The following is a 63,513-nucleotide window of genomic DNA, read 5'->3' as shown; positions in this document are numbered from 1 at the left end:
TAAACCTCAGGAATTCATATAAAGATGGCAGTCACAGCCGTTCGTGCATGTCATCCTCGTATTGGAGAGGCAGAGACAGGAGGGCTCTGGGGCTCAGTGGCCAGCCCATGTAGAGGAACTGGTGGACTCCATCTCTGTAGGAGACTTTTTCCTCAAAGGAGATGGACAACATTACTGCAGATAACACCCCAAGGTTGTTCTCTTGCCTCTGGGTGCACCCCTACACCAGCGTGAACACATAGGCTCACACGTGTGTATTCCACACACATTTTTAACACTAGGTAGGGAATCTCCCAACACACAAGCCCAAGCAAGGTCTGTTCTTTCAATGGAGAGGAGACGTGCTGGAATCAGACATGAGAACTGATCCAGTTCCTCTCCTTGCCTGTCTGTGACGGCTTCTCACACACACCACCAGCCGACTCTCTCACAGGCTATACTGGGACAGAGGACGCTTGTTACCAAGCAGTTCCTTTGGGGTTGAAATTCCACTTCAGGTCTCGGCACCTACAGCCATTTTTCTTCCTTGTTTATGTTTCCTGTGGAAAGTCTGAAGAAAAAAAATCCATGGAGCATCTTTCAAGGTTGCATTTGGAAGGGAGAAAATAGGCCCCTTCTCTGCTGGACAAACATCCCAGACATTGGTTCTTTCAGAGCTCAAACACAAGCTGGTTTTCAAAGCCTCCGGCTTGGCCTCCCAGGCTCCACAGCGCTGGTGAAGGGGACAAGCGAGACACAGCCACCTGGGCTGGGGAGTTTGCTTTGGGATCAGGACTTGGAATTTGTGAATTTTCTACTTCAAGCACATCCAGACATGTGGCCCTCACTCTCTCCTGTGCAAGCTCACCCAGCCAGTGTGGCTTCTTTTTCCTGGGATGGAGGGGAAAGAGAGCCCTGGGCCTCAGGTGACCCCTTCCCTGCCCCCACATAGCTCCTGATGGGAGATTTGGTAGAAAGGTTGTCGTCAGACAAAGATGGCCTCCAGGACTCTTGTTCCTCTCTCTGATTTGTTCCTATGCAGAGGATAGAGGGTGGGTGGGGTCAGAGTGGAAGAAAGAACACATGTCTGTACTTGTAAGTTTTCTGGCTTTAGAATGGTACAGAGGAACAGCTAGGCTTCCATCTTAGGAAGCTAGCTTGCTCACTGTGGGCTGGCTAGGCCTTTCAACACAATCTAGCATGTTCCTCCATCGTGGCCACCCCTCCCCTCCCTCTCCCACTCCCCCATCCCTCCATCTTTCATGAGAGAATAATATAATACATTCCCAAGCACCCATCACTCACTAGCTTTAACTCATAGCCAGAGCTATTTAATCTACAGCCAAACTCTGCATCCCATCTTTGCCTTCCCCTCCCTCAGATATTTTGGACCAAATCTTAGGGTCACCATCATTCTCTCACAGAGGCTCAGTTTTCATGTTGGCACTGGATTCAGGAACATCAAGGAATCTCTGGTCCCACGTTTTTGTTTTTGTTTTTGTAAAAAAAAAAAAAAAAAAACAAAAACCAGAAAACCTGTCTCTGTTAGAGGCCTGCCTGTAAGTTGTCAGTCACAGCCAGGCACAGACTCCTGACACTCGGTTTCATATGCACACTAGAGGATCTCCAGCTGTACCCCGTGCTGGTGCATTGTTCCTTGCAAGGAGATGCATCTTTGGATGTTGTTTTACTGGCAATCACTGGTTCCTGATTGCCACCCTGGGTCCAAGGAGAAGGAGCCAAGGCCCGTGGGAGATCCCAGGGACTCACAAGGGATGAGGTGCAGGGAGAGCAGAGAAAGCCTGGTGACAGTTATGAGATTTCTTTAAGGTGCTTGTAACGTCTTTAAGATCAATCTACATGGACCTTGAGTCCTGGCTGGGAGCTAGAGCAAGAAGCTTCCAGCCTTCCTGACAATAGAAAATGTGTCTGTCCCTTTTTCTTTTGGGGCTGGGGTTGGGGGTGGGGAGGAGGAGTATATTTTGCTTTGTTTGGATTAATTTGGTTTTTCTTTTCTTTCTTTTTTTTAAAGATTTATTTTGTTTATATGAGTACACTGTAGCTGTCTTCAGACACACCAGAAGAGGGCATTGGATTCTATTACAGATGGTTGTGAACCCATCATGTGGTTGCTGGGAATTGAACTCAGAACCTCTGGAAGAGCAGTCAGTGCTCTTAACCACTGAGCCATCTCTCCAGCCCTAATTTGGTTTTTCAAGACAGGGTTTCTCTGTGTAGCCCTGGCTGTTTTGGAACTCACTATGTAGACCAGGCTGGCTTCAGACTCAGAGATTGCCACATTCTTTGCCAAAAACATCACAAGAAGGGTCTTTAGGCTACACACTAATATTCTCTTCTGAAACCTTTTGAACCAGGACACCCCACAGTTCAAACCACCTTCCATCAGCAGGCAGCAGGAAGAGACACTGGGCCAGGCCTGAGCAGCTGACACTTCAAAGTCGGCCCCATTGACACACTTCCTCTTAACAAGACCACGCCCACTAACCACAGACTGTGGGTCTGTGGGGGCCATTTTGATTCAAACCACCACAAAAAGCTATGTTTTCTGTTTCTGCTTTTGTTTTTTTCTATTTATTTTTGAGGCTGGGTCTCACTATGTATCCCTGGCTGTCCTAGAACTCACCTGCCTCTGCCTGGAATTACTACCTGGCTCAATTTTTCTTTTCGTCCTCAGAGTTACCAGAGGATGACTTTTTAGGTGTGTGAGAGGGGCTCTTTGAAGACAAGGAGCAGCAATGAGACCTGAGAACTCAACAGCTGTCCTCTCCCACTGCCCCAGACTGCAGGATGTTCAAAGAGAAAGAGTTAGGACTTCTGTGCCCGGATGCAGTGGGGAGAGGCAGGGCTGATACGCTCCAACACAGCTGCGGTGACCACAGAGCTGAGGTCTTTCAAGGCAGGAACAGGGGGCATTCCTGTAATGTAATATACATTACTGACTGTAATATAATATAAATGTCCTACAACTAGTTAAAAGAGGAAAGCAACTTCTCAAGCAATAAAATACCATCAACTGTGTGCAGGTCAAAAGCTGAAATTTTAGCCAGAAGTGGTTGCACATACCATTAGTCCCAGCCCTCAGGAGGCAGAGGCAGGCAGATCTCTAGTCAGAAGCAAGGCTGGTCTACAGAGTGAGTTCCATAACAGCCCGGGCTACACAGAGAAACCTTATCATAAAACTAATGCAAAGTGTTAAACAAATAAATATTGAAATGTAAATACAAAACCTTAAAAATAACCCAAAATTAATAAACAAGCAAATATTGAAATGTAAATACAAAACCAGAAAGAAATCCAAAGGCAAGAAAGAAAACCTTGAAAATATGCAGAAGAAGCCATATGCCACAAAACAAAAATATGATAAATTTGAACATTGACAGTAAGAGGCATTTTAGTGTACTCTGTGTGTGGAAACTTTGTAGATGCTGCATCGTCCTGCCATACAACCCTAGAGATGCGGGGAGGGGGTGGCAAAAAGGGAGAAGAAACAGCCAGAAGTCAGCCACTGGGCCACTGGCTGAAAAAGCAGGATGTGGTCATGCACAGGACCACCAGGCACTGCAGTTATTGCAAAAGAAGAGGTGACCCTCACATCTAGCAGCTGGGTTTTTGTTACCCTGTGTCTTAAGGCTGTGCTGTGCCCCACAAGTTGCCGGTGGGGAAGAAAGCTGTGGAGAAGACACAGTGTTGTGAAGCAAGGTTTGGAAAGGCGTTGGCTGGGTTAGCAAGGAGTGGAGGCTCCAGCGCTTCAAAGGCAATGCAGGTCAGCGGCCCAGCTAGGCAGCCGGTCTGCATCTTGGCTTCTGTCCCTGGATCTCAGCTCCCTGCTGCACCGCTGTCTCCATCTTGTCAGTGGCAGCCACACTGTATTTAGAAGATTCACACTGTATTTAGTGTGAAGTTTATCCAACTTCCAGATGCCTTTGCTTCTTTGACCACACAATGGCGTGCAAATAACCCCTGAATGCGCTGTACCCGAGTTAGAACTTGAGGCTGACAGACGAGAAGGAGGTGGACAAGTTACTCATGTTCTCCTTCTACTTCAGACATCACCCTGGCAAGTCTCCAGTCTCCCTGACAGGACCTGGTTGAAAATACAAATTCATTTCCCTCCCTCCCTCCCTCCCTCCTGTCTCCCTCCCTCCTCTTTCCTTCCCTTCCTCCCTTCCTCTGTCCCTCGCTTCCATTCTGACAGAGTCTCATTCTCCCAGTTGACTTGAACTCCTGATCCTCCTGTTTCAGCCTCATGGGCGCTGGCTTTACAGCCATGTCCTCCTACTGTACTTGGTGCACAGATTCAGTGTTGTGTTGTGGCTTTGCATTTATTTATTTACTTACTTACTTATTTTTGGTTTTCTGAGACAGGGTTTCTCTGTATAGCCCTGGCTATCCTGGAATTCACTCTGTAGACCAGGCTGGCCTCAAACTCAGAAATCCGCCTGTCTCTGCCTTCCAAGTGCTGGAATTAAAGGCATGCACCACCACTGCCCAGCTTGCATTTATTTATTTATTGGTTTATTTGTTTGTTTGTTTACACAGGGGGTCTTAGGGTTTTACTGCTGTGAAAAGACACCATGACCAAGACAACTCTTATAAAGGACAACATTTAATTGGGGCTGGCTTACAGGTTCAGAGGTTCAGTCCATTATCTAGGCTGCAGGCAGGGTCTACAGGTTTGTTTACACAGGGTCTTACAGTATATTATTGATGGCTGTTCAGGCACTCACTATTTAGACCAAGCTGGCCTTAAACTCACAAAGATCTACCTGCCTCTGACTCCTGAGTGTTAGGATTAAAGGCATGTGCCAGCACACTTGGCTTCTACTTAATTCTGCAGTGCTGGGAATTGAACCCAGAGCCTCACACATGCCCGTCAAGAATCCCTTGACTGAACTACATCCTACGAACAAATTACTGTTAATCTGTTAGCATCAAACAGCTTAGTAAATAAGATGAACGATATTATATTTCAAATATATAAGTTAGTGTAAGAAATCCATGGTGAAACGTCACATTTTTAATGGGTCATTATTAATGAGTTTTTCTTTGGTTTAGTATTGACCCAGGACAACCTCTACCCCCAACCCAGCCTCTAAGTCAAGAGGGTTAGGGCAATTTACTATCAAGGAGCCTGCTGGGCCCTGATGTTTTATGGCTTTGAAATGAAGTGCCATTAAAAATGGAGGAACATTTAACAAAGCACTGATTGTGGAGCCAGACAGCAATGGGACCTGGGGGCGGAGCACCACTTCATGGAAAGAAAGAAAAGCAATTGAGTTAAAGCCACTGGAGGAGATAAAGACATTGACCAGCTTTCTCTTGCTGTTTCCACTCGGGATAGGTTGCCATCAGCATGGGAAGGAGACCATGCTCCCTGCCTTCCTTGACTCTTCTTGGGAACTGGGCTCAGACCCAGTCAGAGCACGGAGAGGCTTCCCTCAGGTGTGGCTTGTGGTCCAGGATACTGGCAACCTGCCTGTGGAGAGCAGGGCAGTGGAGGCATCATCTTGCTCTGGTGTCTTAGGACACAACCAGCGATGGCATGCTCTTCTCCCTTACCCCAAGACTGGCAAAGCACAATGGCTTGCCCTCTTGTAACCTTCCCGAGGGCACATTTGTCTTGACTAAGCTCTCGAAGGCATGTATGAAACAAATTCACAAGAAGAGCTATGACCACAAAGCTCAAGAAACCCCACAGGCGCAGTGAGACGCTAAGCTACGGCCGGAGCAGTTGGGGAATCCCATTTCCAGAGTGAAGCACTTGTGCATCTCCATCATCCGTGTCAAAGATGCTCTTCCTCCGTGAACCTGTCAGCCGATGCTCCAGCCCTTGGGACAGCCTCACTGCTCATGGGACTCAGTTTCCTCAAACCTTGTTTCAGACACAAATTTCTCAAGTCCTCACCAACTCAGAGATGAACAATGATCCTGGCAAATATAATTCATCACTAGAAAGCACGCATGTGGCCTCCAAGGCCCGGTTCTGATCAACACCATGGGAGAACCCAGCTCTTCAGGAAAACTCAGCTCTTCTTTCTGGCCCCTTGGATACTTGCTGAGGTGCAGGAGAAGAGCAGGCAGGCTCCCAGCCTTGGAAACAGCAGCAGCCTCCCTCCACCCTGCAGGGGAAGAATGGCTCTCTTCATGGGGACTGACTGCTTGGGGATGCCAGGGTTCTGCAGGCCCCAGAGGGAGGAAGTGAATCAGCCTTCAGTCACCCCAGCTTGTTCAGTACCCTTTCCTGGTGTGGTATTTGGACATGTTTTGTCAAAAACTAATGAACATCTCGCTTAGATACTGGAAACAAACACAGGCCCCAGCCAGTTTTTACACTTGTAGAGGGATGAATAAGCCCTGTTGGCTTCCCAACTGGCTGGAGCCAGCAAGTGAATTCAGAGGCAAGGGGGGAAGTCGCTGGTTCTCACACGGACTCAAGAGTAACCCCCAATTGGCTGCAGGGCCCAAGGGCAGCCGTTCTCAGCCTTGGACGTGTGTTGTGATCACCTGGGGCCCTTCAAAAATGCTTATGCCTTGGAGGACCCATCTGAGAAATTCTGGTTGAGTGAATCTGGGGTTCAGTTACAGTATAATGATTTTTAAAATCTCTTCCAAGTGGTTCTAGCATGCAATCAACCACCCTAGATCATAATTAAGTCTTAATGTGCAAACAAATGACCCTAGGGCCTTGTTAAATGTAAATTCTGATTCAGTCCAAAGTAGTACCAAGAATCTTCAGGTAAGGTTATAATCTTTTCTGTAAACCATACTGAGTAGTAGAACATCTTACACAGCTCAGGATGGTAGAGGTCAGAAGACAGCGCTCAGGAATCAGTTCACTTTTTCTACCAGGTGACTTCCCCCCAGGAATCCAACTCGTCCTCAGACTTGGTGGCACAAGCTTTTACCCACTGAGATCTTAGCAACCCCGCACCTTGTCTCCAACAAACTTGTCTCTTGGACTATGGGTAGAAGAACTCTTGGTGCAGGGACTCTGAAACCGAATCTTTTGCACTATTCCAAAGTGGCTAGACCTGTAGTAGGTGCTTAGTTACTGCTAACTCCTGTTAGGGTGTTTGCAAGAGTACTGTTGGGTAAACACTAGCTAATTAGCTACTGTTTGCTTGGACACTAATTAGCATGCTAATGGAGTTGTACAGAGGACGCAGCTCAGTGGCGTTCTCAGCTTTGCAACGCAGATGCCTGTCTTATCCTGGCAGGTCTGTGGCTCCCGCTACAACAATCAGGGTTGTAAGCGGTCTTGTCTGCTAAAGCATCTGCCGGCTGTTAGTCACTAAAGGCCCAGGAGGTGGGCCGAGATGACAGGTGTAGCTAGTTGGATCGTTCTGTGTACCTTGAGACATTTCTCTTGGACCATGGAAGGAAGGAGAGATGGCTGGCTTTGGCTCCTGGCTCACTGCTCACTCCCCTGAGACCATTGCCACATACAGATGCAAGTAAATCTGTGTAAGAGAGTGAGTCCTCAATGCAAGGAGTTGCCTGTCATAGCCACACTATGTACGAGTCACAGCTTTGGCCAAGCAATGACCTGTTTTAGCTCTTAGCGTCTCGGCGGTTCATTTTAGTGTTTAATCAAGGGATTACTGAGAGCACAAGATCCCATTAGGGTTGTAGAGGTGAAGGAACAGAAGAACCCGTTCCTGGTGCCTCTCATCACAGATCCCCTCAGCAACCCCATTTCATCCATGGAGAATCTGAGCCACAGAAGAAAGCAAGTTGACCAAGATTGCAGGGGGTGGGGGGTTTAGAGCAGAAAGGAAAATAGAGCGTCCTCTCTGTCCTGTGAATCGGGTCCTCTAGAGTTTCTTATAAAACCAAAGCCTTGCAAGTAGGTCTTCCCCACTGTGGATCTTCCCAGTTCTCTCAGCCTATCTTGTTTTAAACTGGCAGGCACCTCCGGGCGGTGGTGGCGCACGCTTTTAATCCCAGCACTTGGGAGGCAGAGGCAGGCGGATTTCCGAGTTCGAGGCCATCCTGGTCTACAGAGTGAGTTCCAGGACAGCCAGGACTACACAGAGAAACCCTGTCTCGAAAACAAAACAAAACAAAAAAAGCTGGCAGGCACCAACTGCTATCTTGGCCTTGCTAGGCCGCAGGACAACCTTGAAGGTTGTCAACCCTCCTGGAGGAAAGTCATGTTGGAGTACTGACTAAAGAAATGGGCGTTAATGCCTGGAAGCCTTCCCATGAGCCTCCCGGGTACAGCACCGTGTGGACACATCGCGCTTGTTGCTTCTATACTGATCCCGCAACGCAGTGTCAGGGGAGGAAGGCAGATACTGAGCACTGCCCTCAGCCTCATTAGAATGCAGTCCGGATACAACCGGATGAGGATTACAGGGTAAGGTCTGGTCCCCCTAGAGATGAGGGCTTGTTGGTAGCCCACTGTTGCACACAGAGCAGCATGCAGAGAAAGCAAGGTCTCCGATGATCTTAACTCAAAGTTATCCCAGGGGACAAATGCAAACAGCTGCTTTCACTGCCCAACCTGTGTCAAGAAGAGATCTTTCAGCTCAGAGGCCACACATTCGTTGTCTGTGGATGGCGCTGAAGGCACTCTGCAGCAGAGCAAACTATGCCACCTCACAGTAAGGTATGTCACAACCTCCAAACTAGACTCTGCAACCACGTCCCCTCCCTGAGAGGGCTAACGGGCTTGAGGGAGAGAGAGACTTCTGATAGTTCACTGTTGTGTCCCCACACCTCCAGGTAAGTACATAGCGAGTACTCTTGCTCAGTGAAGCCGTGTGCGGGAGGGAGCTGACAGGAAAGAAGACAGCACAGAAGGAACAGTCCGGGAGGGAGTTAGGGTACTGGGGGATTGTGAGCACAGTCCTGAGGGCTGGAGTCTGGCTGAGGGTGCAGAGAACACTGTAACATGGGCTGCCCACACAGGTGCCTGGGGTAAAAACAGGCAAGGCATCCTCCTGAGTTTGGGACCCTGTGTCCTGTTCCCTCTCTGTGTTGTCTTTGACCATGGAATCCACTAGAAACTTAAATGTTTTCTCCAGCTTTTTAGGGACTTCCTGGAAGGCCCACCCCACCCTGGATAAATATGATTTCTGCAGAGCTGGCCACAGTGGGAAGGAGGCTACTTCAACAGAATCTTCTCTCCTCTTCCTCCTCCCCTGATACTCTGAAGAATATACAAGCCAAGGTCTCACCTTGTGTCAGTCTCTCTCCCAGCACTGAGCCACCCTTACCTACTGAAGAACTGGGAACACAGGCATGACCTCTCACCTACTTGTAAAGGACGGAATATTGTGAGAGATGTCACAGCGGCGCTGCCCCTGAAACAGGCCCCCTTTGAACACCCGTCTCTGTTCATTTTCTGTTGCTATAACAAAATTCCTGAGATGTTATTAAAAGAAAAAAAAAACACACTGTTTTGGCTCACAGCTCTGGAGCCTTGGAAGTCCTAGTGTCAGATACCAACGGGGGCTGCTTGTTGCTGCCGATCTTAGCAGACAGGGCAGGGCAAGCAGGCAGTGTGAGACAGAACAGAGGCTCCCTCTCTTTCTCTTGAAAGGACAAACTCATCGTCTCCTAAGGGCTAACCCCGTTTCCACACACTGCCACAAGGACAAGCCACATGACTTTCAGATGAACAAGTCACGTGCAAATCACAGGGCTCTCTCTCTCCTAACTCCTTTCTTCTCTCCCACTGGTAGCTCAGCTCCTGCCCTCGCTCTCTGACCTGCCTGCATCCAGAGTCCCAGCATTTGTAACTGCCGCCCATGCAAACCATACTTTCTCTCTTATCAGGGCTCCACGTGTGTGTGTGTGTGTGTGTGTGTGTGTGTGTGTGTGCATATAATATGTGTAAGCATGCATGTGGAGGCCAGAGGTTAAAGGTCAAGTGCTTTCCTCATTTACGAATCTCTCTCCATCTTATTGTTTGAGATAGGGTTGCACACTGAACCTGAATCTCATCAGGTTCAGTGGCGGAGCCTCAGGAGCCTCCCCAGTGATGAAATCACAGACACCAGACACTGTTGCCATCCCACCCAGGTTCTACACGGGTGCCGGGGATTGAACTCAGGTCCTCCTACTGTGGGACAAACGTTTTACTAACCAAGCTGAGGGAGACAGGGGATGGCTAAGCCACAGCTCCACGGTACCTGCCATGCTCTAGTGCAGGCCGAGTTCAAGGGAGCCAGGGAGATAGCAAGTAGAAACCTATTTGGTCCTGCCTCATGAGTTACTGACCTTTTGAAGGTGTCTCCTGGAGCCACCATGCTGTCTGGCTCTAGGAAACTGCTGTGTTTGATGCAGAACCAGTTTCTTCATCTGCAGCTCCTGCTGGGAGCTTACAAAATTCTCTTTGAGGCTTCACAATTTTTTTCCTTTTGCCCCTAGAACCCTCAAGAGCCATCAAGAGACACACATTTCTAAAGCCAGAAAGCTATTCTACTTCAAGAAAGTGCAAGGTTTGGTATGAAAGGGTTTTGTTTAAAACACATACATACGTATATACATGCATACATACACGGGAAAATCTTTATGAATAAAAATACAGCGCTTTTTTTTTCCCAAAATGGAAGGCTAAAACTCCAGACACCTTTATCTCCCCATTTTATTTCCCAACCCCACCCAAAGGTCTGGCTTGCAAACCATAAGTAGAAGGGGCTGAAATAGAAGTAACGTCAGCCTGAGAAAGACTCGGGCAACCAGGACCTTTCAAGGGGTTCTCCACATCTATTTGTAATTTCCTCTCTTATCCCCACCTCCCCTGTCCCTGTAGTTTACACCATCCTGCACCCCTGCCATGTCTTCTGGCTTGCTCCATTCTTCTGTGCTCTCACACAGGGCTTGACTGTATTCTCATCAGACGGACGGACACATGAATTTCCAAACCCCCGGGCATCCTCAAACTCAGCTTCTTCAAGAAGCCCACGTCTGCTTATCTTGCCCGACCCCTTCCCTCCCTTCTGCCCTGTTCCTTCTCTGCCCCTCCCCCTACCCTCGGAACAGAGCTTATTTCTGACATTTCCACCACCCTGTTTCCCCTGCATCCCTTTAGATTCAGCGGTAACATCTAAATTCGTTCCATGCCTCTGTTTTGTGGAGAAGTTGATGCTCTAGCATAAGAGCTAAACTGAGTCTGCGCGGCACCGGGACAGGCCCGAGTCTGGGTGGGATTCATAATGCTGTTTGCGTTTGAGGAGCCATAGTAGCACAGTTATGCACTTATGGAACGGAGCGCACACCATAAATCCGAAAAAACCCTGTCCTGGACAGTCCTGATCCTGTTACCCTCGCCCAGAAATGCCAAAAGAAAACACAAACACGCCTTGAAAGGCCGTCTGAAATGAGCCGGACCAACAGAGGCCGAGTGTCCTGTCGGGGGAGCCAGGCCTACCCCTCCTCCCAGCCTGTGTGAAGCGTGTCATTCACCACCTGCCATATTTGGGGTGGGCTTAGCTCTGCAGAATGTGGGGCCTTCCTTACTTTATCACTGATTCTAAGTGGATTTAGGTAGAGAAAAAGAAAGAGATCTTTTCTTCACAGTATACCTATTAATATCTTTCCCAATAAGGTTGTGTCTATATAAATCTAAATTTGGATTGAGGATATAGCTCGGCGGCCCAGCGCTTGTAAATTAATATCTTCGTAAAAGAGAGAAAAAAGAGTGGACTGCTTATTTTTGTCTATACAAAATCACTGACTTAACTGATCTATTTTGCCGAGTAGTCTGGTTTTTGTCTGGTTTTGGGTAGATATAGACTGTTGTCTGTTTAATTCCTAACTTTTTTAACTCCTAACGTGAGCAAACAGTGATGCCGCAGGGACCTCATTCTCAGATAATCAGGTCTTTTCCCCTACCCATCGAGGGAGATAAAATTCTTTGTTCCTCTCATCTATCCGATGTTGGCATAAAAGCTTTTCACATGTCTTTAGTCCAAGCACTCAGGAGGCAGAGGCAGGCGGATCTCTGAGCTCAAGCCGAGCCTGGTCTACAGAGTGAGTTCTGAGATAGCCAAGGCTACACAGAGAAACCCAGTCTCAGAAAACCAAACAAATAAACAAACAAAAGTGTGTGTGTGTGTGTGTGTGTGTGTGTGTGTGTGTGTGTGTGTGTGTTAGGAATTTATATTCCTAAATACATAACTACAACCTGCTCAGGCTGTATAATGTTACTTGCATATATGTTTTCTGGGCTGAGCATTCCGTACTGGATAACCAACTGGCGTTCTCTTCCCTGGGGAAGACTGTTCCTCCTGTCCTTAGGATTCCTTAGTTTTCTATACTCCTTTGTAAGATGTCTGCTGTTGTCCTTGTTCAGACCTTGTTAGGCAGCCATGTTGGTGAGACTTCGTGAGTGTAACTTCTGACATTCCCAGGACACACAGTCACATGGCAAACTCTTCACTCCTATGGCCCTTATAATCTTTCTGCCCACTTCTGCAGTGATCCCTGAGCCTTAGGTGGGGGGGTTGTATTATAGATTTATCCATTGGGACTAGACTGCACAACTCTGCATTCTGATTGTTTGTGGTTTTCTGTAACGATCTCTGTCGCAAAGAGAGGTCTCCTTGGTGAGGGGTGAGGACCACACTTATCTGCGGGCGTAAGGACAAATATTTAGAATGTAATTAGAAATTATGATGGTTTACTGAAGTGGTGGTTGTAGGCTTTCCTCCAAGATCCATGATTCCATTAAGCCTATGCAGTTAGCCTATGTATATAGTACCAGGCTCTTGTTAAGAAGATTGAAATTCCACATAGAGAGCTTCTGGTCACTGGCAAGGTCCGTGGGTGATTGAGCCACGCTGGCCATCCTGTTCATCAGCATCATGGCTGCGTGTAGAACTCCTGGTTGGTGCCTCCTTTGGAAATTTGCATTGAGTCTTCTGTCACCATGAAGGCTAGCCCTCAGGAGTGAGGCTTCGAGTCCAACCTCACCACAGGGAACACAGGAGGCTATAAAGCAGATGTTCTCTGCAACCACTGCACACCAGAGCACCGCTGACCCTCTTCCTGTCCACCGAGGCATTGGTGCTTCTCTGTCTCCTCTCAGCCCTCAGCTGCTGTTTTATCAGCATGGTCCTTCCTGCCTCCCAGTGTTAGGGACAGAACCTCACGGTGCTATGCAAACTCCCTGCCACAGCCCAGCTCTCCTGCTGCACTCCTTGTGTTTTCTGGAAACAGCTGCTCTATTTTCGTGCATCAAGTTGGTAAGGTCAGGTGACACTACCTTTGTTAACCATGAGCTATGTTAGCCATGGATTGTCAGACACCTAGTAAGAAGGACGTATAAGTTCCAGCTACCTAGATGGTTCCTTTTCTGTTCTCTTCAGCTCCATCTCTGTGCTCTGCATGAACAGACTCTAGCAGTGGCCGTGGAATTTCAATAATTTCCACTTCTTGCGGCTTCATCCATTTCAACTCTAGATCGATTTTGCTTTAATTAATTCCTGTCTCTTGTAATTAATTTTGTTTTTAATTGCAGGAAATGGAGAGCTGAATCCAGAGTTCTTATATGCAGATGCTGCATACATATACGTGTGTGTGTGTGTTGTCAGGAGTACCCCCTTTTTGCTGCTCTCTGAGCCAGGTCATTGTCATACAGGTCTCCCTGTATTCATCCACTTAGTATCTCCCCCAGAACTTCTACTGTTACGTTTTTGTGATCACTTGCATTGAGCCCCATTGTTTGAATGACCAACTTTTTAAAAATTTATTATGTACATAGTATCTGCCTGCATATATGCCTGCACGCCAGAAGAGGACATTAGATCCCATTACAGACGGTTGTGAGCCACCATGTAGTTCTGGTAATGAACCCAGGACCTCTGGAAAAGCAGTCAATGTGGTGCTCTTAACCTCTGAGCCATCTCTCTCTCCAGCCCGACAAACCTTATACTTACCTATTGGTCACTTGTATCATAAACTAAGTTCTATTTTGCAGGGACCGGTGAGATTACTCAGGCAACAAGGTGCTTCCCGCCACCCCTCCTCAGAACCTGTGTGTTAGAAGGACAGAACAGAGCGCATGCATGAAAGCGTACATTTAAAAGTGTAAAATAAATCATATTTTAAATCCTAATAAGTTAACCCACTACAGCTCATCACATGTCCTCTTCTGGGCTGAAAGAGTGCTAGGTACAGCTTGCTGTGTCCTCACGACTTTCCGAACTACTTGATGAGGGAAATTCAGTGGATATAAGGGGGAAATTAAAAAATTATACAAAAAATGTAGATAGCTTGTGGCACAACTATAGGTTATGAATGCCTCAAAGGCAGAAGAACACCGCTCAGAGACCGATGGGATCCATAAAGATGTGTGAGAGTTACAGACTGTCTTCCAGGCCAAGACCCAACAGCCGTAGTCCAAAGAAGACTTGGGCAGGGTTTCTCTGTGTAGCCCTGGCTGTCTTGGAACTCACTCTGTAGACCAGGCTGGCCTCGAACTCAGAAATCCGCCTGCCTCTGTCTCCCAAGCGCTGGGATTAAAGGCGTGCGCCACCACTGCATGTACACTGGGCACTGCAGACTTAAAACCACCTTTCTAGCCGAGATTGAAGCAGAAGGATCTAGAGCTGAGTGCCAAGCCAGGAAGGTGTAAGAACAACTCAAGCAACCCCCACCCTAGACTGGTTGAAACTCAGTGGCATTTTATATAAAAATCCGTTCTCTCCTTCTCCAGCCAGCACATTTGCATAGAAATTATGGTTCTACACACTTGAAGTTCTTTGTTTCCATCCAAAGTCTGAGGTGGTGTGGTGTGGTGTAAGCCCCCCACCACCAACATTCCCTGGGAGTTCCAGTCAGGTTCATGGAAGTAACAGAGCAAGGACTTCCAGCTTCCTGGAGGAAGGCAACACAGAAATCCAACTTCGAGACAAAGGAGTTACTGCTTAAATCAGGCCCTAATTTTCAAGTTTCACTTTGCTTAAAGTTCACTGGAGGACCATCTCACTTCTGAAGAAAAGGTGTATTTGGGGACTCATTCTCATCCTTCTGTAATCAAAGGAGACTTTGGGGAACATAGCAAGGGCTAGGCTGAGCCTTGACAGTTTGGGCTAAGGTGGGGGGTGGAGAGCAAGGAAGGTAAGAGAGGCTGGAGGCCCAGGAGAAGACATGGAGAGTGGGGTTGGGGGGGGGGGGACAACTAGGAAACTCTGGCTCTTTCCCCGCCCCTCACAAAACTGAGTCCAGCTGGAGCTGCCTCCAGACTCTCTAGCCAGGGCCTCAGAGTAGCCAGCAGTCCCTGGCCAGTGTCGCTCTATCCAGGCTAAGGGCACCCACTCCCCTGGAGATTCCTGAACCTGGGCCAGGAAGAACCGAACTAGACAAGTGTCTCCAATCCGGCTGCGTGCACCATTTTGTCCCTCGGTTGTCTGCAGTTCCTTTAGTCCCTTCCCTGGCCTGCCCCGCCCCTTACACCTCCACACAGGTCTTCCTCTGTGTAGGAATACACCAGCCCCTGCCCTAGCCATCCACCCAGTCCCCCTTCTATCTAGGCCCTTTCATAGCTAGCTGGATGGGGGATGGGTTTAGGGAGGCTGTGGTTGCCAACCACCAGGTACAGGCAGGTACTCCGCAAAGGATCTGGAAGGCAGGTCTGGAAAACTGTCCCCCAGATTTAGGATTCTGGACAACTTCCATCGGCTCATACTTTGGTCCCCCGCGCACCTCCCGGCCTCCTAAACTCCCCATCTCCACCTTCCTTACTCTTTTCTGTTGCTTCGTCCTCCCTGCCTTGGGTCTAAAGCTCCAGGCTTATGCCTCTGCAAACAACTCCCTCCCTTCTAACCCCAGCAGAACTCCGAAGAAAGGGGCCCGAGGCCCCCCTTCCCGCCTGCGGTTAGAGGGGGCAGTGTGGCAGTCCCAAGTGGGGGCGACCCGAGGCCGTCTCAGGGCCCCGCCCGATCAGGCCACTGGGCACATCGGGGGGCGGGAAGCTGGGCTCAGGAAAGGGGCGACTGGCCTTGGCAGGTGTGGGCTCTGGTCTGGCCTGGGCGGGCTCCGGGGGCGGGGTCTCAGGTTACAGCCCCGCGGGGGGCTGGGGGCGGCCCGCGGTTTGGGCTGTTTTGCCAGCCTTTGGAGCGACCGGGAGCATATAACTGGAGCCTCTGCTGGGAGAAGACGCAGAGCGCCGCTGGGCTGCCGGGTCTCCTGCCTCTTCCTCCTACTCCTAGGGCCTCCTGCATGAGGGCGCGGTAGAGACCCGGACCCGCTCCGTGCTCTGCCGCCTCGCTGCGCTTCGCCCGGGCCAGGCTCTGCCAGGCCTCGCGGTGAGCCATGATCCGCCTCGGGGCTCCCCAGTCGCTGGTGCTGCTGACGCTGCTCATCGCCGCGGTCCTACGGTGTCAGGGCCAGGATGCCCGTAAGTCTCCCACCGCCCCTGCCTGCTTCCCTGACTTGCGACCCTTTTCTGCCTATACCCCCTCCCCCAAGTCCCGGTCCGGGTTAGGGCGCCAAGTCTCGATTCTAATTCCGCTAGTCAGGAGCTCTGTCGCAGCATCCTCAGTGAGAGTCACTCGTGGAGACATTCTTATGTCCGTGCGTTAAGCAAGGGATATGAACTTGCAAAGTGTCGGATGCAACAGGTTTGAACACAGATGTAATGCAACCCCTTCTACCAGCTTTGTCAGGAGGCTTCGAGGTCAGTGAAAGAAACCCCACACTTAAAAGTAGGAGAGAAATCGAGAGACGCCTACGGGTTGATTTATCAGCCTAGTCGAGGGGTTCGATGCTGCAGAGTTCAAAGGGGTGCTAGACAAAGAACTAACTCTGACACTGATGGGTTGAAATCTGAGGCCACAAAGAAAAAGCGGCTCTCTGCGATTTCAGCGGCGCTCTCCGGTCCCCTCCGCTCAGTCTGGCCCACAGTAAGGTGCAGCCGGCCAGCCCTTCTCTGAGACTCTCCCCTTGCCTCCTTTGGGTTGCAGGGACTTGACATCTGAAAAAAAACGTTGACACTCCAAGCAGACCTACTTTCCAAATGTATCCCCAAGAGCACCCCCCCCACACACACACACACAAACTGTCTACCCTACAATGAGTTACTCTACAGCGTGTGTAGCCGTGGATGGATATGGGGTCAGGCTAGTGAACTGCGTCTGGCTATCTGTTAGAGATGGCAGCAGTATAGCCTCTGTCCAAGGGCGGTTCCCGTACCTTTCCACCTCCTCCCTGGGTAAGATCCACCGCCTGGGATTATATTCAGGACAACCAAAGCCTGGAAAGTGTATTAGGTAGAGAATTTTCTTCCACGTGTTTGGGCACGTTTCCGACGACGGCTAGGATTCCAGCCCCGTCTTTCTTTGTATGTTACAGACTGTAAATCTGTAAACAGGTGAAACTGTTTGGACCGTAGGTGGGGAAATCAAAGACCCTCTGCCCGTGAGACTGTGCGCTTTCCCCTGCCACCAGGCTGTCTCCAGAGATGCTTTGGAAGGAGGCGGGCCCGGGCAGACTTTCTGCTCTTTAGCGTGGCGGACGCGGCGGGGGCAGGGCTAGAGCAGGGAGCGCTGCGGCGTGAAGCCCAAGATAGCACTTTCCGACCCCGCTGCGCAGGGTGGCAGGGTGGCAAGCTAAGCCAGAGTCATGCGTTCGAGCTCTGGCGGGGGTGGGGGTGGGGGACATCGAAGTGTTTGTATGTGGTCTGAGATCGGCCTGACTCTATTTTTTGTCCTAAATTTGCAAGCACACACCCACAAAGCTGCGCTCTTGACCGGTGTTCTTTATAGAGCGCAATGGAGTGAGCTGGGTGTCTAAACGATTTCCCTAATTCTTCCTCTGATAGCAGAGGCGCTCGCCTAAGTAGCGAAGAGCTCTCTCACTGCCGCTATTTTCTGGGCAGTGAATTCCACAGCTTTGTATATGTGTGTAGGTGTGTGGGGTGTCTAAAACTTTCGGTCTCCTACGAGTCTGCATCTTTCCGGTTGGTTTTACACCCCGGCTCGTCTCATCAATGCAAACACCCCCACATTCCAGCCTTGGGTCCACAGGACCCAAAGACCTGACGTGGGGAAAGGCGTAGCCTGTGTGGACGTTAGGAATGTCAGAAACCTAGAGTCCACCACGCTCCTCCTCTCCATCTCTCCACGAGTTTGGGAAACTTCTTGGCCGCGAAGACTTTGACCCACATCTGCATTTTTCAGCCCTAGCTTCCAAAAGTGCTGCTGGTTCGGGAGGGGAGACCTCAGTCCTCCTTTGTGAGGCTTGTTTGCGTTGGGGGATTGGCAGCGATGGCTTCCAGATGGGCTGAAACCCTGCCCGTATTTATTTAAACTGGTTCCTCGTGGCGAGCTGTGAATCGGGCTCTGTATGCGCTCGAGAAAAGCCCCATTCATGAGAGGCAAGGCCCAGTGGGTCCCCCCCACTCCCCGACCCCCCTCTCCCACAATCCACTCCCCCCCCCACCCCCCGTCCCCTCGTGCCCGCCTGCCGCCACCTCCCGGGCTCCTCCGGGGGCGCCGCCGCACAGCGGCGAGGAAGCAAAACAGTTCCCCGAAAGAGGTAGCTTTTTAATTGGCCGGCCACAAAGAATCACTTATGCCACACGGCGGTAAGGAGGGGAACCGGATCGGGCGGCCAGGATGCTATCTGTAGCCCCTTTCGTGCCACAATTAGGGTGGTGCTGGTTTCCTCCGACCGAACCTAGGCGATCTGGTTACAGTGTTGGCTCCTTTCTTGGGCAGTCATTTAATCCTACTTTTTACTCTACGGATGTCTGTCTGCTGGAGGGCCGTGTCCGGAGCCCCAGTCACAAAGAGTCAGCCAGCAGCTCTCACACCCGGCCGGACCCGCCCAGCCTTTGGCCCGCGCTGCCCAGGGCGCCCTTCCTGGGGAACCCGATCAGCTTTCACGATGCACCCTCCCCACGCTTTTCTCGGGTCCCCCTAGACAGTCTTGGGCGATAGAATGCCATTTCTTAGTCAGGAGAGGACGTCAGTGGCCTCTCACCTCCAGCTATTTTAGCGCCGCTGGGGGTGGGGTAGGTGGAGTTGGAGCTTGTGGTGGAGAAACAGGGAGTATCCCAGCAACTTCGATATTTTCCCCGGGATCCCCCTCACCTTCCCCTCGACTGCCTTATCTAAAGGCTAGATAGATGGGTTTCTTCCAGTGGAAAAGAAAAGGGAGACTTTGATCTTTGGATTCTCGCGTCCTTGAAGAGCAGAAGGCAGGCTCGTTTCTCCCCACGCCCACTGGGTTTGTGGCTCCCCCCTATTCACCCTCAGCCTTTGCCATTGCTATTGAGATTTTGATGAGAAAAACAGCGCGGGCGCTGCCTAGCACGTGGTGCGGGCTCTTCAGTCCCTGGCACTCTGAGAAGCTCTCTTGTCAGCACAGTTCTCTCATGTGCAGGGCGAATTCCAGACGGCAGGGCGCTGGTGGAGAGGGTCCAGCCCGAGCTACTTTGCATTCTTGGAGGACGCAGGTCTTAGCCTCCGCTAGGCGTTTTAGAGCCTTCTGTCACCCATATTATGGTTGTCATCTCCAGACAGAGGCAAGACTTCTGGCAGCAGTGTCCTGGCAGGAGGGCCCGGCTTGCCTTTTAGATTATTGTTTATGTATTGCTTATGTCTTCTAACGTTTGTAGATAGAATTCTCTGTGCTTTCTCTGAATCTTAGCTGTCGCTGTATTTAGAAAATCTCATTATTCCTAGAGGATGACAAAAAGAATGTCTTTGCTCTGCAGCTAGAGTGTCTCTCCATTTTTTCCCCCTTCTTCTTCTGTATTCTCCATCTTTACTACCTCAGGGTTCCTGCTCAGAGCGCCATCTCCCCTACCACCTAGTTTCACCTTCCAACTACCCTTCCCTATCTCCAGCACTCCTCCCCACATACTGGGAAGATAAAGAGACATTGGAGAGTAACAGCCCTACTTTATTGCTGGTTCGTGATTCTCACCCCACCCAGCATACCCATCTCTCACAGTGAAAGACATAATAGGTATTGTAGAATACACAGAAAGACAAAGTATGTTTTTCAAAACTAATTTGTAAGTCCAGTCTGTCTGATGTGGTCCTCCTCCTCCCACCCCCACCCCCAATATTCCAATATTCAGCATTTGAATTATGTCAAGTTTATTACAACCTCTTTCTCTTTCTCTCTGGCTCTTCTCCCCTCGCTGCTTTGGCACACCGCCACTCCCACGCCCCACTCGGTGGGTGCAGAGGAGGCTGGCAGCTGTCTGCAGAATGGGCAGAGGTATAGAGATAAGGATGTTTGGAAGCCCTCGTCCTGCCGCATCTGTGTGTGTGACACTGGGAATGTCCTCTGCGATGACATAATCTGTGAAGACCCAGACTGCCTCAACCCCGAGATTCCCTTCGGAGAGTGCTGTCCCATCTGCCCAGCTGACCTCGCCACTGCCAGTGGTCGTAATTTATTTATTTATTATTCAACATAAATAAATTACTTGCAGACACAGCAAATGCCTTTCCATGGATGCTGGCCTTCTCTTTGAAGCCGAGAAGCTGCTAATCCATTTGATCCCACCAGGAAGGGCAGAAAGGCAAGGCCACTTCTCAATTCCACCAGGTTGGAGCCTGGTGAGCCTAAATCACTAGAGAGACCCTTCCTCATCTCACACCTCAGAGTATGTTTACAGAAACACAGCTATGAGTCCACAAAAGTTTCCCCTCAGGAGTCAAGTGCGCTAATTACTAAAGCCATGGTGGAAATCGGGCTCTGTCTAGGTACAGCATGCGCTCAGTTTGTCCCATGTTACCTACACCTTGTCTTCTTTATGGAAAACCTTTGGGGACACGGTCATTAATGTGGAGAAATCTCTATCACTAAGGAGGAGGACAGAGTGGGTTCCCACTTTGGAGTAGTGTACAATGGTGTTATTTCCTTCTTGCACCGACCCCTGCTTGCTGTGGGCCACCATTTAAGAGGCAGAAAACCTACAAGGGGAAGCTGGGCTCTGGGAGTTCCTGATGTAGTTACCCACTCCCAGCTAGAACCAGTGCTAACAAAGAAGAGTACAGCTGACCCCTTCCCAGCACCCACACAAGTGTCCCATCTCCCTATGGGGAAAGTGGGGGACACATGCACAGGCTCTTGGATGGCTCATTGCTCCCCTCCTACTCATACGGAGAGGAGGGTTGAACAGGAATCGAGAAGTCGCCTTTCCTGCATGCTTTCCCCCCACACTGTTACCTTCTATGGTGCAGACTCTCAGATGGAGTCCAAGGGGCCCATAACGGTGCAGTGTGGTGGCCTAGAGGAGCTTGCTGCTATGGCGGGGGAGGGGCATACCGGTCTGGGATGGCCCTGGCTGCAATGCTCTTTGTAACATCTGTGTCCTGCTCTCTTTTGTGCTTACTTCAAGGAGACTCCACGCTAATGTAAGGCTTCCTTAGACTATTCTTTGGGAGGGGCGTGGGTTGGGAGGGACTGCCTGACCTCTGGGTCTTCTGTGCTTTGCCCCCTGGTTGCCTCTCTCCTGCTCAGCCCATTCCTGTACGCTGTGCATGCTTCTTGACTAATAAGGTTAGAGGCACCTCCATCCCTTATACGTCCCCAGTCACAAAAGGGTTCTGTGATCCTAATCCCGCCACAGAGGGATGCAGGGGACCCACAAGGGATCTGCCTCCCTCCTTGGTTGTGGTCCTTTCCTTTCTGATCCTCCAAAGAGAGTTTGAATGGACAAATTATTGTCTCCATCTCACCTTCTCCTCTGTTTTCCCTTGCAGGAAAATTAGGGCCAAAGGTAAGGTACCCTGTTTTTAATTTAATTTAATTTACATTCTCACTCACTGCCCCCACGTAATTGCATGTACGAGCGTGGACACACATATGCTATGGCACATGTGTGGTGGCCCGTGAATAATTTTGAGGAGTTGGTTCTCACTTCCCGCCATAGAGCATTAGGCTGGTTCTGTAACAGCTTTAGCCACCGGGCGGTTTCACTGGCCCATGTTTTGCTTTCACATGTCCTTCAGAGGCACTGAAATGCTAATCTGGTCTGTGCCTCTTCTTTAAACCTCAGAAGATGTCCGTCTGGGAGGCTAGGGTGGTGGGGTGGGGCTCTGTGATGGGGCTCAGCTTACCCCTGTCAATGTTTTGTGATGCAGGGACAGAAAGGAGAACCTGGAGACATCAAAGATGTAAGTACAAACTATCCCCACCATGACTCGTTCCCACCACCACTCACCTCTGCCACAGCCCGTGCACCTGCTGTCCTAAATGCACCCCTCTAACCAATGGGCCTGTGGCTCTCTCTCACACAGATCACAGGACCCAAAGGACCTCCTGGCCCTCAGGTAAGAAAGGGAGAGATCCCTTTCCCCAGTCTTCCCCGAATGCACCCGAGCCACCATGGCCTCTAGTTTCATGTCAACACACCTTATCCCTCACCTTCAGGGACCTCCAGGTGAACAAGGACCCAGAGGTGATCCTGGTGACAAGGGAGATAAGGTGAGTGGACAGCAATGAATACTGCCATCTGTGTTCCCTAGGTCCACTAAAGGCCTGGGTATCTCCTGAGTGCTACCTGAGGCAGATCGTTCCTAAGGAAGTGTTGCTTCATTGATACCTTTCTTTCTTCCTGTCAAGGGTGCACCTGGACCCCGTGGCAGAGACGGAGAGCCTGGTACCCCTGGAAATCCTGGACCCCCTGGCCCTCCAGGCCCCCCTGGTCCCCCTGGCCTTGGTGGAGGAGTAAGTGTCCCTAATTCTCCTTCCTCCAGGCTGGCCCTCCAGAGCTGTGGCTTCTAGATTGCTACTCACTCTCACCTGGCCAGCTCCCAGAGCCGCCAGCAGAGTGTACATAGCCTGTTTCATGGGTTTCACCTCAGGCCTGTAATTAAGGAGAATCACATATGAGGCTTGAGAACCTGGGGCTGAAGGCTGTTTGTTTTTTTTTTTTTTTTTTTTTTTTTTTTTTTCCACTCACTGGGTCTCTGTAAAGAAGGCCTTCAGCAATGGGGCTTCCTGGCACCCCATCTGTGGTTAATTCTTGGGGGTGGGTGTAGAGGTGGCTGCAAAGGATGACTGGGCACTTGTGTTTCTCTGGAAGAGCAGTGACCACTGTCCTTGGACGGCGTTTACCCATAGCCTTTGCCAAGTACATTCTAAGCATCCATTCATTCTCATGAAAGAGCCCCACTGAGTGAAGGTGTGCGGCTACTGTCGCGTTTGGAATCACACCAGTCAACACATTACATGACTGCCCACTTTGTAGGCGTGCCATTTGGAGGTCTACTAGGTTCTAAATTCTTCAATTTAAGCGGGCTCACAGACGCCTACTATAACCCTTCCCGAAATATTTCAAGACCAGATTTCAGCCCCTTGCCAGACAGCAACATCAGAGAGAACAAAGAATGCCTTCTGAAAGTGATGCTTTATTTGTGTAACGTTTCACAATATAAAAGTTTGTAAAGCAGAACATGAGGGACCGAGATCACCACAAATAACCCTTGACTTTCCAAGGAAATGATTCTGCCACTGTCGCAAGAATACACTCCCAAAGCTTTGTCGGGTCTCCTTGGCAATTCTGACCAACACTCAGCTAGTCTCTAATAGACAGAGCCTTGGTAGAACCCAGAGCAATCAGGAATGGCCCAGGGCCTCTCGGCCTCCTAACTTGATTGTGTTGCTTTCCAGAACTTTGCGGCCCAGATGGCAGGAGGATTTGACGAGAAGGCTGGTGGTGGCGCCCAGATGGGAGTCATGCAAGGCCCCATGGTAGGACTCCATTTCTGGGCTGCCCACACGGGAGGAGGGCACCTTTTCGAAAAGCCAACAACCTCTGCTTTGCAGAGCAAGGAGCATCTCATTTCCATCAGCTACTTGAAACCTCTCATTTAGCCCGAGGAGTTTGGTTTTTAATGGTGATGGCTGCCAGTCTAGATGATGCTCTAGAGTGGGTAGGAAGGATGAGGATGGAGTCACGCACAGAGCTGATGTATTAGAGGGCCTGTTGCCATTGCTCTTGGAAGGAGAACTGAAGAATGCAGACAGCAGCTACTGTTCTCCAGCATCTACCAGGCTTCCAGCAGGAAATCTCACCCTGCGGCGCTGGCTTGGCACATGCTAAATGAAATTCAGACTTTAGTAAACATGGCTGTCATCCAGGAGAGAACAAGGCCAGCGTCTCGGTCCAAATGGGGCCTATAAATAAAGATAGATGGTTGAGTGGGGAGCGGGAAAGAAGAGGAGCAGGCGCTGGAGGCCGCCCCCTCCTGCTCCCATGCTACCTTCTTGTCCCTCTTCTGACTGCTAGTTAGTAGAAGCTGGGACTCTAGAAGCCGATGATAAAGCAGGCCAGTAAGCATCTTGGTTTTTTCTGTTCCAATGCAGGGCCCCATGGGACCTCGTGGACCCCCAGGCCCTGCCGGTGCCCCCGTAAGTGTTCAGTCTTTTCCTCTTGGGGGCGTTGTAGTGGTTCATTATCTACATCATGGCTGCACAGTTCTGGGGTCAACATGCTGTTGTTATTTTCCCTTTTTTAGGGCCCTCAAGGATTTCAAGGCACTCCTGGTGAACCCGGCGAGCCTGGTGTCTCTGTGAGTACCATAGGCTACTCTCTCTCAGAAGATTCTAGGAACAGTCTTTTCTGACCCCAGCTACAGTCTGCCAATTCTTTCCCACAATGGGGATGCCGTAGGAAATTGAGATGTTACTCTCTACCCAGGGGGACACTCTTCCAAAGAACAAACATGGCAGGAGCTCCATGGTGACACTTCCCCTTAGGGGTCACCAGTGTGTGCAGTCCTCTCCTCCCACCCTGATCTACTGTACAATTTTGTTCCAACCTTTTTGTCTTTCTTCCTCGTAGGATAACTAGCTCCCAAAGTGACTGTCTCTCATTGTGTTTCCCTTCTGACCATGTCTTAAATTCTCTATTTTTAGGGTCCCATGGGTCCCCGTGGTCCTCCAGGCCCTGCTGGAAAACCTGGCGATGATGTGAGTACCCAAGAAGCCCCAGACCTTAGGGAGAGGATGTGCTGAGGCTTGGGGTAGAGAAACTTCCCGAGGAACCAGGCTGGCCACTCCTAAATTTCAGCTATCTACCACCCACATACCCATTTGCAACTCAGCCTGCCAGGTCCCTGGGGAATCCCTTTAGATCCCACTTGAGAAGGAAAGTAATTAAAACATCATTAGCTTCTGAGAAAAGGGAGGACTCAAAGCACTGGGATGTAGAGTAGAAAAACAGAGTCGGTCAACAAATACCCTAACATCATCTCAATTGTAAATGAGGTAGAAACCCTCAGCCTGAGCCAGGATGTCTACAGAGGATGAGGGAAAACAGTAGGGACAAGAGCTGGCTTTCTTGAGCTATTTTTATGACTGGCGTCATGCGGCAAAGCCTCTCGAGGTCAGGGCCTACAGGCTGATCCACAGAGCTCTGGAGAGGGGACCAGAAGCTTGCTGGGGACAGTCTAGTGAGGGCCGAGGAAGTTGCCAAGGAACAAACCACAAGAGGCATTCTGGGTCATGGGCATCTGCAGGAAGGAGGTGGGCAAGGTGGGCAGGCAGGCAGATGCCCATCTGGGGAGTGATTTGTTCTGGGGCCACTATTTATGCTCATGGGACTGCCAAGAAAAATGAGATACCTCTCCTGTTCAGGGTGAAGCTGGAAAGCCTGGAAAGTCTGGGGAAAGAGGCCTCCCTGGCCCTCAGGTAAAACCTCTTCTTATCTACTCTCACAGACTTTTCCAGTCTCCCTCCTGGGTCCATACATCTCATTCAGTTTGATTAGCTCAATGTAAAACTGGGTACTAATGGTACCTGCGTATGTAATGCCTTCACATTGGCTACCATGTTTGTATGAGCACAAGGTGATGGTCTGGGTTTAGCTGAAGGAGCTATGGACGCGCCTGGATGCCTGTTGCTTATTGGGGGACTGAGGGAGCTGGCTCTACTTTCCTCTGAGTATCTCCTCTTTGTATTGCAGGGTGCTCGTGGATTCCCGGGAACCCCGGGTCTTCCTGGTGTCAAGGGTCACAGAGTAAGTATCATGGGTTAGGATGTTGGAAAGCAGGGTCTACCTGGGGAGCGAACATTTTGGGATTACGCATACTACTTCCTGTGTGGGCTCCCAGATGTGTGACAGAATCCTCTTGTTTCCCAGGGTTACCCAGGCCTCGACGGTGCTAAGGGAGAAGCTGGCGCTCCAGGTGTGAAGGTAAAGAACCATAAAATACACAGGGGTTGGTCATGGGGACAAGAGGAGACATCCTGTCCAGTCAAGGCTGTGCTGATGGGGTTATGGAGTTAGAGAATGGTTGGGAACACCCAGTCTACATCTCGGTAGATGAGCAGACCTTAGAGCCTGGGGAAACTGTGTCTCCCAGAACTGAAACTCAGCCCTAATTGGGCCAGCCAGATCTTTCAATGACTTACCTAGGAGGTTTCTGGAAGCCAGGACTCCAAACATTGACCCTATATGTCTCTTTTTCCAGGGTGAGAGTGGTTCTCCTGGTGAGAATGGATCCCCAGGCCCAATGGTGAGTATGCAAGTCACCCATAGGAAAGTCACCCCACACTCTGAAGATGCCCCTAACACCTGCCCGACAGCTACCCTGCCATCAGCTGCATTTCCTTCAGGCACTCATACAAAGCAGATATCTGTTTGTGCAGATTTATCTGATTATAAGCTAACTCAACATACAGCACGCAGATCGGTCAGCATTTCACTCGCCCCTCCCTGGAACCGTTAGACAAACTTAAAGCATATTTCAGTCGCTTAAACAAAAACAAAAACAACATTTAAAAAAAAAAAAAAAAAAAAAAAAAAAACCTGTTTGTCTTCAGTGTTTTGGGGCACTGTCTGTTGCGAGCTGCGTTCTCCATAGGAAACGGCAGGAACACACATGGGTCTCCCTGAAGGAAACCCTGTGCCCTGGGAGCAGGACCTAGGGGCGAGTCGGGGCTTCCGTGGGTGGGAAGAACTCATCAGGCAGACAGACCACCATGATGCCAACTCACACTTAAACTGTGCTGGTGTGTGTTGCAGGGTCCCCGTGGCCTGCCTGGCGAGAGAGGACGGACTGGCCCCGCCGGTGCTGCTGTGAGTAACCCCCAAAGCCGGGTGTCACCATATGCTCAACACTTTCTCTTGACCCTCAAAACCACTAAGGGATAACTGGAGCCAGGAGGAACATACCTATCTAAGATCATAGTACCTGAGGGAATCCCAAGTTCAAGGCCAGCCTGGGCCATACATGAGACCTTTCTCAACACCCCACCCCACTCCCAACTCCTAAGAAACAACAAAACCCAACTTGGTGAGGACCAAGGAGCACCTTCATACCAGAACTTTCTATCCTGAGTTTTCCTACTCCCAATCTTCAGGTGGGGTTGGGCCTGCAGGGGGCGCACTACAGGAGAGTAGGCTGGTGAGAGCCCTCTTCTGCAGTCGGGATCCTTCAGGTCACCCCTCCGATAGCCTCTACTCTTTCCTGAGCCGTCCAAGTGAGTTCAGGAACAGGTTTAGATGGGGCCAGCTCTCTATGCTATGCACTCCGCCCTCTCTCGACTACAGTACTCTTGATGCGGCTCCGAGTAGTGTCGAGGTACGACACCAGCGGCATCCACCTCGTGACCCTTGGTTTAGGATCTGACATGCTTCGCCTTGTCTAATCTTCCCCCTCATTCTGTGACCTTGAATCTCCTCTTGTTTCCATTTTAGAGAAGAGGGAACTGAGTCCCAGGAAGAATAGCTTAAGACAGACTGTGAACTCAGGACTCAGCTAGAGAACTGGCAGGCAGTGGAGGGCATAGGTGCCAGAAAGAGGCGGCTAGCTTGGCTCCCCAAGCAATAGAGAGGCGTTGTAGGTGCTTGGTCAGGCGAGTGATGTGATGAAAGGTGTGTTTATGAAAGATTGCGACTTCCTATTGGTCTGCACCTCAGCCAACCAAGCTTTACGGCTTTCTATTGGCCTGCCAAGCTCAGAGGCCCCTCCTCCTAGGTCCTTGCAGGGCAACTGAGATCAGCTTCAGTGGTTCCCCTAGGAGCAGGTCTGTGAAACAAGCAGCCTGCACCCCGGACTGTCAACCAGAGCTAGCCAAAGGCCTCACCCCAGGGGCATTTTGTGTGAAGGGAAGGAAGTGCTGGGCCTGCTGCTTCTGCAAAGCCAGACTGGCTCACTACTTGTCTCTCCTCCCTCCCAGACACACCAGGCCCTAGTCCTTGTTTGTCCTTGGTGGTCTCCTCCACAAAGCAGGCATGCTGGCAGTCCTGTTAGGAGATTCGGCTTAGATTGTGTTAGGTCTTTGGAGAGCGGTGGTGGGTGGGCAAGACTCCTCACTCTGCCTTGCTGTCTGCTGTGAGATCTCCAAAAGGCCTTCAGAGCCTAGAAGGTGTCCATGTAGGCCTCAGACACAGGCAGCTCAGACTGGGTCTTCTCCCCCTGCCCTGCTCCAGTAATAACCTGGGGTGGACACTGTCCCCTCCCTCCTCTTGCCCTCTGCTGACTGACTCCTGGAGGGAAGGTACTGTATGGTTTCCCCAGTAAGAGTTTGTCAGGACTCCTGGGTCAGCTAGGAAGGGCCACAGGAGAGCAGGCTCCCTGTTCTCTCTGCCATTCCTTCCATTAAGTCTTGCTGTCTTGCTGCCCCCTCCCCTGGCCACCAGGCTAGAGGCTCTGTAAGGAGAGACGGCTCACACCAGGAAGAAGCATCCTTCCCTCATGCTTCTGAGAGACAGAGACTTGCAGAAAGGCTCCCCCATAGCCCTGCAGTTCTCAACCTGTGGGTCGTGACCCCTGTGGCAGACTGCTATCTCCAAAAATATTTATATTATGATTCATAACAGTAGCAAAATTACAGTTGTGAAGGGACAATGAAAATAATTTTATGGTCGTGGCTTGCCACAGCATGAAGAACGGTATTAGGCATAGTATTAGGAAGGTTGAGAACCACTGGCTTAGCCTTCTGGGTCTGGCAGGGGCCTGGTCCTAGACCTAGACCTGGCTGTGCCTAACATAGTGTCTCTTGGAGTTAAATTAGAAATTCTTAAGAGCACTGGAGAAAAACAAAAACAAAACAAACAAACAAAACCTTTGATGTTTTCACCCCAGACCAGTGGAACTCTCAGACAGAGTCCTGTAGAGAGGGGACAACCTCGATCACCCTGCAAAGCCAAGGCTGTCGGAGATAGGAGCTCAGGGGTAGTTGTGGACAGGGCCTATCTTCATCATGGATCAGGTTCCAGGTCAGCAGGAAACATCCTGGGGGTCCAGAGATTACATGGAGTTCACAGAGGAGAGAAGGCTTTGCTTCCCAGCAGAGGCAGGCTGCTTCTGGCTTCTGCCAGTTTCCTTTTGCCCAGTCCATGGGATTTTCGAGTGATCATTCAGCTTAAAGTCTGCAATACCAGGGACCTAACTGAAGCTTTAGAAGTGACAGGGCGGGCGACTGGGAAGTTGCCTGGGCTTCATTACCCACGAGAGCCATCCCCTGCGACCCTCCGTCTGTCTGTTCATACAGATATCCCATGAGGCTTTCCCTGCTGCAGACACCTTGTTCATGCTCAGCCTGGGACACCCAACACTGTGTTCCCACATTTTGCATGAAGGTAGACAGTCATGGGTATGGCTGAATCTGCGGGCCTGCTACACTGACTCCTTTTTTTGTTGTTCACAGGGTGCCCGGGGCAACGATGGCCAGCCAGGCCCTGCTGGACCTCCGGTAAGTTCCTCTCATTCTTAAACAGGTGACAGTAGCTATGCAGCCCTGAAGTCTGGGGGGTTGCCCCTGTACTTGGCATCAGGAAGAAGGTGACCCACCCCTTGAGTTGCTAACACTGTGGCCTGACTTCCCCAGCTGTCTAGCAGTCTCTTGTTTTAAGGAGAGAGGTCAAAGCCATGTGGCTTCTCATGACATGTAGACTCACAAACTCCACAAGAGGAGCAAGCTATCTCTCTGGAGGTCTCGGGGGACAGCAGCGGTGGCAGTTTCTTCTAACCACAGTGATGGCAGGAGTGGGAAGTGGAGTGTCTCTCTTTGAGGCCTGGACAGAGTTCACTGACTTCCAGTGCTCACCCCCTGCCCCCTTCTCTCTCTCCAGGGTCCTGTCGGTCCTGCAGGTGGTCCTGGCTTCCCCGGTGCTCCTGGTGCCAAGGTGAGTGATCTACTGGTCAAGTTGACAGTCTCAGAGGGTCAAGACACTCAGTCTTCCTGTGGTCCTTGCTAAAGGTTTCTTTGCCACACATCCCCTCCCTCTTTGGGTGTTTCCAGAGTATCTCCCTGACAGAGGGTAAGCTTTGCTAACAAAGGCTGCCTCCACCTCGTAGTCAAAGATGGGAAAACCTGAGGCCTGAGATAAGGGAGGGGGGAGGGGAGGAAGGAGAAAACAAGCCTGGGAGTGTGTGTGTGTGTGTGTGTGTGTGTGTGTGTGTGTGTGTGTGCAAAAGCTGACTTACCCAGAAGGAGCTTAAAGGGCTAGGAGGTGGGGGAGGGGAAGGACAGGGGCGAGGGAACATTTTCTGTGCATCCTCTCTGCCCCTTCTTATTTCTACTTCACTTGGGGTGCTGGGCTGTTGTTAACGTGGTCCTTCTAAGGATTAATAGAGGCCAGCAGGAGGCCAGCCAGTTTAGGGAAAAGCCCCTGTGGCCCAGGAGGGATTTCAGTGTGAAAGTCCCTGGGAGTGAATAAGGAGCCTCCCTGTGTCACTGGCATCAGGTTGCTTTTCCACTCCTGGGGGTTTCCATGGCAACCAGACAGTGTCTGAGGCCCCTGGGAGCCCGGTGAAGGAGACCCATTGTGAAGAGGGACAGCCGAAGGTGAGGGGGCCTGACCTTTAGAAAATAATAATTACCAAAGTGAAGTAAGAATGCTGTGTGAAGAAACCTGAGGAGGCTCTGACCTCTCTCCAGGTCAGCAGCCTTCCCCGGAGGCTCCAGTCCAGAGAGCCAGATCACAGAGCTGTGACTTTTAGGAAAAAGAAAAAAAGAGAGAGAGAGAGAAGAAAAATGGAATTTTTACATGGGGGATGAGGGGCTGCCAGTTAACTTAGAGAAAAATAGAGCCTGCCCCAGCTTGCTTTCGGCCCTGGCTTCCTGGCACTTCAGACAGGCTGAGGCTGGAGCCTGGAGCAGCTCTGATCACCCAGCAGCTGGAAACAAAGTGTCTGAGCTGAGACTCTGAGGAGACAGAGTCACCCTTCTGGCTTCTGTCCTCCATCAGAAAGAAAACAAAAAGAGGGGGCAGGAGAGGGGCGGCCCATCTGTCTGTCATCTCATGGCCCTAAGGTGGCATGTCTCCTAACCCAGGCTTTTCTGATGGGCTAAAGGACCAGCAAGCTGCTTGCTGTTGGAACCCAGTAGGCATCTGTGCAGTTGTGTGTGACATTGCAGGGCAGGGGTGAGATGTACAGTAGAAGAGGCAGGGGTGGGATATCATCTCTTCATGCTGCTTGGTCAGGTGGGAACAGAAACGACAGACTCCCATACACGCACGACTACTCACTCACAGGCGTGTGAGCACGTGCAGGAGTCAAGCACACTGGCCTTGAACTGCTGCCGCCCCTGCCCCCCACCTCAGCCTCCCACTCTCTTCCTAGGGTGAAGCCGGTCCCACGGGTGCTCGTGGTCCTGAAGGTGCTCAAGGTCCTCGTGGCGAGCCTGGCAATCCTGGGTCCCCTGGGCCCGCGGGTGCTTCTGTAAGTTCATTTCTTTGGCCTGCAAGGCATGACATCTGTGCCCTTGGCCCTCCTGAGTGCACACGCCACCTCAAGTCCCAGTCACTGGAATCACTAAATGTTCATGCTGGCCAAGCACCTCCCACTGACATCCACGACTGTCTCCCTTCACCCATAGTCCACCCCCATGAGACATGCAGGAGGAATGTCCCTGAAGCAGACAGCACTTGACCCTGACCCCTAGACTGGGGCCTGATGGACGGAATGGTTGGGTTGGTTCTTTGCTGTTTATTTTACCACGATATCATCTTCTTGTCAGGGTAACCCAGGGACTGACGGAATTCCTGGCGCCAAAGGATCTGCTGTAAGTACCGGCCCCGGGCTGCGTCCTTAGGATGGCTTAGTCCTTCCTCATCCTCTCTCCTCATGAGCCTCTCTTCTGCTCACGCTGGCAGGGCGCTCCTGGAATTGCTGGTGCTCCCGGCTTCCCTGGGCCCCGTGGCCCTCCTGGTCCTCAAGGTGCAACTGGTCCTCTAGGCCCCAAAGGTCAGATGGTAAGAGCCTGAGATGATTGACGTGGCCTACCTACCCGCCACTCTTTTCTGTGCCCTCCCACTCACTACTACTGGAGGGTTCCGGGTGGGGGGTGAGCAGACTCCCTCCCACTCACTGCAGGAGGCTGGTGGGGGGTGAGCAGACTCTTTGGAGAGAAGCCAGTGTGAGCAGGTTTCTTTCTCTCACGTAGGGTGAGCCTGGCATCGCTGGCTTCAAAGGCGAACAAGGCCCCAAGGGAGAGACTGTGAGTATCTGCCCTCAAGACTTTGTTTTCTTTGCTGTACCTCTGCCCCACAGACCACCCTTCTGCCCCACAGTGGCCCCTTCTTCAGTCATTTCCCATCCCAGGCCCTCTCCTGTTGCTCCTGGAGAAGGGAACAAAATAGGATTGAGGAGACCTGACACAGCCTCCTCTCCCGGTTTGAATAACTTGAGTGCCAAGCCGTCTCTTTCTCTTGACCTGTTTCTGCCTCTGACCCCTATGGCCAACCCTATGGCCTTCTTGCCCAAGCCCTGAAACATTCCTAAGGCCGCTTCCTTTGCACACCAGGCCAGTGCTTTCCCCAGGGCTAGGTGGAAACCTTATACCACTTCTCTTGTGCTTATCTTCAGGGACCTGCTGGGCCCCAGGGAGCCCCTGGCCCTGCTGGTGAAGAAGGCAAACGAGGTGCTCGGGGAGAGCCTGGTGGTGCTGGACCCATCGGACCCCCTGGAGAGAGAGTAAGTTGGCGGGGAGTCTCCTTTTCGGCCACATCTGATGACTTTTCTGGATAACATGGCTCTTCTCTTCCTCACCCAACACCATGCTGTCTGCACCCTCTGTCCCAAGGGTGGCATAAAACAGTAGCTTCTTCCCAGAAAGGTGGGAGCAGGTCCTAGACACTAGTCTCAGACTCTCGGGCGGTGTCTACTGCCCCACAGATACTGCGATGGGAGGTGAAGGGGACAGACCTTGGAGCCTGGTGGGACTCCTTCCAGGCATGCTGGTGAAAAGCCATCCTCACGCCCTGCCTCTTTTTCTCCCTAGGGTGCTCCTGGCAACCGTGGTTTCCCAGGTCAAGATGGTCTGGCAGGTCCCAAGGTGAGTGGAGGAAGAGGGGCTTGGTCCCTCCCCGTTTCTCTGGTAACAGAGTATTCCACTGACTTTCTGTCTCCTCTGGTGTAGGGTGCCCCTGGAGAGCGAGGGCCTAGTGGCCTGGCTGGTCCCAAGGGAGCCAATGGTGACCCTGGTCGTCCTGGAGAACCTGGTCTTCCTGGAGCCAGGGTAAGATGGATGCTACCCAGACCCCCACACCTTTCCCACCTGCATCCTTTAAGCTGTGCTGCCTGAACTGGGAGATTTGGTGCCTGCCCCTGAATGACCTCAGTCTCTTCTCTCTCCCTAACCAAGGGTCTTACTGGCCGCCCTGGTGATGCTGGTCCTCAAGGCAAAGTTGGTCCTTCTGTAAGTCTATTACCCTGAGTGAGGTTCCTGGGAGAACAAGGGGTTATCTTTCAGGAGATGGTGGGGACAGAAAAGGGAGTTTGGGTGAAGGCAGCCTAGGACTCTGAGAATGGCTAAGAGATATATGATAGGTTTTATGGCCAGATACAACACACACACACACACATACACACACACACACACACACACACACAGAGCATTTGGGCATCTTCTAGGAGGAGGAGTGATGACAAAGATTAGACTTCTGAGCCAGGAGCACCTGCCCGTAGATGGGTCTGTGTGTGGGGATGGTCAACCCTAGATGCGTGTATACGGCTGGTACTTTGTTCCGTGCCTGTCACATAGCACACACTTGGTAAATATTGTATATGGGGAGATACGACCAGAGGGACTGTCCTGAGGATGGCATCCTGTCTTTCAGGGAGCTCCTGGAGAAGACGGTCGCCCTGGACCTCCTGGTCCTCAGGGAGCTCGTGGGCAGCCTGGTGTCATGGGTTTCCCTGGCCCCAAAGGTGCCAACGTAAGTGACAGTTTGCTCTCTCATCTCCTTTGTCTTTTCCTATATCCTTCAGAGAAAGAGCTGGGTAACCCAGGGCAGGTGACCAGTGGCCCTCAATGTCATTAAGCTCTGTCCTCCATGTCCAGCAAGGAATGCAAGTGACCTGGGGGTAAACTTGGGTACCTAACTTAAAACCCTAAGACATCAGCACTGTGACATTACATCACTGAGCCTTGTGCCCTGGAGGCCTTTGGATATAAAAGAAGGGGCTGATGTCTGGTGATCCCTTCTCTTGTACACCACAATGGGGCTTCAGGCCCCGTAGCCTAGTCTGCTTCACACCATCCTAAACCATCCAACTCATGGTCTTCTCTTCCTTTTCTTCAGGGTGAGCCTGGCAAAGCTGGAGAGAAGGGACTGGCTGGTGCTCCCGGTCTGAGAGTAAGTGTCCCCCCCCCCCCCCATTGCCTATGGCCTGGTATTGGTGCAATCTCGGTGTTGGTGGAATTCCTAACAGAAGCAGGAGGGGACACCCTCTAGACATGCACTCTGAAGTCCTTGGTTATCAAGAGTTCATTCCTATGGCTGAGCACATGTTAGGTTGTGCCTGAATCTACCCAGAGAGTCTATGGCTGCTGGTGGGGTTCAGAGGCAAGGCTGAGGTACAGAGGGAGATGTCTGTGGAGAAAGGCTGAGGCAAACGGTGGCAGCAAGAAGGAGGTGCAGGGAAGGGGGAAGCGGAGGGCCATTGAAGACCTTCGTTGATCTGAAAACCCCTGACCGAAAACTACATCTGCTGGTCTCAGGTGACACCACAGATATAAGTCATTACAACTCTTCTTCTTCTGTCCTGTAGGGTCTTCCTGGCAAAGATGGTGAGACAGGAGCTGCAGGACCCCCCGGCCCCAGTGTAAGTATCCACCCAGCCCCTCCATATAGTCTTGTGGGAGCTAAAACAAGGAACCTTGGATCCATTGAGTAATAGAGGTGACAGATGTGGATCTGGGCTAAACCATCCCAGATGAGAGGGCGTGTCCTAGGTGGCAGTGGGAGCTGCCTAGTGGAGGGAAGTGTGGGCAGATAACGGAGTTCAGGTGGCCCTCCACATGTTGGCTGGTCGGTGCAGGAAGGCTTCTCTTCCATGCCCCAGAGCCTAAGGTTCTTGGAGTTCCTGGCTTGACTCACCTTTTCTGTCTTCTGCAGGGACCTGCTGGTGAACGAGGCGAGCAGGGTGCCCCTGGACCATCAGGGTTCCAGGTAGGTGGCTGGACCAGGCTCTCTATGGGATCCCCTCCAATGTCTAGAGCTCTCTGGGCAGGCACTAAGGGTGGCAAGCCCACTCCTCTCTCTCATGGGGGACCAGGGGGTGTGTCTTCCCATGCCTGGCTCTAATTGCTATCTCCTTTGGGTCCGCCCTGTGCTGTGCCCTCCTGGAGGCTGAGGCACCAGACTCCCTTCTTTGCTAATCCATGTTACTTTGGCTTCCAGGGACTTCCTGGCCCTCCGGGTCCCCCAGGTGAAGGTGGAAAGCAAGGTGACCAGGTGAGTACCAGGCTCTCTGAGCCCCATGAAGCCTAGGAATGGCCCAGACCTGATTCCCAGCTCTCCATTGTCAAGTCTGAGCCCAGTCCTCCTGCATACGTATTCAGCCACCGTGGGAGGCATGCTCTTAAATCCTTTTTTATTCTCTAGGGTATTCCTGGTGAAGCTGGAGCCCCTGGCCTTGTGGGTCCCCGGGTGAGTGTCCTGCTGCCCAGCACTGGTGTCTCCTTGGGCCTGTCTTCATTCATTTTGGCTCATGTCTCCCAACACTGCAGCCTACCTTGGGTTCTTGGGGACCCCTACCTCTTCCCCTACCTCCTGTCTCGTCTCCACCACCTTTGCCTGATTTCAGCCTGATGTCTCTTTCTTCCACAGGGTGAACGAGGTTTCCCAGGTGAACGTGGCTCTCCTGGTGCTCAGGGCCTCCAAGGTGCCCGTGGCCTCCCTGGCACTCCTGGTACTGATGGTCCCAAAGTAAGTGAGGCCAAGTCCTGCAGGGGTCTTCCGTCTAGCACTAGGGAAGCTCACTGAGGGGTGAGAGGGAGGAGAGGGGGCACAGAAGGTGAGCCAGGAGGAACTTGTGGGAGATGGTGCTGGGAAGGAGATTTAAGGGGGAAGAGAAAGGGGAACAGGGGGTTCAGGATTCTGGTTTCCCAGACTGTATACAGTGGGGCCGAGAGAGGTGCTGCTCACTACAGACTCCTCTTGTCTTTCACCCTAGGGTGCACCTGGCCCAGATGGCCCCCCTGGGGCTCAGGGCCCTCCAGGTCTACAGGGAATGCCTGGCGAGAGGGGAGCAGCTGGTATTGCTGGGCCCAAGGGAGACAGAGTAAGTAATGGGCCTCTCCCCAAAGCCACACGTGCCAGGCTTTAGTCTTCACGCTCGTGCCTTGTACTTCTGAAGATGAGGACTATGACCATTCTTTGAGAAAATAGGAACCCCTCCCCCATAACCAACCAACCAACCAACCAACCAAACTGTTCTGCCATGGTGACCTCTTCTTCCCTGTCACCAGCTCGAAGCCCACAGAAAAGATTTCCTAGGCATGGACTGGGTGCCAGAATTTTAGCCAAGCAGGGTTGAACTGGCAACCACTCCTGAAAGTACCCACTAGGGTACCCTGTTTTCTCTCCTGTAGGGCGATGTTGGTGAGAAAGGCCCAGAGGGAGCTCCTGGAAAGGATGGTGGCCGAGTAAGTAGCTGTTGTTTACAGGACTCAGGAGCTGGAATACAGACACAGGCGTCCCCATGGGCCTCTCATACTCAGAAAAGGGGTTGGGATACTACAGGGGCGCCGGGCGGTGGTGGCGCATGCCTTTAATCCCAGCACTTGGGAGGCAGAGGCAGGCGGATTTCTGAATTCGAGGCCAGCCTGGTCTACAGAGTGAGTTCCAGGACAGCTAGGGCTATACAGAGAAACCCTGTCTCAAAAAAGAAAAAAAAAAAAAAAGAAAAAGAAAAAGAAAAGAAACTACAGGGGCTTTCCCTCTAGAGCTGGGGACCAGATGTCAGTGGGGGTTCTCAGACCATGGGAGGATATACCAAAGTCTATTGGGTATGGGGGCCCCAGAATCCCCAGGGAACCGCATGATGCTGGCCTGACTCCCTCCCTTTATCTCCATCTTTCCCCCTCCAGGGTCTGACTGGGCCCATTGGGCCCCCAGGTCCAGCAGGTGCCAACGGCGAGAAGGTGAGTTACGACTGGCCTTTGTTCCTCTGTCTACCTCCCCAGAATGTCTTCCCCTTACCTCCTACCAGACAGCCAAATGTCACTCACCAGCCATCACCCACCACTATGGTGGCAGGAGTAAAGGGTGGAGGTCCAGTTAGCATGTGACTTGTGTGGCCTATAAGGTGGGGCATTTGGCCTGGTAGAAAGGTGCCATTGGCCAAGGCCTTGAGGAGACAGATGGGATAGCTGGGACGGGGAAGAAAGCTGATGTGGAGTGGGGTCTAGGGACCCAGAGTCCCCTTCCCAACATCAGGGCTTCCTAGGTACGCTTGGCTCCTCAGGCCCACTCTAATCCCTACCTTCTCAACCCCTAGGGAGAAGTCGGACCTCCTGGCCCTTCAGGAAGTACTGGAGCTCGCGGTGCTCCGGTGAGTGTGTCCCTCTAAATCAGTCTCTCCCTGGCCCCAGGAGTGAGGAAGCCAGCTGTGCCCTCAGCCTGGCCCTGTGCCTGGGGTTAGGGGTGGAAGGAGAGAAGGCATGAAAGGCAGAGGTCACAGGCCCAGACATAGCCAGAGCTCTGGCTCCTTGGAACTCAGCTCACCCAGATGCCTTCTCTCTGGGAGGGGTTGAACATGAGGCTGGGCTGGGCAGTGTGTTCTCAGTCTGAGGAGAGCACAGAGGCAGGGGATGGGACATGACACCTCCTGGTCCTCTCACAGGGTGAGCGCGGAGAGACTGGGCCACCTGGGCCTGCTGGATTTGCTGGACCTCCCGTGAGTATCTCTGTCTACCGTACTGCCACCCATGCATGTATCCTGTCTCCACACCCAGAACTCAAGGGGGCTTTCTGGTGGGGAGTAAGAAGGGCGCGCAAGAGGGCAGTAAAGGAAGAAATGGATTTTCTTCACATTTCCATGGCAACAGAATAACCCAGTCTTAAACTCAATTTTCAGGCCCATGGTAGACGTGTACACACATACTCCCAGAACCTTTTGGCAGGACCCGGGCAGTCAGTCAGCTTGCCTATCCTTCGTCTATCCCTTCTTCCTATTACAGGGTGCTGATGGCCAGCCTGGTGCCAAGGGTGATCAAGGAGAAGCCGGACAGAAAGGAGATGCTGGTGCCCCCGGCCCACAAGGCCCCTCTGGAGCTCCTGGGCCACAGGTGAGTATTATTGAGCTCATGAGGCAGAGGCTACCAGGACAGGAGGAGGGCCATGGTAGGTCATGCAGGCAGAGTCTAACTGGGAGTCTGGTGGACACCTAGGCTATGTAGAGAGAAGTTTTCATTAGATCATGGTGTGTGAGGCATACAGGTTGGGTATTAGGTCCCCAACACTGAGTATAGGCTATATCCACTGACCTCAGACAGCCAAGACAAGCAGTCAGTCTCCCGGGGCAACAGAGAGAGTGGGTTTCCCAGGGGTTGTCTTTGTAGAAGCCTTGCAGAGTCCAACCATAGAGTCTCCCAGTGGTGACACACACAGATCTGCCTACAATAGCTTTTGTATGAGGTCCTAGTGTCAGGAAGCTGTGCTTGGACAGCCTGGTCCTCAGGAGTCCTGTGCTAAGGTTCAGACAGATGCTTACCACCCTCTCCAGGCCCACCAGACCTCATTGTCATCTTCTTCCCTTCACAGGGTCCTACTGGAGTGACCGGTCCTAAGGGAGCCCGAGGTGCCCAAGGCCCCCCAGTGAGTGAATCTCATGCAAAAAAGTTCTGGCCCATGATTTCTGCAGTGGGCTAGTTAGGTTCCGGATTCTCCACCTCCTCCCTCCCCAGCCCTCAGCTCGGCCACTCAGCTCCCTGAAGGGTAGCTGCACCTCTCGCCCCGCCCCCACGCCTGACTATGTGGCCAGGGGCAGTGCGGCTCCTTCTCAAGAGGCTCGCTTGCTACTTTGTAGCCCCCAACCTTTGTTGATTTCCCCAGGCTGAGACCTAACAACCTGATTCTCCTCTCTGCTGAGAACCTGAAGTATTCAGGGCCTTTCTCTCACCTACGCTCTGTGCCCACAGGGAGCCACCGGATTCCCTGGAGCAGCTGGCCGAGTTGGACCCCCAGGTTCTAATGTGAGTGTCCTTCCAGGTTAGATCTCACTTACTTAGGGCATGGGAGACCCAGACAGGGTCAGAGGCATCTGGAGGAATCCACCAAACATAGCGGTCAGAGGAGCTGCTGTATGGCCCTGACCGTTCTCCATTCCTACCAAACAAGATGAGCAACTGATTGACCATTGATAGCGTGGAGTAATGGAGGACCATCCAGCCTTCCTGACTGGCATGGACTCAGACTTAGTATGCTGGAAGGGTTGGCATGATGCCCTTCATTGGAGACATATTTCCCAAACATGTTCAAACATGTTCAATGCATCTAGATCCACACTCTTGTAAAAAAAAAAAAAAAAAAAAAAAAAAAAAAACCCATGATCCCCAGACTAGATAGTTGGGGGTTTGCTTCAGTGAGGGAGGAGATAAGGAAAATTCCATCTACCAACACTGAGAGTGGAGGAGGGGCTGCTGGGTGAACCGCAGGCTCAGGTCAGAGGGTCAAGGCTGGAGCTATTTCTGGAGGAATCATCATAGAGGATGAAGCTGACCCAGCAGGAGAAATTCCACATGGATGGAGAAAGACTAAGCAGGGGTGATGGAGCCATAGTTGGCTGCCCAGAGCTCTCTCCCAGGAGAGGAGACCAGGGTGGGCAGTGTGCAATGCCATGGCCCCCAAGGTCACAGTGGCCTCTGTGACTTGGGTGAGGACAGCAGGTTATCACTTTCTGTATTTGTTTCCTCCTAGGGCAACCCTGGACCTGCCGGTCCCCCTGGTCCTGCTGGAAAAGATGGTCCCAAAGGTACTCGAGGAGACACTGGCTCCCCTGGCAGAGCTGGTGACCCTGGTCTTCAAGGTCCTGCAGGACCTCCTGGCGAGAAAGGAGATTCTGGAGATGACGGTCCCCCTGTAAGGACCCTGCTAGACCCATGAGTGGCACCTGAGCTCCTCTAAGCACTGGGAGGAGGGTGCGAGGCTGTGGGGGATGTGAGAAGGGAGGATGTGAGAAGGGAGCTGTATAGAACAGACTTAACGGGTGGGAAGAGGCCAGGCCAAGCCCTGTGTCAGCTCTTTCTTCTTCTCCTAGGGTTCTGATGGTCCTCCAGGTCCCCAGGGTCTGGCTGGTCAAAGGGGCATTGTTGGTCTGCCTGGTCAGCGTGGTGAGAGAGGATTCCCTGGTCTTCCCGGCCCATCGGTGAGTGAAGGATGCTTCTTTTAGCCTGTTAGGCCAGGCCTGGCTCAGGCTCAAAAGTCTTAGCTGGGTGCTCTTGCTGCAATGGTACCCTAGGTCTTCCTTCAACTCAGCACCCTTGGAAGCATCCCTTTGTCTGCTGATTCCGCTGAAGTGGGTGGGGTGGAGCCCTGGCAGGGATGCTTAGCATGTACACTCATGGTCCTTGTCTGCATCCTTTCAGGGTGAGCCCGGCAAGCAGGGTGCACCTGGTGCATCTGGAGACAGAGGTCCTCCTGGTCCCGTGGGGCCTCCTGGCCTGACAGGGCCTGCAGGTGAACCTGGACGAGAGGTGAGCCCTGGAGCTTCGTGTGGCAGGATAATCTTGAGGAAAGGACAAACAGAGAGACCAGGACTGGGTGTACAAGAAGGGAGGGTGGATGGAAGCTTAGAGAAGGACATGTTAGCCCGAAGTCTCAGTTGGGCAGAAGTGAACAGGTCTACGCTTCAGACTAGAGTGGGAGAGTAAACAGGGAGCGGCTCTAAGTGAATCCTTATGTCCCTTGTCCAGGGCAGCCCTGGTGCTGATGGACCCCCTGGCAGAGATGGTGCAGCTGGAGTCAAGGTGAGTAACTGGTGTCTATTCTGGGGTGGGGGCTCGGGGGGGGGGGACTGTGCTGGGCCTAACACGCCACTCTGGGAAACAAAGGATCTCTGCCTGCCTCTTCTGAAACGTTCTTGGCTGAATTTGATAACTTGCTCCTATAGGGTGATCGTGGTGAGACTGGGCCATTGGGTGCCCCTGGAGCTCCTGGGCCCCCAGGCTCTCCTGGCCCTGCTGGCCCAACTGGCAAACAAGGAGATAGAGGAGAGGCTGTGAGTATCCTGAGTTCGGGGATGAAGAGAGTGACCAAGTGGTGGGGGTGTGTTCTGTGATTGCTTTCTCCTGTTTTGAACATCTAGAGGTAGCCCCTGGGTCTGGGTCTTCTGGACCCCTAGGCAGATGTGGAGGAGTGGCTTCATGTTCTGACACTTCATTCTCTGACGCTGTTCTTGCTGTTCTCTCACAGGGTGCACAGGGTCCTATGGGCCCCTCAGGACCTGCTGGAGCTCGTGGAATTGCTGTAAGTATTGGAACATCCTGTATGGAGTTCTCCTTGGAAAACGGACACCAGGTCTCAGATGAGACACACACTGGACCAGACTTGACCAAATCTGTGACTTTCTCATTCATAGGGCCCTCAAGGCCCCCGAGGTGACAAAGGAGAAGCTGGAGAGCCTGGCGAGAGGGGACTGAAGGGACACCGAGGTTTCACTGGACTGCAGGGTCTGCCTGGCCCTCCGGTGGGTGTCACTGCATGTCATTTGTCCATAAAGGGGCTGCCTGAGACCTCCCACTTTTCAGGCCCTCTGAGCTTCCCCTGTTACCCAAAAGGCTTGGGGTCTTCCTCAGAAGCCCTTGGGCTTTCTTAGTGGGTACAAGAGGAGGAGGAGAGGAGATGGGCATGTGATTGCTTCCCATTCTGAAGGAGATATATTTCTATACCCAGCTGTGTTGACCTCCGCTGTTTTTAATCTTTTCCACAGGGTCCTTCTGGAGATCAGGGTGCTTCTGGCCCTGCTGGTCCTTCTGGCCCTAGAGTAAGTGAGATGGTTTTGGGGAATGGAGTGAGCTTTTCTGCTGGGTGAGCCAAGGCCTCAGCCAGGAGATGGATGGGGATGAGCATTGCTTCTCCAGGGCACCTTGGACTTAGCAGTCCTCCCAGGAGGTACCCCAGAAAAGTGGGACTCTCTTGCACTGGGCCGTGGGCATCTGAGATTACAGTGGCTGGAAGACAAGCCTGATAAAAAGATTTTTATAAACATGACTTAGGAGGGACATGGAACTAACCTGCCAGCTCTTGGCTAAATGGAGATAGATTTAGGGAGTGTGGCTGAGCAAGGCAGGGAATCGGAGGCAGAGTGGTGTGACCAGCACCACCGGGCTGCCTACCTACACAGCCATAGCTGCTCTGCCACACTACAATGGACGCTGTTTTCTTACCATTTCCTCTCTCTTGGCCTGCAGGGTCCACCTGGCCCTGTTGGTCCCTCTGGCAAAGATGGCTCTAATGGAATCCCTGGCCCCATCGGGCCTCCAGGTCCCCGTGGACGCTCAGGAGAAACAGGCCCTGCCGTAAGTGTCCTGACCCCTCTCTGCCGTCGAAGGTATTCTCAGCATTTTATAGGACCTTTGGGACATCAGCTGACAGCTAGTGGTGAAGGTGTCCTATAGGCTGAGGGCCCGTTAGAGGGTCCCAGGGCTCATGATAGGTGCTGGGAAACAGGAGAGTCAGGGAGGCAATGGGGAAGCTGCTGTGGTTTCCCTGGCCCTGTTATCCTGTTCCCACCAAATGAACAGGAAGAGGACACACCAGCATAGTCCCAGCAGATGGACACAGATGAGGGCCTTGTCCCATGATTCCTGGCTGACATCTCTATTTCCTGCTTCAGGGTCCTCCTGGAAATCCTGGTCCCCCTGGCCCTCCAGGTCCTCCTGGTCCCGGCATCGACATGTCAGCCTTTGCTGGCCTAGGGCAGAGAGAGAAGGGCCCTGACCCCTTGCAGTACATGCGTGCCGATGAGGCAGACAGTACCTTGAGACAGCACGATGTCGAGGTGGATGCCACCCTCAAGTCACTGAACAACCAGATTGAGAGCATCCGCAGCCCCGATGGCTCCCGAAAGAACCCTGCTCGCACCTGCCAAGACCTGAAACTCTGCCACCCAGAGTGGAAGAGCGGTGAGTCCGGAGGACAGGCCCCTGCCCCAGAGAGGAACCTGCCAGCCCACCAGTATGGCCGCCTTCAGCAGCCAGGAAGACACACCCCATTGTACCTTAGTGCAAAGCAGGGTCAGATCTGGAAGATTCTGGTGAATGACCATGACAGAAGTGACTCCAGGGTGCACCCAGCTGGGGAGCTCCGCCTCCGTCCTTCTCCCTTGGCCCCCTCTTTAGCATTCCATGCAGATTTCTTTGTCCCCATGCTCTGCTGTCTGGCCCCCTTAGGTCACATGTAAGCCTCCCCTGACTAGTTTCCCAGTAGGCTGTCTGTCTCTAATAGGCAGCCTGGCCCTCAGGTCTGAGTCTGAGCCTCAAGGGATGCCATCTCTTTCTCCTGCAGGAGACTACTGGATTGATCCCAACCAGGGCTGCACCTTGGACGCCATGAAAGTTTTCTGCAACATGGAGACTGGAGAGACTTGTGTCTACCCCAACCCGGCGACTGTGCCTCGGAAGAACTGGTGGAGCAGCAAGAGCAAGGAGAAGAAGCACATCTGGTTTGGAGAGACCATGAACGGTGGCTTCCACGTGAGTGCCCGGTGGTCTAGGCTCAGCTGGCCCCTCAGGTGTGCTCTTCCCTCTCTTCCAATGCTTTAGTTCCTTTCCCACATCCTCTGCTGCTGGTCCTTTGGGCTTTAGAGGAAGGAAAGAGGAGAAAGTATTTTCCCCATTAGAGATGATGAAGAGGTCCTCTGAGCTTGCTCCACACCTGCCCCAGCACCTGACAGATGCTCTGAGCCCCTAACAGATGAATGCACCATTAGCCTCTGACCCCAGAAGATGGTAGGGGCCTGGTCTCACACCCTCACCCCTCTGCCTACAGTTCAGCTATGGCGATGGCAACCTGGCTCCCAACACTGCTAACGTCCAGATGACTTTCCTCCGCCTACTATCCACTGAGGGCTCCCAGAACATCACCTACCACTGTAAGAACAGCATCGCCTACCTGGACGAAGCAGCTGGCAACCTCAAGAAAGCCTTGCTTATCCAGGGTTCCAATGATGTAGAGATGAGGGCGGAGGGCAACAGCAGGTTCACATACACTGCCCTGAAGGACGGCTGCACGGTGAGTGGGGCTGCCTGGAGTGGAGCTGAGTTCAGCCTGTGACAATCGTCACGTTCCTATAGTGACGGGGACTCATCAGAGGCTTGAGTCAAGGGGGCATGTGGGAGCCAAGCTGAGTGGCAGGAAAGGGGGAGGGGCAAATATGTATTGGCTTGTCCACTTCTTCATTCAGAGGAAATAAAGATGCTGGCACACTTACTGACTCTTAGAGAAGTATTCATAGAAACTAGCATATGAGAGGAAAGGCTATCACAGGCAGGAAGCCCTTTGTGGGAAAGAGGGAGACAAGTAGAAGAGGGCTCTGTCATTAAGGAGACAATTGGAGAGAGCTTGGGCAAACAGAAAGTCTAGTGAGCCACCTAGTGTCATTCCCACCCTGTGGTTGCTTAGTTTGGGGGTGCTGGGCATCTGGTCCTTGCTGTAAGGCATCACCTGAATAACACTCCTCCTTTTCTGCCTAGAAACACACTGGTAAGTGGGGCAAGACCGTCATCGAGTACAGATCACAGAAGACTTCCCGCCTTCCCATTATTGACATTGCACCCATGGACATCGGAGGGCCTGAACAAGAATTTGGTGTGGACATAGGGCCTGTCTGCTTCTTGTAAAACCCTGAGCCCTGAAAACAACACAATCCATTGCGAACCCAAAGGACCCAAATACTTTCCAACCGCAGTCACTCTACGACCTGCACTGAATGGCTGACATGACCTGATACCCAACATCCTCCCCTCAACAGTCCGGACTGTGCGCCCCTTTCTAAGAGACCTGAACTGGGCAGACTGCAAAATAAAATCTCGATGTTCTATTTATTTATTGTCTTCCTGTAAGACCTCTGGGTCAAGGCGGAGACAGGAACTATCTGGTATGAGTCAGACGCCCCCCGAGTGACTGCTCCCAGCCCAGCCAGAAGATCCCTACAGGTGCTGGGCGCAGGGACTGTGTGTCCTACACAATGGTGCTATTCTGTGTCAAACACCTCTGTATTTTTTAAAACATCAATTGATATTAAAAACCAAAAAAATCATTGGAAATGATACCGTGACTCGTGTTTTGTTCTTCTGGTTATTTTTTACCAGTCCTTGGCCCTGTATGCGTGCCCAAATATGGTCCCAGGATTGTCTGTGGACCTTACAATCCAGATGCTGAAGACACACTGCCTGGTTTGGTGATCTCTCACACACAGAAGACCTGCCTTTCTTGTAAACTTAGGCACTTTGTGGAATCCAGTGATGACCAGAAACCAAGCTATATGTGTTAGCCTTGTGCTATGGAAACAAAACACCTGATCTGGGTTGAATAATAAGGAAAGCAAGGTTTATTTTGGCTCACGTTTTTGAGGGCCAAAATGATACAGAAGAGGATTAGAAAATCAGTCTCTCTCTCTCTTTCTCTCTTTCTCTCTCTCTCTCTCTCTCTCTCTCTCTCTCTCTCTCTCTCTCTCTCTCTCTCATCTCTCTCTCCCTTTCTCTCTCCCTCTCTCTCTTTCTCTCTCTCAACAAAACTAGGTATTGATTTGGATCTTAGGGGAGGTAGCAGGTCATAGCAGGCACACAGGTCAAAGACATTGCTCATGCTGCAAGCCAGGAAGCAGAGGAGGAGGGAGAGACCAGTGTCCTACAGACCCTTCTGAAAGTCTGTCCCGTGACCTGAGGACCTCCCCTCAGCCTAACTTCTCAAGGTTCCACCGCTTTAGAGCATCATGCTGGGAGCAAGCCTCAGCACACACACCTTTGAGGGACACTACACTCAAGCGTCCGATCCATTGTTTGGGAAGTCTGAGGGTTGACTTTGTTCTTGAGAGTAAACAAGGAGCGCACTTCTCTAGCCAGCTGGAGAAAAGGCAGGGTACACTGAGACCTTAGTGTTGGGGAGTTGGGGGATGCTCCTTGTGGAAAGTAGGGTAGAAAGGGGAAACAAAAGGAGAGGGGAGTAAATCCCCAGGGGTCATTGACACAAGCAATCGGAAGATACCTTCAACTTTCTGTAAGCTTCTGGGGCAAGGAGAGGAAAAGGTACAGGCTCCGCCCCTGCCTCCTTTGCTCCGCCCCTGCCTCCTTTGCTCCGCCCCCTAGTTCCCCTTGCCTGGCTCCTGTTCACCATTCAGAGCTCAAAGCTGGTGTGAAATGAGCAGAAATAAGCACACCGTTCCCTTCTCCACTAGAGGCACAGGGTGGTGGGGATGTGCGAAGTGAACAGGAGATACATTCCATGACAGCGGTATTTTGGGAAATGAATTTCAAAAGATACCTGGTACATCTCATAAACAAGACAGTCACGCTTTTCTCTGACCCCTTTCCCGGCCTGCTCTCTTCTTTTAAAGCTGCACTCCTTTCTTAAAAAAAAAAAAAAAAAATTTAGAAAAATAAATAAAAAGAATTGAGGGGAAATTACTTGAATTCAAAGTGTGATGTAAAATTAATTGAATGATGCGCTGGTACCAGGGCGAGCTCATTTCAACCAAGGAAATGAACCGGTGTAAAGGGAGTAAAACGCAGGATTGGGTCTGGGAGGGTAGCCCAATGGTAGAGAGCTTCCCTAGACACTCAAAGCCCTCTGGGGTTTGAGTCCCAATGCCATATGCACCCTCCCACGTAATTATAACTACTTCACAAGAAAACAGAAGCAACCTCTATCTATGGAGAGCTGGTGCTGGCAAAGGGAGGCTCAACCGCCAGGTGGGCACTTGTGAGGCTTAGACAGCAGGCAGAGCAGAAGACCTGCTGAGTTCACACCTAACCTGTCAATCAATCTAACTGGAGAATCAGAACTCCCAGGCTCATTCCACTACCCTGGACAGGAGGACAGGACGACAGACGGTGGTGACTGCTCTGAATAAAACATCCAGCAGATCCTGACACTGGCTTAGAGCTCTGTGGGAAGCCATAGAGTATCTGAGTAATTCCTTGTAGCCTATCCAGTTCCTGCCCAGGAAAACCTAGACAAGATTGGAACTGCTTCTCAATGAGTGGCTGGTGAGGCGCTGCAGGAGACTGCCCTTTTAGGGGAGTCCAGGGAACGTGCACTGCTTGGCCTCTTGCTCTGCATCCCAACTTGGCCCAGTGAGGAATGTGGAGTCAACCAGGATTATTAATAAATCCTGGATTCCTGATGCCCGCTCTCCAGGCAGAATAATGCATCAGGGAAATTCCCAAGCCAGCAGATGAGAGCAGAGGCCTACCGGTCACCAGGGCTTCATCAGGTTATGTTTCCATGAGAGCAGAGGCCTACCGGTCACCAGGGCTTCATCAGGTTATGTTTCCATGAGAGCAGAGGCCTACCGGTCACCGGGGCTTCATCAGGTTATGTTTCCATCTTGCAGTTCTTTGGATGAGGAGCCAGATGTCCAAGCTCTAGCTAAGACTTTCAAGTTCCTTGGTTGCTCAGTAAAGCTATGGACAGTTCCTGAAAGATTGATCCCCCACGCCCCTATAACTGGAGGAGCATGGTATCTTCAAGGGAGTGGAGAATCTTATTTATAAAGAAAAAGAAAGATTATTCTGCTCAGAGGAAACAGTCTATGGCTTGCTGATTTATGCAGAACTCTTAACAAGCAGGCAGATTCTTTAAATGAACTGTTGTATACTTTGGACTGGAACCCCCAGGATACCTGACAGAGATCTTGAAGGTCCTATGGGGGTAGGGTAAATAGAAAGGCAGAATAACCCCTGGAGATAACTGTGGCCTATATGGGACCTGGTGAGCATAAGTGGCTTGTGGCAGTTAGAAATCCCTACCCACGAATGGACAAAATGTGTCAGAAATTGCAACCTGTGTACATGGCGCAGTCCGTACACAGTGCAATTAGTGCATACAGTGGCCCTCAGTGCTCTGAGGACAGTGGAGATATATCAATGGAGATTTCTGTATGTGGTGGGTCTTCTGTCAGGTGCTGGCATCAGCAGTGTGAGGTGGAACAAGGACAGTGCAGGCAAAGCTGCAGGGAACCAAGGTGCTTGGCCTGTGAGGGCCAACACCTCAAACCCCAGAAGCCACATTAAAAAACCCGAACAGGCCATGTTCCAGAGGACCCCGTATGGGTTCAAGTCCCAGCACCCACATAGCACCTCATGATCATCTGTAATGCCAGTTGTAGGGGACCCTCCAGGATACTGAATATGTGTGGTGACAGGCAAAATACTCATGCACATAAAATTAAAAACAAAACCCAGGTATTGTGGTGCTGGAGTAGTCAGGCAGATCCAGGGTCCCCTGGCCACCCAGCCTTGTCCCACACCGTGAGCGCCAAGTTAGTGAGAGACTGTATCTCAGAAAACAAGACAATGCCTGAGGAGCAATACCCGAGGTCAGCCTTTGGCTTCTACATGCATAACATCTATGTGTGCATGCACGCACACACACACACACCTAGGGAGAGAGAGAGAGAGAGAGAGAGAGAGAGAGAGAGAGAGAGAGAGAGAGAGAGAGAGAGAGAGAGAGAGAGAGAGAGTATGCTAAACCATGCAGGGTATCCTAAAATGAAGTTTAGGATGCTAAGAATGTGAGTAGATCTGAGAATTTGAAGCATTAGAGCAGAATCAACTTTGCATGTTTGAAGGTTTCAATTGCTCTCATTTGGTCTCAACTGGGTTTTACGGTAATATCAAGCAGATGTTACGAAGGCACACAGTCATAAAAGTGATCCAATACTAAGTTCTGAAATGAGTAGCCTTCTCAAAACTGTAGAGAAAACGTTTCAGAAGCTATTTTTTGTAAGTGAGAAAAACCAGGGACTGAGTAGATGGCTCAGTTAGCAAAGTGCCGGTCACAGAAGCATGAGACCATGAGTTCAGGTCCCAGCCACCCGTGTGAAGACTGGGCATGGTGGTGTCCACCTATAACCCAGCACTGGGAGGTAGAGACAGGTGGACCCCGGAGCTTTCTGGACAGACTCTAAACAACTGGTGACATCCAGATTCAGTGAAAAACCCTGTCTCAGAAAATAAGGTGGCAAGCAACTGAGGAAGACACCTGACATCCCATGGCCTCTATGTGCATGTACAGACAGACAGACAGACAGACACACACACACACTCTCTCTCTCTCTCTCTAGAAAGGGAAATGGGAAAACTGAAGAATTCAGTGTCAGCATTTTGTTGTATGCGGGGTGTATTCCATTTTTAAGGATGTCATTTTAAAAAATGGTGTGCTTGATCGGTATCTGTCATTGTCACCGGTATGTGGACACATCAGCAACCCAATTAACATAGTTATAGTGCTAAGCCCAGCTTTTGGTAACTAGATCATGGTTGTTATCAGCAGACTAGTTATCTTAGTTTGAAGATTCAAAGAGTGAAGTCATTAGGCAAATACTGGAAACGAAGCCAAGAGAATGGGAGGGGGGAAGACCTAGGATTAAGCTGCATTGCTGCCAGCTGAGCGCTGGACCTTGCCACTTCCTGTCGGGTTAGAGTGCAGAAGGGCTGAAGATACCTCCAATCAGGTCTTCATACTGTGCCTGAGGAGTCTGGTAGAGGTGGTTGCTCCTTGCTCCTCCCGCCTCCCCCCTCCCCGCTCCCTGCCGCAGTTTCCTTCCTCGGCACCTCTGCCTGTCCTTTCCAGCCTCCAGGGGGCACTGTGTGCTCTGATCTGCTGCCAGGCACACAGGACAGTGAGGCTGCTCGGAAGGCGCTCCCTGGGGCAAGGAAGACAGAGTTGGAGTGCCCTCTCTCTTCCCTCAGCACACCCTGAGGGGTCCCTTAGGAAACAGCTCTTCTAAGTTTCTCTCACAGGTGCCTACAAAAGCATAAGGCAGTCAGAGATAGCACGGATCAATCAAAAGCAGGGTTTATTTTTCTATCAAATTCCCGATCTATATCCAGCCAGTGGATCAAAGCTCCGTCAAGCCCTTCAATAGACCCTTGGAGGGAAACTGTAATCACTTTGTATGGGGAAGGAAAAGAGATGCCAAAACCTTTCCAGAAAGCCGGGGGGTCGGGTATTAGGGAGCAGAGGCAAAAGCAGCCACTGAGGGGCTCGTGTCCTAAACACCCTGTCCTGCTGGTGCTTCTCTCACTCACTCCACACAGGTCCAGCGGCACTAGCATCCTACCTTCTAGTTACTCTGCTCTGAAAACCTGGAACCCCGGTTCATCTCAACTTATAATGACTCAAGAGCAGCCAAAGAATCTGAACTCAATTCTTCAACCTGAGGTTGAGTGCTAACTGTTTGCCAGGCACAGAGCAGGCACTGGGCAGCCCGTGGTTCTGTTAGAAAGGCGCCTTTCCCCTAAGTGCAGGAAGATGTTTCCTGTGGGTTGAGAGAGCAGCAGCCTCCTCCTCCTCCACTTATATCATACAGATGCTGGGCTAGCCACAGGAACAGATGCTAGACTTCCTTCTACAGGTGTGGCCCCTGGGGAACCGGGACCAGGCTCTGAACAGCTGTAGAGTTCTCCCCACAATCCACGTAGTGTTGTGTCTCTAGGGTACTCTGGGATATGTGGCCAATGTACGAAATCTTCACAGAAGTCCTAGCAAAAAGAAAACCATGAAGAGACTCAAAAAACAGGAAACACTACCCAGCTAATTTCTTACAAGCTGAAGGGATACCGCCCACCTGGGGCCCAGGTCTACAACCATGAACTATATTCATGGTTATATAACCAGGAGGCCAGAGGACCTTTCTGGTTATTTAAGAAATCCTGTGTCATGAAGTGACCTTCCGGATCAGTGTTTCTTAACCAGGAAAGATATTACCCCACGGGGGTGGGGGGGCTTCTGGCAACATCTGGGCACCTTTGGGTCATCACAACTCAGTCGAGCAGAGATGAGTGCTCCCAGCAGCAAGCAGGGACAAGGGATACCATTCCTAAGCACCCACCATCATTGACAACAAAGAACTCATGTCAATGGTGACAAAGCTGAGAAGCCTCACTCAAATCCTCAGATTTCCAACGTCAGCACTAGAGTCTCTCTCACCTTTACAGTGAAGAGCCACAGTCCCAACACTAGCATCTCTGTCACCAGAGAGTAAACACAGTACTTACACCATGAGAAAGCTGGGCCGTTCTTTACTCTCAAGGATTCTGACAGGATTACTCGTTTAGTTAAACTAGAACCCATTTCATGCATGCTGTCTCTTTTAACTTTTTTTAGAAAATAGTTTTTATGTGTTTAGGTGTTTTCCCTGCATGTGTGTCTGTACACAATGTGTATGTGTGGTACCCACAGAGGTCAGAAGAACACATTGATCCCCTGATACTGGAGTTACAGACAATTGTGAGCTGCCACATGAACGCTAGGAATCAAACCTGGGTCCTCTAGAGAAGCAACTAGTGCTCTTAACCATCTCTCCAGACACAATGTGTAAGTCTTCACTGGGGACCTGGCAGCCTGTGCAGGGTTCTGGACTCGGTCTGCGGAGGCTGAGCCACAAGGCAGGTGAGAGGTCTCCTGCTAGCCACTCGCCTCCAGCGACTGTGGGAAGCTCTCAAGTGGCCCAGGCTCAAAGCGAAAGGCCTCAAGAGAGGACCATAGACCTACCTCATGAGGATCACAATGTTGTGTACCAGGATGGCAGGGAGTGTGCAGTAGAAGCTGTGGGTCGCAAACACAGAAAGAGGACACAGTCACTTGATTGAAAACAGAGCAGCACAAGAACAGTGACATCTCGCAGGAGATTTAGAGGGCAGTGTGGAGTTACACTGTCAAACTACGTGGGGTAGTTTCTCTTCTCTTTCCCATGCCTACCCTTCAAACCCAAATACTGCCAAGGACCGCTGGTTCTGAGCCCTGCAAAGTGTCATCCACAACCCTCCACACTACACCCCCTGCTTTTTAAAGCCGTCGTCTATTTACACGCTGGGGCTTGGGAATGTTTCTAGAGGTTAATGCTCTCTTTAGAAAGCCCAGGACTTCAGTCACGTCACAATGACGTCTCCTCCCCAAACCCCTGCAGAAAGCCAAAGCTAGGGAGTCCACAGGCCAAGTCTGGGGCTTCTGGCAGAGTCAGGGACACGATCAATCCAGGAGGACTCTGAATCTCTCTGGACAGATAGCACAAGACAGAGAACTTCGTCCTTACTACACATAGGAAGACGGTCCTCCTACTTCAGCCTTCACCGTAAAATTCACCTGAAAATAAAACAAGACTCGTGTCAGCCTGTGATAGGCAAGCTTGTCATAACAGCATTAATGGCATCAACCCACAATGCTGGACCATTCTTCCATCACATACTAAGCATCTTCCTTAAGCAGCCTAGGAGCCTGGAGTAACTACCTCAGGCCCCTCCCCTAGAGGTCTCAGGCTATAATCCTACCTCCTTTTGATTTGATGACTCTCTTCCTCTTACCAATTCTTTCACTGTCCAAGTGCAAAAATGCTAGCCGTTCCTGTCCCTTCCCAACTGTCCACCATTACAGAGTCCGCCAGGTCTTCCCTGGGCAGAAGGGAGGAATGGGAAGAACCACAGCATCCCCACAGTACCTACTCTCCTCTTAGCATGTGGGCAGAGGCCTGTCAACGACGACCTACCAGGTGCTCACTCCGAGGGGGAATGAGCGAGACGTTCATGGTCGTGTATGAGCCTACCACGGCCTTCATGTACTGAACCTGGCTGAACAGGTTGGTCACAGCCACAGGATAAAAGTTGGAGTTCCTGATCTTCAGGGTGGCCTGGAAAGGGTAAAGGAGGAGAGTTAAGTGTCCCGGTGCAAGGCTGGCAAGTACACAAGGCAGGAAGCGAGGCCCTACATCTCACCCTGACATCGAGGACCACAAGGGAGTCCTGCTTATTAAACGTGACTTTCGCCACTTTGATGCCATTATCATCCACGAGGACCGAGTGCGGAAACAGAAAGAAGAACACCAAGCCAGATGCCAGGAGACACAGCAGGACCGACAGGAAGACATACTGTTTCCTGCAAACGACAGTACAGGGCCACGGTGGGCCTTCAGATACCGGAGCCTAAACAGTCATAATTAATGCAAAACTTAAACAGGGGAAGGAAGCATACAGAATCAGGAACCACAGGCTGGGCACAGAGCCACAGGGCAAGAGAAGGCCCTTCAACCCTTCTAACTCCATTTTGCCCTCCAAAGAGAAACCGCTGTTTTTATCTCCTACACACGTGCTCATCTCCCAGGACGGCCTGCTTCTCCAATCCCTTCCCTTCATTTGACCCTTAAGATGTTTCTAGCTTCAGGTTTCTTTGCCCAGACTATAACACAGACAGGGACATTTCACTTAAAAAGTCTAGAGGCAATGGGGAAGGCTAGGCTATAGTTCAGTGGAAAAGTGTTTGTCTCTAGTAAGCAAAAGAGCCTGGATTCAAGTCTCAGTATCACCAGTAAACAAACAAACAAACAAATAAAATGGTAACCATAAATAAGCAGATAAAGAAAATAAGGAAGTGGGGCAGATACAAGAACAGACACCTTTCTCAAATAATTAACTGGTATTCTTTCATAGAGAGGAGTCAGGAGCAGAAGCAGGTATTAGCAGATGAGAGCTGGCCAACTCACGTTCTCTGAGGACGCAACCTCTGGTCACTGTGGGGGATCAAAGCCACCAGCTCATTGACTTGCTCTAGAAAAGCAGCAAAGACTCACTCTGTAAATCCCACGTATGGGTCGCTGCCAACTGCCACAACAGAGGTTCATCTGGGATTAGACACTGAAACGTACATTTTTAGTCGAATGAAGAAGAAACGGGTAAATGTAGAAGTAGGAAAAGAAAACCCGGAGGGAAAAAAAGAAACAGATAAACCTACGGAGAATGCCACAAACTACAAAACCTTCTACCAGCGCTGTGGGGTGGTGGCACTGAGACTGGGGGAGCTCCTGCCTTGGCCATCTTTGACAAAGTCACAGAACGTCTCAAAGCCAGTCTCTTCTCATTTGGAGCTTTGCAGGGTGTGATTTCCAAGGTTCTTAATAGCTCTAAACTTTGTGACTTCCCCAACTTTGAGGGTCAACTTGGTCACAATTGTTGCTACAGCTAATCTGGGCCCTACTCCTGAGCCCACTGCCACTCCCCACCCCCTGGTGTTCTGCTGACTGGATACCAGAGGCTACTGTTCACTGGTGACATTTTGGTAAAGAAGCTTCTAGAATAGCTCTCCCACAATGCTGTGGCCGTCCTTATGAGCAAAAGCAACAGAGAAACATCCTTGTCAATAAATCCCACAGCAGAGAAATAAATATTCCAAACCAGAGAGGGGCTGAGTACTGGTGAACCTAGAATGGCCTGGGAAGACGTCTCAGTGGGTACAGATGAGATTAGGTTGTGAGTGATTTTCTTAACTGGGTTTACTTAAGTGGGAAGACCCTCCCTAAATGTGGGTGGCACCCATTTCATAGGCTGTGTCTCTGAATGAAAAGGGAAGGGGAAACTGGGTTACATGCATTCTCCTTGCTGGCTGTTTCCTATGAATATGATGTGATACAGGCAATCTTAAATTCCTGCTCTCGTGACTTGTCCTCGGTGATGGATTGTGACCTGGAGCTGTGAATCAGAATAAACCTATCTCCTAAATTGTTTTTGTCAGAGTATTTTATCAGAGCTACCGGAAGAAGGGAAAGAGTTCCAAGTGTAAGATAAAAACAAAACAAAACACAAACCCCTGCAGCGTGCCTGCTTATCAGGTCAGCTGAGCAGGCTGCAATTCGGAGCGACTCTGACTATGGCTGGCTGATATGGGAGCTGATACCAAAGGCTTTTGGGGTGGCAACGTCTCACCTGCTGGGATGTAGCCTGCTCCCTGGCAGGTGTGACAGGTGATGCTATTTCTCCCAGTGAACTCCACATAGGGAAACTGAGCGATGGCTTCCTCCTGATCTCTACCAGCCAGCAAGTCCTCCGGGTTGTCATCCTTCTTTCGTTGACAAAACGTGAGGGCAGAGGAGGAGTGCTGAGACCCCATGTGTCATCTCCTACATGGGGTGGGGGGGAAATGGGAGTGGAGGTGGTGAGCGCGTGTTAAGTGTCCATGTGGGGCCGCTCTAGGAAAAAAAAAAGAATCACTTCCACAAGAAGTGAAAAACACTGAGTGAGAAGCTGTTGCTCTAAGTGTGTGCCTGTGTGCGCAACACCGGCAGTTCCTGCCGCGGCCCTCATTTTGCAGCAGTGTCCTGCGTCCTGTCTCCTCCCACCCCAACCCCTCACCCCGGAATGGGACGGCCCTCGCAGGATTAGGCTCTCTGCCCGGGAGACCCCATCTCCCCTCGTGCTCCCCCACCCCACCCCGCCGCTTCCTCCCCACCGTTTGCAAACTCAACAGGCTGCACCTCGGACAAACAACAGGCGCCCAATTAATTAAAGGCCTCAGCGATCCCCATTCTCCTCCACTCCCAGCCGAGGAGGGAAGCTCAGGTCACGTCCCCGCAAAAAGCCACCTTCCGAACGCGTCCAGGCCTCCGAGGCCCAGGGAACGCGGGCGCCCCCGGACCTGGGGCGCGCCGACTCCTGGCAGTGACTCCCGGGACCACCCCTCCCTCCACCTGCCGGCTCCAGCGAGTCCTCAGCGCGCCTCCGCCCGTGCGCAGGCGCCGAACGGCAAGCCCGCCGGAGGACCCGGGCGAGCGTCTGCGCCTGCGCTCTGAGCTCCAGCGCGTCTCTCCCGGCGCGCAGCTGCAGCGCACCTAGCCGCCGGTAGAGGGCGACAGAGAACAGCGGCGGTGCTCGGAGACAGAACGACGCTCCTCTGTGCCCCAGATCTAGAGCTTTCGGATCAGAGCGCTTCTGAGCAGGAGGTGGACGGCCAAAGCCATTTTCTCCGCACAGGGACTCGGAGTGTAAAGAAACCCAAACCCCAGAACCTGCCCTAGGTCCCGGCAGAGGACCTGAGTGCCTAAGAGCTTATGCAGAGCCACTGTGACAAGAGGGCTGATTGGGGCCAGCTTCCGTTGGAGTCCTGCTGGCTAGTCAGAAGAATGAAGCCCAAAGCTCGGTTTTGCAAGATGATCCTATTTCAGGACCACTATTCACAAAACAAAAACAAAACAAAAACCAAAAAACGTGTGACGGGCATAAAGGGTTTGAGAGCTTAGCCGAAAGCTAAAGTGCCAGAGAAGCGAAAGTTGTCACTGAGAGCCCTGTGTGATGATGCATAGGGCTCCCAGCATTTGAGAGACAGCAGGATTGCCACAAATTCAAGCTAGCCTAGAACTTGAGTTTGAGTCCAGCCAGTAAAGTGAGACCACGTTTTAAACCAAAACATAGAAAGAGCAGCAAGGGAAGACTTATTTTTTTTTAAATATTTATTTTATTTAAAGGAATACACTGTAGCTGTCTTCAGATACACCAGAAGAGGGCATGGGATCCCAGATGGTTGTGAGCCGCCGAGTGGTTACTGGGAATTGAACTCAGGACCTCTGGAAGAGCAGTCAATGATCTTAACAGCTGAGCCATCTCGGCAGCCCTACTTCTATGTCTCTTATTTAAATAAATCTGATGATATTGGGAGAAGTAAACACTCAGCTAAAACCATATTGCTCTGTTTCTGTTTGCAGTTAGTGAACCCTGTGATACTGTTCTGGCCACTTTGGGGGAAGGTTGTAGAGTTTTTCTAGTTAAAAATTCTCTATCTCCTTTAAGGAGATAGAGACTCAACTGGTCCTCAGACTCTTTCTGTATGGGCTGTGAGCTTGGTATTAGAGATTGAAGAAGCCCTGTTGTGACTGAGAGGCCATGAGGAACCCTGGACAGAAGGATAAGAGAAATCTGGTCCCTGATAGAATTCCCATCTTCCTAGATTTCATTTCCTCACGGTGGGACATGATCCTAATAAAAACAGAAACTGTGAAAATAAAGAGGAAAGACTTGGTCTGTTAGTTGGTCTTGGTTTTGGGTTTTTTGGTTTGTTTGTTTGGTTGGTTTGGTTTGGTTTGGTTGGTTGGTTTCTCTGTGTCTATAGCCCTGGAACTCACTCTGTAGACCAGGCTGGCCTCTGTCTCCCAAATGCTGGGATTAAAGGCATGCCACCATGTCCAGTGAAAGACTTGTTTTTAATTTGTACAGACTGCCTTAGCCTCAAGGCGTAGGCCACGTAGTTTCTATGCTCTGCTAGCTTCAGGTCTTAGGACAATGGCTGTTCAAGAGAGGGGGACCCAGACCTGTCAGAGCCCTGTTCTTGTTAGGTTTTCCTGCATGAAGATGCTTCAGGTAAGTAACTCACCTGTACAATAGCCTTGTTCTCTACCAAGGGATCAAGTGCTGTCTCTCAAAAGTCCACCCTCACAAAGGTGTCACTGCATATCGCAGCCTCTACTGGACACCCTGTGAGCACTACATGCAAATAAACCTGATGTCCATACCATGGACATAAGCAGTACCCTAGCAACCGGACATGCTAGCTGAAGAAGAAGCTGTAGGGGTTGGTCTGGTGCTGCTACGTATTCAAATGCTAAATACTGGCCCCCAAGATCTGGTTGTCCCCACTTGGAGATCCTCATGTACACCAAGTGATGCCATTTCACCTTGCTCCCCAAGTTAATGCATCAATACGGTGTTGTATTAAAAATCCTGGGCCAGGGTTTCTACCCTGCCTTTGGGTATTGAGTTCCCGGATGAAAGACACATTCACAGCCTTATATTTACAATAATCCCTAATCAGCACAATAGCTGGGCAGCTGCCTGCCCTCCTGTTAGGACCTACTTTCCTACCGATAACCCCAAGTCATTACTATTTACTATATCCCATCTGGGCTGCCCTCAACTCCAATCAGGCTAGCCCACAGGGCCACGTTTCAACCGTGGCAGCAAGCTGGGCGGTGGTGGCACACACCTTTAATCCCAGCACTTGGGAAGCAGAGGCAGGCGGATCTCTGAGTTCGAGGCCAGCCTGGTCTACAGAGTGAGTTCCAGGACAGCCAGGGCTACACAGAGAAACCCTGTATCGAAAAACCAACCGTGGCAGCTTTCCCTTCTGCCCAGCTGTTGGCTGTTAGCAGCTTTATTTACCAATCACAGTTAATTGGGGGCAAGAGTCACTCTCATCCCCCTCAACCAGTTTGGGGGGGGGGGCGAATTAGCATTAGAATACAAGCAGCATCATGCCAACCCATGACAATAAAAGGCTAAAGCTCGTGATTGGACAGTCGATAGAGGTATGCTGGTTCTCAGTTACCTGGCTGGGGGGTGGGGTGGGGTCTCAAGTAGAGAGGGAGGAAGAGAAGAAAGGACATGGAGAGAAGAGGAAGCTGCCATAAGAGGAGATGGACGGTGAGCACGTGGCCAGGAGAAACCGCAAGTAACAAGGGACATATGACTGGGGTGTAAGTTAGAACAGCTCCAAAATCTGCCCAATCCAGGCTGACAGCTTGTAAATAAATACCTGGATCATGTGTCTTGTATATGGACTAGCTAGAATTTCTAATTAATTTACAGGAAGAATAGCCTAGAATACTGAGGGCTGGGGATTTCTTCAAAGGCTGGGAGCCAAAAAGCCTATGGTCAGGTAGAGGCAGGGGTCCGGTTGGTGGGCCAAGAAAGGGAACCTGGAACATCAGCAGCAGAGCCCTGAGGCTCTTTGTCTGCTCTTGAAGACATGGCTTGGACAGACAGACCACACACCCAGGTCAATGCTCGCACCTGGAAGCCAGGTGGGTAGAGACCCTTATAAGCCCTTGCACAACTACCCAGCCTGGAGGCTGGCCAGCATGGCCTGGGGGAGTATTCCCAGCATCTTCCCGAGCCATCTGAGAGAATGTCTTAATTGGCTAGCACATTCCTGAGGAGACAGCCATCATTTCTCACCTGTGTCTAGCTTCCAGGTTTGTTTCAGTAGCCCAGTTATTAGCAGTGGGGTTACTGTAGACATGAGCTCACTGGGGCCACCCGAGCATTTCCGCTCTCCCATCCTCCTCAGTTTCTCCACAGCCATCATGGGTGCTAGCCCCACAGACTGAGGAGAGTGGGGCCCTGAGAGTACTGATCATTCTAGAAAGCCTAGAGGTCAGGGAGGAGCCCTGCTCCTCACAGAGTCCCTCCCACTCCCTACCTGGGATGCTGGGATGCTGTAGAATTCGCCCTGATGGAAAACTAAGGACCTGCACTTAGAGAAGCTCTTCCGGGTACTTCATTCTGCCCCTGTTGTTTATCTATAGATGAGAAACCCGTATAAGACTAACGGCACTCACCAAGTGTAAAACACCAGGACCACTGCTTCCCCATTGGTGGCCAACACAGAGGGCTCGGCCTACTCACAGATGCTCGTCACAGATGCTCGGAGAGCAGAGCCTTAGCCCTGTGCTGGAGCTGCTATGGACTGAAGGGGCACAAAATTATTTTACATTGTTTGTACTGTCATTTTCTCATGTCACCAGTGATTTCTCACAGCCCTCAAGGGAAGGAGGGGAGAGGGAGGTAAGGAAGAGGGAGGGAGGAGGTAGGGGAAAGGGAGGAGGGAGAGAACAGGGAAGGAGGAGAGAGAGGAGAGGGAGGAGGGAGGGGAAGGGAGGGAAGGAGGGAGGGGAAGGGAGGAAGGGGGAGGGAGACAAGAAGGAGAGGAGGGGGTGGGGGAAGGAAGTAGGGGCGAAGGAGGGAGGGAGAGAGAGAGAGAGAGAGAGAGAGAGAGAACAGAGAGAGGAGAATCCTGTACACTTAGGAACTCTCCAGCCACAGAACCCAGGGTAGGAAGCGTCTGTTCTGTCCATTTTTCCTGGAAAGTAAACAAGATACCGGGAAGCCATGGCCGAGCTGTGCTGGAGGAACAGAAGAGGACACTTTCCAGGCCCCTCCACCCGCCAAAGTCAAGCACCAAGTCAGTCTGCCAAACCGTGTTCCTCAGCTACTTGAGTGGCACGGGCAGAGCAGAGGACAGGACTAAGAAGGACGCATGTGGTGTCACGGCCCTAGCTCAGAGGTGTACTCTGAGTAGCCTAGCTGCAGATGGGTGTCATGGATTCCTTCACAACCTCATGGACCCAGAAGAAATCCTATTTAACTAAATGTCCAATTCAGAGCCACCCCCCAAGTGGCTAGCCAGGGGTTTAAACTCCTTGATTATTTGAGGTCATCTCACATTCTGGGACATGCTCTTTAGAGCCCGGGCCGGTCAAGGAAGGGCCCGTCTTGCTTTTACCATGGTGTACTGAACTTCCCTTGTACCATCCCACAGGTCTCTCTACTCAGAGCCCAAGGATCTTTGGCCCAGCAGAGGTGATGCTGGGGCCTGGTGAGCGCCTCATGTGGTATACCATGGGAAACCCTGCCCCCTTCCCATAGTGATGCTGAGGCTGCAACCTCCATTGTGGCACCCGATGTCCAGGCCTTGTCCACCGAGACTCCAGCTTCCCTTTGCTTTGGCTCCTCAGCAGCATCCAGGAGCACCGATATCATCCGCCCCTTTCATCTGCTGAAAAACATTCATGGAAAACATTTTAAGGGATTGGATTCAAGAAATTAAAACTCTACCTCACACTAATCAAAGAAACCCAAAGGGCTGGCTTATCTCCTTGGAAGGCGGGGACAGAAACTCAGGCAAGTTCCAAGCAGTAACATCCTGACCGAGGCTACTGATCTACAAATGTGAAGTATATCCAGGGTGTGGTGCTTGGAGGAGGGGCGCAGGGCTTAGCCTTAGGACCTCTCATTGCTGGCAACCTGAGGGTCGCACTCTCTAAGGAGAATGGGAAGCAAACTAATCACGTGACCTTAACTAACTTCCCTTCCACTCCTTCCAGGACTGCTAGACTAGATTTCCAGTGTGAACAGTCTCCTCAGCTGGCTAGATCTCCAGTGTGAACAGTCTCACCAGGTGGCTAGATCTCCAGTGTGAACAGTCTCACCAGGTGGCTAGATCTCCAGGGTGAACAGTCTCCTCAGCTGGCTAGATCTCCAGGGTGAACAGTCTCCTCAGCTGGCTAGATCTCCAGGGTGAACAGTCTCCTCAGCTGGCTAGATCTCCAGGGTGAACAGTCTCCTCAGCTGGCTAGATCTCCAGGGTGAACAGTCTCCTCAGCTGGCTAGATCTCCAGGGTGAACAGTCTCCTCAGCTGGCTAGATCTCCAGGGTGAACAGTCTCCTCAGCTGGCTAGATCTCCAGGGTGAACAGTCTCCTCAGCTGGCTAGATCTCCAGGGTGAACAGTCTCCTCAGCTGGCTAGATCTCCAGGGTGAACAGTCTCCTCAGCTGGCTAGATCTCCAGGGTGAACAGTCTCCTCAGCTGGCTAGATCTCCAGGGTGAACAGTCTCCTCAGCTGGCTAGATCTCCAGGGTGAACAGTCTCCTCAGCTGGTTAGATCTCCAGGGTGAACACAGTGTGAACAGTCTCCTCAGCTGGCTAGATCTCCAGGGTGAACAGTCTCCTCAGCTGGCTAGATCTCCAGGGTGAACAGTCTCCTCAGCTGGCTAGATCTCCAGGGTGAACAGTCTCCTCAGCTGGTTAAATCTCCAGGGTGAACACAGTGTGAACAGTCTCCTCAGCTGGCTAGATCTCCAGGGTGAACAGTCTCCTCAGCTGGTTAGATCTCCAGGGTGAACACAGTGTGAACAGTCTCCTCAGCTGGCTAGATCTCCAGGGTGAACAGTCTCCTCAGCTGGCTAGATCTCCAGGGTGAACAGTCTCCTCGGCTGGCTAGATCTCCAGGGTGAACAGTCTCCTGGGCTGGCTAGATCTCCAGGGTGAACAGTCTCCTCAGCTGGCTAGATCTCCAGGGTGAACAGTCTCCTCAGCTGGCTAGATCTCCAGGGTGAACAGTCTCCTCAGCTGGCTAGATCTCCAGGGTGAACAGTCTCCTCAGCTGGCTAGATCTCCAGGGTGAACAGTCTCCTGGGCTGGCACTCTGGGGAAGGCAAGGGAACAAAGGCTGCCTGCACTGGTGAGTTTAGGGCACTGTGCCTGAGGGCCAGAGGTGGGCTCCCTGGATTTCATCTCTCCAGCAAGTGAAAAAAACTCAAGCATTTGCTAGCTAATTCTCCTAGTCAGTGTTCCCTATCCCAGAATTCCTTTTCTCGCTGTCAGGGACAGTACTAGAAGCCCATCTGAGAGTCACCACAAACCTGCAGTGAACTGCTATCTGTGTTGACTTCTGTCCAGAATAGTGAGTGACCTTTCAGGCTCCGCCAGCAAAGCTCTTACCGCCCCTCACCCCCACTCCAACAACCTTTTCCTGAGAGCAGACAGGCAAATGATACGGATACACTCTGAGAAAGTGGACAGAGACAGAGGAGGCCGTGGCAAACCTAGGAGGGTGACAAGAAGTGCAGGAGCCGGACCAGGGATGGAAGGGATGAGAGATGAATTGTGGGAGGATTTTGTAAAGGAGAGTCCCTGTCTCATCCTCAGATGTCCCCACCCCTTTGTTCCACAGTGTGTGGTGGCTGTCAGGTCCTTTGCATTTTGTATCCTTTGCCTAGGCCCTGGGCAAGTATCAGGCTCAATAATCTCTGATTTAACCAGCTATGCTAATTTAGTGGGTATTATGGGTCTGGTGCCGAGGCAGGTGCTCTGACATGTCCTCTTGTTCCATCTTCCCAGCTTTAAAGGCTGGGTGGCCTCTCCCCACCTGACAGACATGTGCCCATGGCTCCCAGGGTGATGGGGCCACTCCAGCACCCACAACTGTCATGTAAGGACCACAGCATCCTCAGCACGTTTTTAGCCCCTCCCCCTTGTCCAGTGGGTCTGGCAGTCTAGTCAAGTGTCCTTTTGTAACATGAAAGTCATCTCCCCTCCTCCATATTAAAGCCTTTGGTGGCTCCTCCCAGCCCCAGCATGAATCCAAACCCTACAGAGCCCGAGGCAGTCTCCTCCCCCCCCCCTTCTTCCCACTCAGCACACACTCCAACCACACAGCTTCCTGAACATGCCTGGGGCGGAATAGTCTCTCCTCCTCCCTACCTCACCCAACTACCTAGTTTCCCTATAGACCCCACACCCCAACATTCTGTCACAGCTGTCAAAGCACAGCCCCCTGTGGTGTCCAAATGTATCCCTTGCCCTCTTCCACACACATCTGCACACATGCACACAGAGAGAACATAGAAACACACACTCCTACTGTGCTCACACCAGGCACCGCTCAGTTAAGTATGGCTGTTGTGACATCTGGTCAGTCTGTGTCCGGCTCTGGCCCTCTAGCTCCAGTGTCACTTGGTTAGCCAGCCGGGCTGTGTGTCCTGTTGGACTGGAAACTCTTTGAGGCCAGGGATGATTTCCCTAAACCCTCCAGA

At 51.5% G+C, this 63,513-nt stretch overlaps 2 protein-coding genes across 9 annotated transcripts; one reads left to right on the top strand and one right to left on the bottom strand.

Moving 5' to 3' along the window:
• The first annotated feature begins 16,094 nt into the window (after nt 1–16,094).
• On the top strand, nt 16,095–45,432 carry Col2a1 (collagen type II alpha 1 chain). 3 transcript variants are annotated; one of them, XM_034516543.2, is made up of 54 exons: nt 16,095–16,351; nt 20,151–20,354; nt 21,678–21,694; nt 22,059–22,091; nt 22,215–22,247; nt 22,348–22,401; nt 22,540–22,644; nt 23,590–23,670; nt 24,286–24,330; nt 24,438–24,491; nt 24,838–24,891; nt 25,558–25,611; nt 25,886–25,939; nt 26,063–26,116; nt 26,394–26,438; nt 26,948–27,001; nt 29,578–29,622; nt 30,002–30,055; nt 31,497–31,595; nt 31,894–31,938; nt 32,030–32,128; nt 32,320–32,373; nt 32,742–32,849; nt 33,157–33,210; nt 33,295–33,393; nt 33,520–33,573; nt 33,995–34,093; nt 34,460–34,513; nt 34,929–34,982; nt 35,276–35,329; nt 35,561–35,614; nt 35,765–35,809; nt 35,990–36,088; nt 36,336–36,443; nt 36,754–36,807; nt 37,252–37,305; nt 37,662–37,715; nt 38,007–38,060; nt 38,344–38,451; nt 38,927–38,980; nt 39,304–39,357; nt 40,082–40,243; nt 40,422–40,529; nt 40,750–40,857; nt 41,077–41,130; nt 41,274–41,381; nt 41,576–41,629; nt 41,742–41,849; nt 42,093–42,146; nt 42,574–42,681; nt 42,999–43,287; nt 43,670–43,857; nt 44,153–44,395; nt 44,857–45,432. In XM_034516543.2, the coding sequence occupies exons 1-54, from the start codon at nt 16,267–16,269 to the stop codon at nt 45,001–45,003; spliced, it is 4,467 nt and encodes a 1,488-aa protein (XP_034372434.1). In that variant the 5' UTR covers nt 16,095–16,266; the 3' UTR covers nt 45,004–45,432. The 3 variants fall into 3 exon arrangements, with proteins under 3 accessions (XP_034372434.1, XP_034372435.1, XP_076768105.1); XM_034516544.2 differs by lacking the exon at nt 20,151–20,354 and having other exon boundaries at nt 16,096–16,351; XM_076911990.1 differs by lacking the exons at nt 16,095–16,351; nt 20,151–20,354 and adding an exon at nt 20,383–21,329.
• A 4,734-nt stretch (nt 45,433–50,166) lies between these two features.
• Nucleotides 50,167–55,895, bottom strand: Tmem106c (transmembrane protein 106C). Of its 6 annotated transcripts, none has more exons than XM_034517305.2 (8): nt 55,734–55,895; nt 55,078–55,271; nt 53,862–53,925; nt 53,098–53,257; nt 52,872–53,012; nt 52,422–52,471; nt 51,881–51,934; nt 50,167–50,868 (listed from the first exon to the last, which is right to left on the bottom strand). In XM_034517305.2, exons 2-8 carry the CDS (start codon nt 55,259–55,261, stop codon nt 50,736–50,738), a joined length of 786 nt encoding a protein of 261 aa, XP_034373196.1. In that variant the 5' UTR covers nt 55,262–55,271; nt 55,734–55,895; the 3' UTR covers nt 50,167–50,735. The 6 variants fall into 6 exon arrangements, with proteins under 6 accessions (XP_034373196.1, XP_034373194.1, XP_034373195.1 ...); XM_034517303.2 differs by having other exon boundaries at nt 55,078–55,340; nt 55,601–55,893; XM_034517304.2 differs by having other exon boundaries at nt 55,601–55,893.
• Between the last annotated feature and the right edge of the window lie 7,618 nt (nt 55,896–63,513).

This window comes from Arvicanthis niloticus, chromosome 13, assembly GCF_011762505.2.
Source record: "Arvicanthis niloticus isolate mArvNil1 chromosome 13, mArvNil1.pat.X, whole genome shotgun sequence".
In the NCBI taxonomy this organism is placed as follows: Eukaryota; Metazoa; Chordata; class Mammalia; order Rodentia; family Muridae; genus Arvicanthis; species Arvicanthis niloticus.
Note: the sequence above shows the minus strand (reverse complement) of the source record. Positions and strands in the feature narration are given on the sequence as shown.

What these genes read in the sequence shown, in the direction of transcription:
- Col2a1 (XM_034516543.2), top strand. Translation starts at nt 16,267, where the DNA reads ATGATCCGCCTCGGGGCTCCCCAGTCGCTGGTGCTGCTGACGCTGCTC. An exon ending in CCCCTGGCCTTGGTGGAGGA is followed by an intron (nt 22,645 to 23,589) that starts GTAAGTGTCCCT and finishes GTTGCTTTCCAG; the next exon opens with AACTTTGCGGCCCAGATGGC. An exon ending in CTGGACCATCAGGGTTCCAG is followed by an intron (nt 35,330 to 35,560) that starts GTAGGTGGCTGG and finishes TTTGGCTTCCAG; the next exon opens with GGACTTCCTGGCCCTCCGGG.
- Tmem106c (XM_034517305.2), bottom strand. Translation starts at nt 55,261, where the DNA reads ATGGGGTCTCAGCACTCCTCCTCTGCCCTCACGTTTTGTCAACGAAAG. An exon ending in AGCAGGCTACATCCCAGCAG is followed by an intron (nt 53,926 to 55,077) that starts GTGAGACGTTGC and finishes CTGCTTTTCTAG; the next exon opens with AGCAAGTCAATGAGCTGGTG. An exon ending in GGACCGTCTTCCTATGTGTA is followed by an intron (nt 51,935 to 52,421) that starts GTAAGGACGAAG and finishes TGCGACCCACAG; the next exon opens with CTTCTACTGCACACTCCCTG.